The sequence below is a fragment of the Vicia villosa genome, unplaced genomic scaffold (genome assembly GCF_029867415.1).
Source record: "Vicia villosa cultivar HV-30 ecotype Madison, WI unplaced genomic scaffold, Vvil1.0 ctg.001274F_1_1, whole genome shotgun sequence".
Classification (NCBI taxonomy): Eukaryota; Viridiplantae; Streptophyta; class Magnoliopsida; order Fabales; family Fabaceae; genus Vicia; species Vicia villosa.
In genome coordinates, this window is record NW_026705555.1 from 233,976 (window position 1) to 306,064 (window position 72,089).

The window sequence follows — 72,089 nt, forward strand, 5'->3', positions numbered from 1 at the left end:
TTCTCGAAGGCTGAATAAGAAGACGCATTCTCGTTGTTATTGCTGTAACACCATTGGTAGAGTTCCATGATTTCCCCACCCTGTGTTATTCTGAACAGATTTTGGTAGAGGAACCCATCGCAATACCAAATCTGGACGCACCCAACACAAACACACACGAAACACATCTTTGAGAGATTTGATATCTGAAGCCTGCTGCGAAGATGCTAATTTATAGCCATTGGAGAATCATAGGAAGTAACGATAGTCTTTGGTCTTGTTCAATGGTCAAACTATTAATTAGGAAACAGTTCTAAAAGCAATTACTCTTTCCAAAGTAGTTTTTCCTTGTTTGACTCTGTAGAATCAATGTCTTTAACTATGTCATGACATCCTGTCAGACATTATCCCTCTTTCACCCCTCAAGCATGTAGCTTAAGATTCTTTAAGAGACTTTGACAAAGCATCCTATGAACCACGTAATAGACCTCCTACACCTTTACTGACTCACTAGTCATAGACTTCTGTTGTTCTGATCACCTTGAGACTGTATACTGCAACTGTGAAGAGCCTTCCAACACTTGTTGACATGCAGCCACTAGACGAGTTCAAGATTTGTGGATACCAGACGCACATGATTAGATTCAACCATTCCCAAAAAAGCTGACTGTAATGATACATCTTGTTAAATAAACCTTTTCATAAGAAACTTCCTCTAACTAAGTTGAAAAAGCTCCTGCTGACTTGGACCACCTTCATTATGATGATAGAGTATAACAGACCAAGATAGTTTTCTAGAATTATATCTTGAACTAAGAAGACACTCCCCCTATCTGAGATAATTTGTGCTTCATACAGGAAAACTTGTAATGATGAATGGAAAATATAAGACGCATCTTCATATCTTCAAGAGCGCACCCTCTGCCCAACTAACTAGCTGACACACTCCACTATTACAAAGTAACTCCTTTACAAAATATACTCACATAAGAATTTAGATGTTATAACATCTTGTATAACATTAAGATACAGTTGAACAGCTCAGTACATTCAACTAACTCCACTTCTCTTTCTTCAACAGATTCAAGTCTACCACCTTATCTCCACCTGAAATAATCAACAAATAACCTTTTGACACTTGATGCTTCCATAGAAATGTTGCCACAGACTCAACATAAAGAACTGCCACTTCTTCCACTTGTTGATCATAACCCTACCGAGTTGCACTCTGATCATGGTCTACCAAGATAATTTGAAATCCTCCTTGATATGATGTTTCTTATAATGATTAACATACTCTCCAATTAGAATTAGAAGAATCCTTTTTATCTACAGCTATGTTGATCATCTCACCAAACTTCTGTCTTCATAGTCATACTCACTACTGAAGTCTTCATCATGAAAGTAAACACGAATTGCCAGAACATGTTACCATCACCAAGATCAGAATCTGCTCATTCTAATCCACATTAAGTTAGAACTGTCACTTCAGACTTAATGTTGCTTCTTCATCCTTCTGTTTACGGTGATTTCCGGTAAACAACCGCTAGTCTTCCAAACTATAATAAATATGATTTGGTTACTTGCAGGATCGACTAGATTGATCCTAGGACACATAGTCAAGAAGATTGTTATCAATGTTCATTTGAATCATATTCGTAATTTGTCCTCTTCGATGAGTATTGTTCGATTCAAGAATCTTAGTAATTGCTTCGTTATATGTAATTATAACTTCAACAAGAAAGATAAATAACATAACATATGAAACTTAAAGATTGTTAAAACATAAAGAATCTTAAACCGCAGAAACGTTAAGGACTTTAAAAGTAAATGATCATGAAAGTAAATTCGAAAGTAAAATAAAGATACAGGAATGTAAATGACAAGAAATAAATGGAATGCAGTAACTCAGAAATGTATTCGAAAATGAAATACAATACACATGTATTAAAATGGTGGTGTCATACGTACATTTTCTCAGCGAACTCTTTCTCGTAACACTTGATACTTGAGTAAATATGTGAGTGATTTGTACAAAATGAACACACAGAATCCTAACATTAAGACTCCTATTTATACTAGTTTCGACCTTAACGGTCCTATACTAATATGCCGCCACGTTTCTCATCAGAACTTCCAGCGAAGCCATCTGTTATTGAACGATTACGAAACCGTCTTCGAATTTCAAATCTTCCCGCCTGAGTCCATCTTCGACGCGTGGCAGTGTAAAAACACTATGAAAACACGCTAAGTAGTAACACTTAAATATATACTTTATAAATTTTGTCTAAGTCCCGAAGACATACGCTTTCATTAGTCTTTCAGTGTTCACTATCTTCAACGAACTTAGAAGTCTGTATCTTCGAGGCATGACCATCAGTAGCCATTCTTTCATTTTTTAAGGGATGGCCATCAGTAACCATCTTTCCTTCGATTCTCAACTCCTTCGAAGGACAAACAATACGAAACGAAATCTTCAGCTAACAAATTGCCCCCAATAAATGCCTATTTCGAGAATCAACAAAAATAGGCGTTTCTTGTTATTATAAGATTTCGTTTTTATGATCTTTGAAAGTTCCAAGACTGCTGACTAACGTCATAATCACTGATAACACTGTTTCCGAAACGTCATGTCATTTTCAAAGATGTCTTCTCATGACTTACATTCCCACGTTTTAACCTTACTTACTGATCATTATTCCTATATACTAGGAGTAAGGCTAACTTATTCAACCGCCGTTGGATTAAATCACCAACCGCCATGTGTCTCTCGGGTTTTACCCAAAAGATTTAAAAGGGTTTCCGTTAAACCTTTAAATATTTGACCTTGTGCCTTTATACCGCCTTCCATTCATCTTCTACACCTAGAAAACTAAGAATATCTTCACTCTTTCTAAAATCTTGCTCTCTTTAGCAAAACTCTTCCATGGCTTCATCTTCAAATGTTCTTCAACCCGCTGTGAAGCTCCAATCAACAACACGTTCTGGGGAACGAGAGTTCGTTCCAAACCCTAATACTGAAGAAATACGCGCAATCTACGCTTCCCAGGTAATCATACCTTTTGATCTTTCTGGAAAAACTCTTGCCTTTATGGGTCCGTTACCGAGTGAAAACATCCAATCCGTGAATAAGTTTTTTCCTGCTTACTATAAAACTAAACCAATAGTTAGCAAATTTAGGATAGATGAAGACGGTCGTTCTCCTTTAGGCAAATCTGCTAATGTTGAGGAAACTTCAACTGCAACCCCTTTAGCTTTAACCAAAATTAGGTTAAACTATATGACCAATTCTTTAAAAGTTTTTAGGTCAATCCCTTTAGCCAAAGATCCTGACTTGTATTATGCTTGGCTAGAAAAGGTAGAGAAACAAAAAGGATCCTTTTGGAAATCGTTAGGGATATACGATTTGATCCAACTGTCAAAAACAGGTTTAGAATACAACCAACCCATGTTAGTAGCAGCGGTTCATTTCTGGGATGCTTCTCACAATACCTTCCATCTTCCCTGTGGAATGGTTACCCCCACGCTTTTTGATGTGGCTGCTATTACGGGACTTCGACCAACTGGCGAAACCTTTGATCCCAATGACATGGATAATGATACTATAGGTTTCAACGATTCGCAAGTTACTTACACGACATTCATCCAGAAACACCATATTACCACCGAAGCGACAGTATCTGACGAAGAGCATATTGCTTTTCTAGCATTATGGCTCTCACGGTGCGCCTTCTGCTCAAGATCTATCCAGGTTGCAAAGAGGTACCTTTGCATGGCTAATCAGTTGCACGCTGGTAGAAAACTCAACCTCAGCCAACTACTTCTAGGGTCTCTTTACGAAAACCTTAGTGAAGCTGCGAATCTTACCAAGAATTTCAAATCTGGCAGTTTACTTTATGCTGGTCCTTTTTGGTTATTGCAACTGTGGCTCAATGCCACATTCGAAACTTATCTTCCTTTTCGAGGAGATGTCAATGAGGAAGATAGCACAATCAAAAATCGAACTATAGAAGGGACCAGGTTAGCTTACCTAACTCCAAAAGAGGAAATGGGAAAAGTTCATGAACATTTCTTGGCGTATTCAATGATGTTTGCTCGGCGTGATCAGTTCGATCCTTCCATGGCCCCATTTGTACACAGAATAAAAGGTCCTGAATGGTTTACTCGAAAATTTCCACCAACATCTCAAGATCAGCAAACTGAATCCATGGAAATTTGGGAAGCCTTCCTGACTCCAAGGTTGCTTTCCCAACGTCTTCGACCGTCAAAAGGTCAATGTACCCTCATGTGCTACCAACCAAATTTGGTCTCGAGGCAGTTTGGGCTAACTCAAATAACACCCAAGTGCTTATATGAGAAAAGGAACCATATGTGTTTCCACACTTTGTATTTGACTGAAGAAGAATGTGAACGAAAAATCAACAAATATACTGGCGTCGCCAACCTTTCTCCTATTCCTTTCGAACCTTCTTTTTACTCTACACCAGATTTCCATCAATGGTGGACAGAGTATTATAGCTCTCAAATTTTTGATGCTGATAGCCTTGCTCAAGAACTAACCGCAGCTTTCACTGATGTGCAGGAGAACTTTAAAAAAGGTACTTCAACTCATATTAAAGAAATCCAAGCTTTTCAAAAATTCTTTGAAACTATCTATAGACCTGATGATCTTAGTCGGACCGTTCGTGAGGCTGCAGTCACTTTGCGCGAAAAGTTTTCCACCAAACTAAATAAATTGAAATTGCCCTCGTATGTTCGACCAGAACTACGTTATGAAGTGGCTTTCAAACTTCATCCTCCAAAATTCCCTCCACTACCAAGTGCTGATTTTGGTGTGGCTCTAAGTCCTCCTTTCCCAGACTGGTTTGTGTGTGGGAATGCTCTCAAAATTCTTCAAGAGAGTACTAAAAAACGTGCTGAACGAGTGGTCCCGACTAAGCATACCTTGGATACTTTCAAAGGACATCTTCATATAGATCTTAAACATGTCCGTGTCCTGACTCCAATACCTGAAGGTTTGAATTAAGATAATCTTTTTCGACTGACTTTTCTTTTCTTTTACTGATATACTGATTTCAGTCTCAACTACAGCTGTTGCACGAAGGAGGAAGATTAAGGAAGCTTCTGCCCCAAAAGAGTCTGAGACATCTAAAAGCGACAAACCAAACGAAAGTGATTCGATCGTCACGGATAAGAAGCCCACGGTAAATACTTATCTCATACTCTAAATCTTGTACAATTCTGTGATTGGTACTCATCTTTCTCATCTTTCACTTGCCAGAGCTCGAAACCCCCAACGGGTTCGAAGCGTAAAGCTTCTTCGACCAATGCCTCAGATGGTGAAGACAAATCTCCTCCTCAAACTAGACAAGGACAGAAAAAGAGACACAAAGCTGTTACCCCTTCAAGAAAAGGGAAAAAGGCAAGTCCTTCAAAAGCTGCTTCTCCTGGCAATAAGGCGTCTTCTGAAGAGTCTCCTTTGAAGACTGCCAGCAATGCTCTTGTTTTGGAAAGTCATAACTCAAGCCCAGACAATAATCCACCCAAGGTATCTTGCGTTTGTCTTACATATTATCTTGTAATTTTTACTAACTAATCGCACTGGCATTTTACCTTGTTATTGCAGGATGATGCTGGCACTGCTACTTCTGGTTTCAAGGACCCTGGCCTCACCATTGATGTTGATAAACTTTATGGTAATTGTTAAATTTCAACTTTCGTCAATTAAAACTTTCGAAGGCTTAACCTCACGATTGACTTGGCTTCGTTCGAAACAGATACTTCTCAAGCTAGAACCCATGTTCTCTCACCAGTCTTCGAAGACGTTAGGCCAATTGCCACTATATTGCCTAATGAGCCAATCGAAGAAAGCCAATCTACTGACGAATCCCCACCTACTCATCAAGGCAAAGATTTGGAAGAGGATCATCCATTCTCCGGCAGCGACAATGTGAACCAACAATCACATGGCAATGAAGATTCTGCATCGGAGAAAGATGCCATGGAGGAGATTTCTCAACCAGAAAAACCAATTTCTCAAGGAACTTCGACTCCCGATGTAAAAACTATTCCTGAGACAACTCCGACGCCTGCTCCTACGAAGCTTACTCCTTCGGAGCTTGAACAACTTAAACAAACTGATCCTCTTGGGTTCCTAAGGGCTATCATGAATGTGAATACTTCTTCACTTTCGGAGCCTGATGTCTCTCCAGCTGTAACTGCAGATTCTAGTGACAAGGATGATACTCCTAATCTTCTTCGACAGATAAAAGAGAGATTCTTTGGGGTCAATCTTGTAGATGTTCTCAACCGGGACCCTGTTAAAAGCTACAACTTAAATCAACTTTTAAAGAAAGTAGATTTGCTTCAAGTTTCCCCAGAAGTCTCAGAGATGATTGTTCTGCTAGGCTCTCTCCTTGAACAACTCCAAGCTGACATTCTTCAAAAGCAAAACGTCGAGAAAGCATTATCTGAGATGGTGGCCTCTCATGACTCGTCATGGAATTCTGCTGTGGAAGCCACAAAACAAGGTGAAGCCCTCAAGCTTAAACATTCGGCGAATCAAAAGGCCATTGATGAATATGAGAAGAAAATTAGCTCCTGGAAACAAGAAATAAAAATGCTCGAGGGCAAGATAAGGGAAGCTGAAAGTAGCCAAGCAGCCCTCCAAGAATCTAACCAACAAGATTTGCTCGAAGTGGTGCAGTCAGGAATCAAACATTTCGAGACTGCACAGAAGTTAGTGCCAGAGATCGAAAAGTTGAAGAAGCAAAGGGCACTAATTGAACTTCGAATGTCCTCATGGGAAACTCAATATCTGAAGATCAAAATGGATCTCCCTGAGGACTTTAGCTAGATGTCTTCAATCTTGTTTCATTTGTTGGATTTTTATTTTGTAATCGAGACATATAATATTTGTACGCCTGACTCCCATTTCTATCTATAATATTTGCTTGCATTAATTTTAACAAATCTTTCAATTTTCTGCCAAATATATCTTTAGATTTCCTACAGTGCTTTTATTAAATACAACATGTAGAACCTGAACATCCTTCGCAGCACTCTTGCCTCTAGACTTGACGTTTCCACTTCTTCTAGCCATAATCATTATTAAAAGTGACGTCACTTTCTCCAAAACGTCGGTTTTCAGACGTGCGTGCATCAGTTTTAATGATTACTTTTCAACTTCCAAGGGCGGGAAACGGCGGAGGCCATAACTTCTTACTTTGAAAAACGAACCGCAGTCTAATCACTCATTAAAAATGTAAAACCAACCTTCAGTATTCTCCTTCTATATAAAGGGTTCCATATCACTTTTATTTCTTCATTCAAGTATTTCTTCCCCAAACCAAAACACAGAAAAAAGAGAAAACACAACTCTTTCCTCTCAAACACCATTTTTCCCTGAAATGGCTGGAATTCTCTCCTTTAACGATCTCAAAGCTCTCATCAAGGGTGAGTTCAGACTTGATGAGGACGAACTCCTTCGTCATTTCATTAACATTGAAAATCTCTTTGCTAATCAGGAATTGAACTTCTACTTTGAGGAAGTCCTGGAGGGTGCCATCTACCCTAATACGGTAGCAGAGTTTTGGATGAATGCGTCTTTACGCATGGACCCTGAAGGTAGAGCCACCATTGATTCATCCGTTCGACATGCTCACCTTAGCATTACCCCCACCACTATTGCCAATCTCATAAGATGCAATAACACCGGAGCAACTTTTGATGATAATGTTCTCAGCATGACTACTCATATCATGTTGAGAACACTCATGGATAGTGATCGCTACAGCGCACAAACCATCAGGATTTGGCACCAAATGCTCGTAGGCAACTTTCAACCTCGGGTGATTGATGAGAATAACATCATGGTTGAAGATCTGGAGTTTATCCTCTGTGGTATTCGGGGAAGAAAGATTAACATACCTTTGATGATATTCAAAGGTCTTGTCAAAGCTGTTGCTATCGGCGTGGACCGTCGAGAAAGTGTAACTTGTCATCCATACGGGAGACTCCTTAGTTACATTTTTCTAAAGAAAGGCGTGGTGAGAAGAATGCGTGATTCTGGGGCTAGGGACATGTTCGAAGCTGAACCTGTTCCTGTGCTATCTCTGGACAGTCTAGACGCCAGAATTAACTAGCGAGTCTAGGTTTAATCTTTTTATATGTCTATGCCTTCCTCTCTTTTTGTAATCTCAGATCCTATTTCTGGATCTTTTTGTAATGAAATGCATTTCCATGCTTGCAATGAAAAGAATATTTTGGTGTTTTGATTTTTCTTTCCATAATTCTTTCTGATTCTAAAGCCATTTTGATCAATGTGAAGTATATTTTGACACATGCCTGACCATTTTGGCTTTTCGTAGTACTTTGAGTGTCTACGTCTTTGCAATCTTTACTTCATGCATGCTAGGTTTATATCTCTTCAAATATTTCCCGTTTACTCTTAAGATCCTGCGATCTTCTGCTAACTCTTCAATTTCGTAGGCATTGTTCGAGAATACTTTTAAGATTCGAAAGGGTCCTTCCCAATGTGGGGACCATTTACCAAGTGCCTGATTCTTTCGATCTATAGGTAGAATAACTTTCCAAACTAGATCATTATTAACAAAAGTTTTACCTTTCACCTTTTTGTTATATGCTCTGGACACTCTTTCCTTTTGCCTCTTTATCATTTCCAATGCTCGAAGCCTGTCTTCGTCCAAATCTACTAACTCGTTCATCATTAATTCCCAGTATACATTGGGAGGAATGTCTGCTTGCCTTTGTATTCTAACTGATTGCAAACATATCTCAATTGGAAGTACTGCGTCATGTCCAAACGTTAACTGAAAAGGAGTTGTATTTGTGGCTTCTTTTGGAGATGTTCGACAAGCCCAAATTGCCTGATCTAAAGTCTTATGCCAATTCTTGGGTTTCTTTCCTACATGTTTCTTAATAAGGCCGATTATTACTTTATTTGCTACTTCAACCTGGCCATTTGCTTGAGCATAATAAGGTGTAGAAGTAAATAACTTGAAACCTATTTCTCTGGCAAAGTCTTGCATTTTTCGTCCAGTAAAGACTGATCCCTGATCCGTTGTTATGCTTTCTGGGATTCCAAACCTATATATAATATGTTTTTGAATAAACTCAATCACAGCCTCTTGATCCACATTTGCCAGCGGTATTGCTTCGACCCATTTTGTGAAATAGTCTATTCCCACCAAAATGTATCTTTGACCTTTAGAGGACTTGGGGTGAATTTCCCCAATCAAATCTAGTGCCCATCCCCTAAAAGGCCATGGTTTTACTATCGTACTTAGTTCGTTTGCTGGGGCGTGTTGGATACCTGCGTGTTCTTGGCATTCTTGGCACCCTTTTGTAAATTCTATGCAATCTTTTAACATCGAAGGCCAATACATCCCATATCGAAACAAAAGCCATTTCATTTTGTGCCCTGCTTGATGTGCACCACATGCCCCACTATGTACGTTCGACAGAGCCAAGTATGCTTCTGCTTCTCCCAAGCATTTTAACAATACCCCTTCAGGAGTTTTCTTGAACAATTCATTTCCCATCAGATAATATGACAAGGCTCTATACTTGATTTTTCTGTCTGTATCCGTCGAAGGATTTTTCAGATAGTTAATAATTGGACTCCTCCAATCTGTGTCTGTTAATGAATCTATATTCAGTACCTCGAATTGTTCTTTGTTGGCATAACCCAATCGTGAATTCTCCAGATCACTTGGCGAAAGTTTAGTAAACATTGCTCTTCCTCTTACTTCAATCAATTCTTCCAACTTTTCTTTTGATACTTTATATCCTGAGGCTAATTGTGCCAAGTCGTTTGCTTCCTGGTTATTCACTCTTGATACGTGTTTTAATTCCACATATTCAAATTTCTTGAGTAGCCTATTTGCAATAACAAAATACATGATCAAATTTTCTTTGATACACTTGTACTCTTTTGTCAATTGCTTGATGACCAATTCGGAGTCTCCTTTAATTTCGACTCTGGTTGCCCCCAATTCTAACAAAGCCTCAAGTCCAGCAATCAATGCTTCATATTCAGCTTCATTATTGGAGCATAATGGACCCTCAATTTTATACTTGAGCTTTGTTGGAATTCCATCAGAAGAAATTATCAATATTCCAACACCAGTACCCTCTCTATGTGTTGAACCATCGAAATATAACTTCCAAGGTTTCAAATCCACATAATGCTGATGATTCTCAACCACCGCATGGTCAACAATGAAATCTGACACAATTTGACCTTTTATTGCCTTGAGAGGCTGAAATATTAATGAATATTCAGTAAGGGCTAAAGCCCACTTGCCAATTCGACTGTGTAGTATTGGCTTAGATAACATGTGTTTAATAACATCACAATGAGATGAAACGTAGACGTCAACTGGCTTTATATAATACTTAAGTTTGATACAAGAGAAATACAAACAAAGGCAGAGTTTTTCTATATCAGTATATCTAGTCTCTGCATCATTGAGTACTCTACTTAAGTAATAAATGGCTCTTTCGATGCCGTTTTCATCTTCTTGGGCTAACATGCTGCCTATTGTTTTATCTGATGCTGAGATATACAGGCGCATGTGCTTCTTCCCATTCGGGGGAATGAGAATTGGTGGACACGTCAAGTATTGCTTTATTTGATCGAAAGCTTCTTGATGTTCTGCACTCCATTCGAACTTCCCTTGCTTAAGCCGTAATAGGGGTGAGAAAGCTTGGGTGCGTCCATTTAAGTTAGAGATAAATCTTCTCAAGAAATTTATCTTACCCAATAAAGACTGCAATTCTTTCTTCGTGGATGGAGACTTGGTTTCCATAATGGCTTTTGTCTTGTTTTGGTTGATTTCTATCCCTTTTTTGTGGACTACGAAACCCAAGAAATCACCTGCCTGCACAAAGAAAGCACATTTAAGGGGATTCATCTTCAAGCCATATTTCCTCATTCTTTCGAATGATTGGCTTAGATGATCGAGATGACTCATACCCGAGGTAGATTTTACCACGATGTCATCTATATACACTTGCATGAATGTTTCTATAAAGTCATGAAATATAGAATTCATTGCTCTTTGATAAGTTGCCCCAGCGTTTTTCAAACCAAAAGGCATCACAATCCATTCGTAAGTGCCTATTGCTCCTGGGCAACGAAATGCTGTCTTGGATACATCATCTTCTGCTATAAAAATTTGATTGTATCCTGAATATCCATCTAACATGCTCAAATACTCAAAACCTGCGGCTGAGTCTACTAGCATTTCTGCTACAGGCATAGGATACTCATCTTTAGGAGTAGCTGCGTTAAGGTCACGAAAGTCTATGCATACTCTTAATGAGCCATTCTTTTTAATTACAGGTACTATATTAGCAATCCACTCGACATACCTTGTAGTTCGGATAAATTTGCAACGCAAGAGTCTTTCGACTTCTGTCTTAATCTTCGAGTGAATCTCTGGCGCGAATCTTCTGGGAGTTTGCTTTATTGGCTTCTTCCCTTCTTTTATTGGTAATTTCAATTCGAATAAGTCTCTTCCGAGACCAGGCATCTCATCATAATCCCAAGCAAAACAATCTCTGTTGTCTTTCAACATTTTGATGATCGTTGCTTTCAACTCAGGCTCTAGTTTCGCGCTGATGTATGTTATTCTCTTTTGATCATCGTCTCCAAGATTTACTTCTTCAAGAGGATCTTGGGCCAACATCTTTATGTTAGACGCCATTGGGTCTTTCTCGAATCCCAAAGGTTCTTCGTCGTATATTACATCTAACCTCTGACTTGGCTCTTCTCTTATGATCTCTTCAACTGGAACCGTGTCTTCAGGGAATTCGAAACTCGTACGTATCTCCAATTTTGTTGTTCCTTCCTTGACTGGAACTGTATCTATCTTTGTACTCGATAGTTCGGCTTCGAGAGCCGCCTTTCTTTTGTTCTCGGCCACATAGGCCGAAATCTTTTCGAAGAACACAGACTCAGACATTATTACCGTCATCATCCCAGCCTGTTGGCCGTACTGTCTGATGATTCTCCAATGTTGCTGGATCTGGTGGACCATCCATGATCTCTCTATCCCATTGGAATCCATTTGGATGCAAAGTCAAATAGTACAATGCATTTCTATTTGGAGCATACATCTCTTCAGCAGTATGACAAGGACCTATGTTTGCCAGGTTCCTATCGAAGTTGGTTCTATTTACCTGGTTGACTTCAGCCATGTAGTAACTCTGATCACCTTCGATATTCTCCACTATACCATCTTCTCTCCAAATTGTCACCCTCTGATGCATTGTTGAGGGTACAGCTGCTACACCATGAATCCATTCTCTACCAAGCAAAAGGTTGTAGTTTGCTTTTGCTGGTATAACCATAAACATGGTTGGCCTCGTAACTGAGCCTACTGTCAAATTGGCTTGAACAACTCCCAGTGTTTGTCCTATTTTGCCTTCATAATTAGATAAGACCATGTTATGTGGCCTTATATCTGTATCGAACATACCAATTCTTTTCAGCATATATTGAGGCATTAGATTCACTGCTGCTCCTCCATCAACTAAGACTTTATTAATACCAACATTCTCAATCTTCGCCCTGATGTAAAGTGGCTTCAAGTGGTTTCGCATACCCTCATCTGGTCTTTCGAAGAAAGCATTCTGTTCTTCTACTGCACCATTATTCAGCACATAGTAACACACAGGTCTGTGTTTTGTCATTTCTTCGATATCAGCCTCTTCGCAGTCTTCTATTTCAACTTCCTGGTTAAACTCGTGAGGGAGTACAGATACTACATTACAATTAAGATTTATGGATGACACTCCATCGGAATCAAAATCATTTGTCATTCTATCCTCTTCTTTCCAGGAATTTGAACGCATCTTCTCTTCTTCATCTAAGAGTTTCTCAGCTTCGAACAACCTGCGTTCCACCGGAGGTTTGTTTAACTTTGCCCCCTGATATGAGACTTGGTTGCTACTAGATTCTCCAACTTCTCTTGGCCTGTATTCCTTCTGAGACTTTTTCATCCTCTGATGCCTTCTCCACTGGGATCGAGACATAGGATTTTTTCCCTTATAATTCTCCAATCGATTCGCCTCTCGATTTGGTCTTTGAAATTGTTTCCTATATGCCATTGCAGTTCTTCCTCCTTGGTCCCAGCTTCACCATTTGTTGGTTCTTGCATCAGCTTGTATCCACCTATCCCTGGGTGCATTCGCAGGGACTTTGAAAGTCACTCTTCGAGCTCTAGGGTGTGGACTATCAGGCCTCTTTGTCGGAGTCCATATGTCGAAACCATAGAGGTTAGGACGCAACCCCTGAGTTTCCCTACTCATATGGCAGTATATGCGTTCGAATGATCGTGCGAGTCTTTCATCATAGACTGCCCCACATCTGGGACACAGAGCAACTTCAGTGTTTCCTTTGTGGCATCTGACCAAAAATCCTACCAAGCTCTCATCCATCTTTGGATATAGTTGTAGCAGGGGATTTGGCTCTCTTCCTGGATGTTCCCATCTTTCGCGCCGAGCCCTCTCGAAGTTGGCTTCGACTCTTCGATTCAGCATGATCGAGCACCTTGGACACATCCATTGCTTACCACCGCTTCTCTCGTGACATTTCCAAAGATATTCTTTGAGGCTTTCAGTTTTTTGTGGAGCTTCGATGCCCCCATTTTGCCTTGTTAACCAAGTTTCTAATTCGCCAAACTCAGACACTGGGCGTCTGGCACTGACCATGTTAACTGCTACTGGAGGAACTTCAGAGATTTGTATTTTCTGGAGTTTCATCCTGAGGTCTTCAGTGGCCTCGCTGCTTTCTTCCTTTGAGGCTTCAGTTATCTCTGCCTTGGAAGATTCTTCAACATCAGTATTGAAGATTATGTCACCATTTAGGCTTTCAGTAGCCTGCTTTCCATTGAACTTTGATTTAGTTTCTACAACTTCGACTTCAGACGCCTCCACCATGTTGATATCTTCTACCTCACAGAGGCTAGCGTCAGCAATGTTCAAAGGATTTGAATCTACCCTCATTTGATTCTTGGTTTTGTCAGCAAACTTCAACCTTCCATCATTGAGAGCATTTTGAATTAGATCCCTGAAAAGAAAACATTGAGAAGTTTTATGGCCTAAAAAACCATGATATTTACAGAAACCTCTTTTCTTCCGTTGTTCCAACGGAGGAATTTTGGAATTTGGGGGTAGTATCATTTGGCCATCTTTTACCAGTAAATCAAATATTTCATCACATTTGGTAATGTCAAATGTATAAGTTTTCTTAGGGAACCTATCATTCTTATCATTTTCTACTGGGTTTTTTCCATTTGCTGGATTTAACAATTTGCAAGCATAAGGTGGCGCTTCTTTTAATTCAGCCAAGTCTATTTCGACTTCTTCAGGGCTATATGAGTCATTGAAAGACTCCTCATCAACATTCTCGGCTTCGACATACGCCACTCTTTCTTTCTTATAGCTTTTATTTGCCCTAGCCTTTTCTGCCTTCAGGCGTTCGACCTGTCGAACCCTATCTGCTAATTGGGCCATGTCCCTGAGGTATAGGGTATCTAGTTTCTTTCTTATTGAATAATCCAAACCACCCGCAGCCATTTCGACGAGTTCATGTTCCGGAACCGTTGTAAAACATCTTGATTTCAACAGGCGGAACCTATTTAAGTAGTCATCAATTGTCTCTGCGAATTTTCTTTTAACACTGGCCAATTCTTTCAGACTTATCTTAGTTTGACCCATGTAGAATTGCTCGTGGAACAACCTCTCTAAGTATGCCCATGCGTCTATCGAATTTGGTGGCAAAGTAGTGAACCAAATAAACGCATTTTTTGTCAGCGAACTAGGGAAATATTTAATCCTTAGATCTTCGTTTCCCGCTAAGTCTCCTGCTTCTGTTAAATATCTAGCAATATGTTCCACAGTTGACTCATTAGTTTCGCCAGAAAATTTTGTGAATTTAGGAACCTTAGTTCCCCTAGGCAATTCTGTTTGCATGATATAATCTGATATAGGGGATGTATAATTTGGACGTCTGAGTCCAGTACTAAGGCCATTATTGGCCATAACCCTTTCTATCATGGCAGTTAAATTATTTTCTGTGGCCAGATTTTCTCTTCTAACTCTTTGGACAATCTCATCTGGATGATCGTCCCTACCCAAAATCCTCAATCTGGGTCGTTCTTCCTCCATTTCTTGTCGAAAGGGGACGGTCCTTTGACTTGAATCCTCCAAGTTAATTACCGGAGTCTTTTCGAACGACTCCGTCCTTCGTGAGGGGCCTATATCCATAGGAACCGTCCTAGGTGGGGGAACCATATCCTGCACACGTTCCAAAATAGGCCTCTCTTCTTGATTCACAGGCTGTTTGTCTTTCCTTTTAGGTGGTGGTACTCCCATGAATTCTGCCATTCGATTCATTTGCGATGATATCTTTTGGAAAATTTCTACGTTTTCTCTATTTGTAGTAGTAACATTTGCCATTAGTGGGTTCAAGACTGAAGTTAGTTCTCTGGCCAAAACCCCTACCATATCATGGTTGCTTGCATCCATTTCTTGTCGAAATGCTGCTTGGTTATTTGTGGTGAAATTGGGTATTTGGGTAGAAAAATTAGTGTTGCGTCCACTTCGACCCACTGAACTAATATTTGGTGAAAATGTCGTATTATTAGTTGAGGTGTTTATAGGTCTTGCCCCTCGGACGTCTGTTCCAAATGGGAATTGGTATGGCATTCCATATGGACTATTTGGTCTCCATTCGAAACCAGAACTTGTGCCTTGAACCATTGAATTGTTTGCAGCGTTTGTCCAGGGATACAGTACATCATCTGCACTTGTAGATGAGGGTGCGGTTGTCGATGCCGAAACTGGAACAGTTCCTGAATGTCCTGTAGTATTTTCAGGCGCAGTCTGGGAATTGTCTGCAGGTCTCGATCCATTTGGACCCGTTGCATCTCGTGCTTCTTGAGTAGAAGTCAAATTTGCCGCTCCTGATCCTGAACCTTGTGGGGGATCTTGATTACCCCCTGCACTGGCCGTAACGACCATTTTCCTGTTGTACCTTCGTTTGGGAATCGGTTGTGCACTGTCTTTTAATTTACCGTTCCTAAGGTTCATACAAGGTCTTGATATTGTCTAGACAAAACAAAACAATTGATTAAAACAATCCGCGTGACACTGTCCCACCGGGTGTGCCAATTTGTTTACGGTGATTTCCGGTAAACAACCGCTAGTCTTCCAAACTATAATAAATATGATTTGGTTACTTGCAGGATCGACTAGATTGATCCTAGGACACATAGTCAAGAAGATTGTTATCAATGTTCATTTGAATCATATTCGTAATTTGTCCTCTTCGATGAGTATTGTTCGATTCAAGAATCTTAGTAATTGCTTCGTTATATGTAATTATAACTTCAACAAGAAAGATAAATAACATAACATATGAAACTTAAAGATTGTTAAAACATAAAGAATCTTAAACCGCAGAAACGTTAAGGACTTTAAAAGTAAATGATCATGAAAGTAAATTCGAAAGTAAAATAAAGATACAGGAATGTAAATGACAAGAAATAAATGGAATGCAGTAACTCAGAAATGTATTCGAAAATGAAATACAATACACATGTATTAAAATGGTGGTGTCATACGTACATTTTCTCAGCGAACTCTTTCTCGTAACACTTGATACTTGAGTAAATATGTGAGTGATTTGTACAAAATGAACACACAGAATCCTAACATTAAGACTCCTATTTATACTAGTTTCGACCTTAACGGTCCTATACTAATCTGCCGCCACGTTTCTCATCAGAACTTCCAGCGAAGCCATCTGTTATTGAAAGGTTACGAAACCGTCTTCGAATTTCAAATCTTCCCGCCTGAGTCCATCTTCGACGCGTGGCAGTGTAAAAACACTATGAAAACACGCTAAGTAGTAACACTTAAATATATACTTTATAAATTTTGTCTAAGTCCCGAAGACATACGCTTTCATTAGTCTTTCAGTGTTCACTATCTTCAACGAACTTAGAAGTCTGTATCTTCGAGGCATGACCATCAGTAGCCATTCTTTCATTTTTTAAGGGATGGCCATCAGTAACCATCTTTCCTTCGATTCTCAACTCCTTCGAAGGACAAACAATACGAAACGAAATCTTCAGCTAACACCTTCACATGCTAGATTCTAGATTATTTTCCAAACCAACAAGATATAGTGATGTTGTGACATCACGCAAGACATTAGTTTATCAGACTTGAAATCTCATCAATATCTCTGAGTGTTCCACCACCTACACTGATTGATGTCTTGTCATACTTCATACTCCCCCTGAGAATTACAACATAAGGATGTTTTGAATAATTGTCCTTAACCTGAAGCATTCTTCATTTGGAACTGCCACACTTTCCAAATTTGGAATCCTTAGTTTGCTTGCTACACAAGATCCAGACTGCCACTTCATGTACCTTGAAGTAGATGAAACTTCTAAATAGCTCTTGAACATGTCTTCAACAGATAGGTCTGAACCTAATCTTTACTGGTGTCTTCAAGTGTTGTGATGTAACATACAAAACAAAGCATCACATACATCTTCTTCTTCTTCCACATAGTTGATGTAAATATCCAGCTCCCATCAAGATACTCACCATCTCCTATATGTTTCTTCTTCTTGAATCAACTCACCAGCCAACCATTGCCTTTCTTAATGCTTAATTGAAGATAACACAGAACTATAATTGATGCATAGTTCAAATCAGACCATGGACACTTCATACACATACTTAGCTCCCGATAGAGTATATGAAACTGTATTCAGGTTGTACATCCAATAAGTACTAAGTCTCCCGTCAAAGCACCTATTAGTCACTCAGATAGAATTTGCTGCTCACACCAGGTCCTTCTAAATGATCTCTTCTTCATACATGAAAGCATTGACAATGATGTTACAACATCTGTTATGATATCATTCATTTAGACTCTTTGGATTTCTCATTCAACATCTCCTGTATGACACTTGGGGAAAGACAAATAAAGCACGACCAACACCATCAGCTCAGCTACACATCAGTCATGATTAAGGGATAATATATGCCATATCTCAATAAGCTTTTCTTCAGACTTCTCTTCTGACTTTGAGATAATGGATGCCACAATCTGTACCCCATGAGGAGATTCCCTCAACAAGGTTTCTGGAACAGATTCACTTATGACATAACTCCTGAAAAAACCTCAGATTCCACACAGTAATCTGACTCCCTTCAATCATCACACAATATTCAAAACCATATTTCACTATGCACGATACACAGTATTCAGTTTTCACCACTAACTGTTCTATGGTTAAGAAAACAATTCACACATCTGGTTCCTTTGATCAAAAGAACATACCAGATATAAGCTCATCTTGAATTTTCATAGAGGTCTTGAAAAGAAAACCTGAATGAATCCTTTCACTTGCACTGAGCTCTACTTCCAACTCCCATAAGCTTATGCCTGAAATAAACTGACATTTGGGATGGAAGGTTCAGTTGATTGTATTCTGACCAATCAACACAAAAAGCAGATGTCTCCTCTTCCAGATCAGGAGTAGGTTCCAAACAAATGTACTCACACTACATAAGTTTAGCACCAGAACATCTGTTCTTCAACTGGTAGCTGCATACCAGTATGCCATCAGTTCCTTCTTCTTGGAACACACAATTCTTGACAATCTTGAAGATCATCAAACAACTTTGCAGATGAATATGAGGAACACTGATCATTTGAACCTCTTCAACCTCAATAACCATGCCTTTATGAGTGGACTTGAGAAAAGATCTCAAGTATCTTTGACACTTGTACTAAAGTTGGAAACAATCTGCTACAAATTATGTTGAAAACCATATAACCCTAAAGATCTTCTTTCAAAGATAGGATTATGCATCAGATGCTATGCAGCAGAAAATAGCCATATATCAACAGAGATTACACAATGCTTACTCCCAGAACCAGTTGTAAGCATGACATCCAAGAATTGCAGCTGAACAATCCAACAATATGCTTGCTTCTTCTTCAAGTAACACAACAAGACCTAACCAATATTCTGACCAGAAAGAAATAGATAAGCACAAAGAATACCTTATCATTAACTTCACTCCTGCATGAAGGTTTTGATAATCTTCTTCTCTGTACCTTGCTATATGCTGAATAAAACACCCCTAATTCTTCACTCCCGCATGAATCATTTGGATATCCTGGAAACCAGTAACACCATCTTCCCTTGCCAAGAGAATACACATGTTTTGGTCAGTTTGGTCCAGTCTTCCACACATAGGTCCATCCTCCACTTCTAGGGACCATACAATATGAACGTGAATGTTCAAAAAATCATCTACCTCCAACAACCAGAAAGTATCTCCCATGGATCTCATCCAGAAATAGACAGGAAGCCTGCTCTGATACCAATTGAAATTCTGGTAAGACAGACTCAGAATGTCATACACAATGTCACGACATCTTTTCTGTCATCAGCTTAGCTGAGGCAGTACCTACAGATCCCCCAATTTTTTATTACTTCTAACATCCAGAAGTCTGGAAGTGTTGGGATCACATATCAGTTCAGTTAACATAAACAAATCTGCTTTGCAGAGATTCTATGTTAGCACAGTCATTAAATCACACACTGATGTCATGCACGATGTTATGACATCCAAACTGAACTTACAAATAAACAATGCAGAAACATAAATAACACAGAGAATTGTTTACCCAGTTCGGTTCTAACTAACCTACTCTGGGGGCTACCAAGCCAGGAATGAAGTTCACTATCAGTAGTATCAATTCAGAGTTAAACTCGCCGTTTATCCCTCCTCACTTAATCACTACCCAATGACCCCTCTACCTAGGTCCTCCCTAGATATGGAATATCCCCATTCCACTCCCAATCACCGCAGTGATGTCCAAGCACTCCAGCCCCTAGCCTATGCTTGACAGCTTCTCACCAACAATCACCTCATGTGATAACACACTGACAATAGTCAAAGTAGAAGATCCACTTCCAATACACACTTTGATCTTGCTTCACAGCTTCGATCAAACGACACATCTACACTCATTGCTTCACAGCTTCTGAGTGAGTACACATACCTCTTGCCTACAGGCTTCGAGGAACAAATCGGTGACCATCCCACAATCCAGGTGGTTCACCTACACAACAAACCCTAATGACTACATTATGATCGTTAGTTTTTCAAGGCTACAAAGATTCCTATTTATAACCTGATCCTAGTTGGACTTGGGCTTAAAATCGCAGCACTCCTTGCTGTTACTAATCAGCAGATTTCTTCTGCTACAAACAAGGCCTTTTAATCATAAGTTACCTAATTTATCTCCTAAATTAGTAACTGCTGAATCTTCAATCTTCAGATTTGATTCTTTGAACTTTAAATCTGCGCCACATAGGATTACAAAATATCCACATAGAATATTCTGTATCTTTTAAAACCAAACTGAATCTTCCTTCCTCAGTTCTGCAGGCGCGATGTCATGGTTGAAGTCATGACATTCCTTGTAACATCTTGCTTCAGTACCTGTTTTGTTCTTTTAATATTTGCAAGAGTACATTACATTACATTCAGCTGCTATTATGTTTTAGCCAAGCATGGGTGCCAATAAGACAATAATACAGAGCAGAGCACTAACAGGTTGATCATAATTCATCAAGAAAAGATCAAAAATCAACAAAACCCTAAGTTTCAAAATTAGGGTTTTCTCCTAAAAAGTCAACTGAACTTTGACCGGCCATAACTGTCTCCTCGTTCATTCAAAAAATTCCAACCAAAGCTTGTTTTGAAGGAAATTCAATTATCTTTCAAATGCAATTGATCCCATGGTCATTGGATTCACCATTTGAAAAATATGAGCTTAGACATTACAGGTCATTTTCAAAGTCAACAAAAAGTGGTTTTTTTGTCTAAGGCCTTAACATCAAGATAACTTCTCCAAATGAAAAAAAGTTTTCAAAGTGGCTTGTAGAGGACATCTTGAAGTTTCTAAAAAGTACAAGAACTCCTTCATATGATCAAAATTGAGGGATTTATGCCTTGTTGAAGTTGGCTAATTTTTGGGAAAATGCATGAAACCAACATTGATCAAAAATGTTTTTTTTCAAAAGGGGCCAAGTTTCCATGATTCAAACATGATTATAATAATGCTAAGGGCCTCCCACGACCAACCTAAGGCCCATAACATTTTTATTTCTTTTTTGGTTTAATTTTATTACATTTAAAGTTAAATTAAAAAATAAATGGTGAAGGATAATGGTACATTGCTTTGATCTTAAGCTAAAGCCATCAAGAATGATTCAACTCTGCAGCAAGAGAAGTACATAGCAGGCCTAGAGTAAGAGGATGAAGAAAATTCAAAGCCATGGCCAAAGAATTCAAACTTTTTAATATTAAAGAATTCAAAGATTTAAAGATCATCAATGCTTCTTAGCTTAAGTTTGAAGCTCATTTATTGCTTATAAATGAAGTAGCATGCTTCAGCAACAAAAAAGACACGAATTGATAGCCATTCCTATGCTTGTATCATACTTGTAGCAACTTGAAAATTTCAAAGAAATTCAAATTTCGAATATTGAGTTCAAGCTAGTTTTAATCCAAACTAAGTATTCAAACATCATCTCTGAACTTCATTGAACCTATTCAAATAAATTTTAAGCATCAAAGCCTCACAAATCGAGCCACACAAGCCACGGTTTGTTCAAACATAAATCACCTCGTATCTGATCATTCATGCATATTCAATAAGATGTAATCTCATATTTATGTTTGGTTTGAAGCTCTGGTCGTTTCTGGAGCTTTAATTGAGTTTTAATGGACGTTTGAAGCGTATGCCATTTTAGGGTTTCATGAGCTTGAAATGGGATTTTTCGCTAGAGGCAAAATTAGACAAAACTAATGGCATATTTGAATTCAGTGGATTAAGGCTAGTTGATTTCATAGGTCGCGAATTTTTTTTGCATGAGTTTACCCCTATTCGCTATTTTGCAGGTTTGAGACTCACTTATTACAGCGTTGTTTTTACAAAAGCGCTGTTAAAAGTGGTGGAGAGAGGTTGAAGATGATGAGGTGTCCTCACCTAAGTAGCCAGGGCGCGCGCGCGTTTTAATTTAAATTTTCTCTGATTCAGTGCTTTGCAGGTGATACACGTGCCATGTTCCTTCGCTTCAGTGGCCATCAGATCATGCCAGTCCCTCCATCCAACGCATACGCTTCGCCAGTCCATACCATGGACTCTCTCATCCACCACACATGATCACATTATTATTATTTTTTTTATTTAGTTTTATTCAAAATTAATTTAAAATAGTTTTAAAAACCAAAAAATATAATAAAAATATTTTTAGGTTAATAAAATAATCTACTATTTTTTGACACAAAAATATTTTATTTTTCTTAATAATTAAAATATTTTGTTTAATTAATTAGTATATATTTATATATTTGCTTTTTAATTATTTCAACCTATCAAAAAAATCAGAAAAAATATGTTCTTTTTATTAAATTAGGTTTACATATTATAGACTAATTTTGTACATATTTAGAATATTTTTCTCTTTAAGTTTAAATTATTTGTATAATTGTTTATATAATTATATGTTAATTGGCTTAATAAATTTCCAAAACAACTTCAAAAAATCCAAAAAAATTAGTTTTTGTTTTAAAATTAATTAATAAGAAATATGAACATATTTTAGACTTAATTTTAGGTTTAAATTTTATTTCTACCTTCTTTCTCATTTTAATTAAATTAATTATGCATTAAATCTAATTAAAATCAACCATCTAAAAAATCCAAAAATACTTCCCTTTATCTTATTGCAATTTAAATTCCTAGATAAAGTGTATAGGTTGTCAAAATCATGTAAATAGCGTAGTTTACATTTCCCGCACAATCGATGTAATAGCGTAGATTTACTTTCCGCATTTTAAATTCTGTACATATAAAACTGCGTGTATGTCAAAGATAAAAACTAAAGCGTTAGATCACTAACTTCAAAGACAAAAATATCTGAATCAAAACACAATCACACTTGCACCTCTTAGGGTAATCCCTCTGTTACTCTTTTCAAAATCAATTCTACTGTTTCAAATGCAAATCCAAACTTTTGTTTACATCCGGTCAAAGGAGAATTTTCTAAAAGAAATAGGAAAGGACCTTATAAACTTAGGGTAGATCTCCTAATTGCTTGCTCAAATCAAATCAAAACAACAAATGTCTCATATATCATTGTTTTTTCAAAACAAAACTTTCAAAAAAAAAAGACAACATTTTGTATATATCCAAACAAGGATCATTACGAAATTAAAGATCTTTATTTCAAAACATCTTTTCGAAAGATAAAACACTTTGTATACATCCGCACAAGGATCATTACAAAGTTAATTTACAAAGGTATTTTAAAACCACATACAAGCATTTCAAGGCAAGACAAATGATTCAAACAAGTGAGCTAAGCAATTAAGAGCCCATGGATAACCATGGATACAAAGGGGTGCTAATACCTTCCCTGTGTATAACCAACCCCCGAACCCAAAATCCTCAAAGGTCTTTTTCTGTTTCTTTTATAAACCTTTCCTTAATTGGATAAAATAAAAGTCGGTGGCGACTCTCTGAATTTCAAAACTCAAAAACAAAAGAAGAGTCAGTTCGTATCTCTCACGAGATATAAAAAACCGAGGGCGACAGAACTGGCGACTCTGCTGAGACTTCAAAAAAACAAAATGTTTTCAAAAGGGGTTACCTTAGAGTGTAGATCACTTCGATGTTTTCAATTGCTTGTCTTGATTGTTCTATTTTTCAAAGGTTTGTTTGGGTATTTGCTTGTGTGAAAGATTCTAACCCGAATCTCGAGATACCTTAAGTATGTGACAATAGACCAAGGAAACTGTACGGCATGTACCGATACGGTTGATCTGGTAGTCACCGTTAGTGCGACACTTTGGTCTGTACTAATATCCCTTGAAAATGATCAAGGAGTATGTTAGGCTTCCGAAATGTCATTAAACACTAATTTGTCTTAGAACCTTTAGTTGAACTTGACTTGTGGCCTATTAAGTGACTAGCTTTGAAATTGATCGAAGTTAGTTATCCTCGAGGAATATTTTGATCGGCCGTCCGAGCGCCGTATTGAGATGTTGTCTCCAAGGATCATAGAACCCGAATACTATTTTAAGACAGGTTTTAACCAACTCAACTTCAGTGGGGAGGGTATCACCTATCAACCTCATGCAATCCTTTAAACCTAAGGCTATTGTTTGATTTGTTTGTGTGTGCCACATGTTTGACATCATGACATCATAAACATCATAAACATATCATTTTCTCACTAATCATTTCAAGGATCGAAGAGTTTACCTTTGTTCTGTTGTTGCAGGTAATGGCTCCCGCTACCAGAGATTATGTCCGGATCAACATTTCAACAGTACCATCTGAACTTAAGGACTTAATATCAGAATTTCCCAGAAATTCTCAATTCACTGAAAAGCACGGTCACCTACTCCATTTGGTTACCTCAAAATTTGAAGAAGACATGATACGGGTCCTATTCCAGTTCTTTGACCCCGAACATCATTGTTTTACATTCCCTGATTACCAGTTAGTACCCACTTTGGAAGAGTTCTCTGAACTGATTGGGTTACCTGTTCGAGATCAATTACCTTTCACTGGTTTAGAAAAGATTCCAAAACCTGAAATCATTGCTGCTGCCTTACATTTGCGAAAGTCAGAAATTGAGTCCAATTGGGAAACAAAGAGTGGAGTCAAGGGTTTGCTTGCTAAGTTCTTAATGGAAAAGGCTTGATTACTACTAAAAAATAGAAGTTACCTAGCTTTTGAAGAAGTTGTGGCTCTTTTGATTTATGGGTTGGTTTTATTCCCTAATCCCTACCAATTCATAAGTGTACACATTATCAACATTTTCTTAACCCGCAACCCGGTGCCTGCCTTGTTGGGAGACATTCTACATTCTCTACACACTCGTTCCATGAAGAAACGAGGAACTCTTATGTGCTGTGTACCACTACTGGCTAGATGGTTTACATTACACCTTCCCCGATCAGTGTTGAGAAACGAACAAAGGATGCAATGGTCTCGCAGGATTATGTCTTTGTCTCATTCAGATATCCGGTGGAACAATTTCTTTCAAAGAGACATTACTATCATTGACCATTGTGGAGAGTACCCTAATGTGCCACTCCTTGGCATCAGGGGAGGCATCACTTACAACCCCTCTTTAGCTTTGCGCCAATTTGGATATGCACAAAGAAACGATCCTCATGACATGATTATCCGTGGCATTGTGTTCGACTATGAAGATGATTCCCAAAGATATCGACGAAGGTTTATACATGCGTGGGGCAGTGTCTACGAAATAGAAAGCAAGACTTTAGGACAATGGAACTCTATTCCCATGGAGCCTTACCTCAAATGGGTGCGGGCTCGTGCTCAGAAGCTCATCATGCCATATCCCGCTATTCTACCTGTGACTATTGAGCCTGAAATCGAAGGGGACGAGCCTCGAGTTATTCTACATCCGGACATGCCGACTGACCTGGAAGAGCTGCAGAAATCTTGGGTTCAACTAAGAGAAGAAAGAGACACCTTCAAAGCACACTGTCAAGATTATGAGAGGAAAGTGTTGGAGCTCACCAGACAACTCCAGGAAGAACAACAGATCAACACATTCCTGGGTGCAAAGAGAAAGCGTCCATGGGAGGCTTGAGGAATCCTTTATTTTCTTTATTTTGTAAGCCCGAAAGAGGCAAAGAAAAAGAAAAAAAAAGGAAAAAAAAGAAATAAATTGTTTGACTAATAAATGTTTGTTTCTCTTTTAAAACAAATCTAAATTCTAAGATCCTTGAAAACATTGCATATACATTTCATTCATAAACATTGCATAATAGGTTCACATAACAGGTGTCTCATCTCCTCGCTGTTTATTTTAGTTAGAAGGGATGGATTCCGAAACAAGCATTAAGAATCTAGAAGCACAGAACGCCCAAGTTCAGATAGCAATTATGGAGCTAGCAAAGGGACAACAAGAACTGAAAGCCCTGATAATCAAGAAGAAAAAGAAGCCCAAAGGATCTGTAGGCTTAAGTCACCTTGCAAGGAAGGTCAAAATCCCAGTCAAGAGGTCCAAAAAGGCACCGATCCCTGAAATAGTCGGTGAAGGTGATCGAGAAGACAACCACAGCAACCAGGGTTCTGCCAAACCCTCCCTCTCTTCTAACGAAGAAGATTATCATTCCGAAGACGAACAGGGTGATGACAAATACCAGCAGTTGGAAGAACGCATGAAAGCTATGGAGATACAAAAAATACCTGGTTTAGACTTCAATGATCTTGGGCTAGTCTCAGATATTGTTATCCCTCCAAAGTTCAAAGTTCCTGTCTTTGCAAAGTATGATGGAGTCTCTTGCCCAAAACTACATCTGAGGTCCTATGTGAGGAAGATACTACCTCATACAGCAGATAACAAATTATGGATTCATTTCTTCCAGGAAAGTCTGTCGGGTACACAACTCGAGTGGTACTACCAACTGGAAAGTGCAAAAGTTCACACCTGGGAAGATTTGGCTGCTGCTTTCTACAAACAGTATCAATACAACGCTGACCTTGCACCAACCCGTACTCAACTACGGGGCATGACTATGGCACCAAAAGAAAGTTTCAAAGGGTATGCACAAAAGTGGAGAGATCTAGCTGGAAGGGTTCAACCACCCTTATCTGATCGCGAGCTGGTCGACATGTTCATGGGCACTTTAACTGGCCCTTTCTACAGTCATTTGCTGGGGAGCTCATCATCAGGTTTCACTGACCTGATATTAACTGGAGAGCATGTCGAAAGCGGTATTCAAAGTGGAAAAATTCAAATAGGCTTCTCCTCTGGTACTACAAAGAGGCCCATCAGTGGGAGAAATGAAGTCAATACAATGCACAGTCAGAAAAGTCGCAAAAGTGAGCATGACCAATCTGTAGGGGCTGTTCTGATCTCTGCATCTGCACCTCAAAAAGATCAGCCGCCGAAGTATACGCGTTAACTAAATGCACCAAGAAGAAACTTCACCAGAATCAATATGCCAATCTCTCAAGCATTGCAGCACTTGTTAAAAGCAAATCTGATCACATTGAAAGACCCTCCAAAGAATGTCAACACTTCCTCTCCGAGTTATCGCCCCGATGCCACATGTGCATACCATTCCAACTGTCCAGGACATGATGAGATCACTGTTTGGCCTTGAAAAATAAAATACAAGACATGATAGATGCTGGGGAAATTGAATTCGATCCTCCAGAGACTCCAAATGTCATCACTGCACCTATGCCAAAGCACGACAAGACCGTTAATGCTATCCTAGACACTGTTTATATCTATGATGTGAGAGAATTGTCAACTCCTCTCCTTGAAGTCAAAAGGAAGCTAATACGAGCTGGTTTCTTTCCAGGTTGTGACCCTGATTGCTTTTATTGTGCACACCTACCCAATGGTTGTGAGAATCTGAAAATAGGAATTCAAAAGTGGATGGATCGCTGTATCATTATGTTTGAAAGGCTCCCTTCTATGGATGATTTATGCGAAGTTTTTTCAAATGGGATGAGAATAGAGGACGTCTCAGTGGTTTCTAACATACCATTGAAAATCCCTACCAAAACTCCTTTCAAAATTTCTGCTGCACCCAAAGTGGCATCTGTAATCATCACCAGTCCGGCTCCATTTCCATACTCCTCAGACAAAGCTGTCCCGTGGAGTTATGACACTAATGTCTATGTCCATGGAGTTAAGCAAGACACCTCGACTGAAGAGACCGTGAATTTTACTACTCCAACTGTTGATAATATTGTGGGTACTAGTAAGATTACGAGAAGTGGAAGGATCTTTTCACCAGAAATTTCTCCAAATGTTGCTACTAATCCAGTCCAAGTACCAGTTCATAATCAAGATATCAATGCTCGAGGCAAGGAGCCACTAGTTGAACCAGTTCACGTACCGGTGGAAGTCACTGCTGAAGATCCGTCGAGGCAAGAAATGGAGGAAATATTGAAAATCATCTACAAAAGTGATTACAATATTGTCGAACAATTGGGGCACACTACTTCAAAAATCTCAATGCTGTCTCTGCTAAAGTATTCAGAGGCTCATGCCATGGCCCTGATGAAGTTCCTGAAAGCTGCACATGTACCACAGGAGATTTCAGTCGATCAATTCGAAAATTGTGTTGCCAGTCTAACAGTGAATAACGGTCTCGGTTTCTCTGATGCTGATTTAACCCCTGCTGGGAAAAATCACAATAAAACCCTGCCAATCTCTATTGAATGTAACGGCACTACTCTGTCTCATGTATTGGTAGATAACGGTTCCTCTTTGAACGTGTTACCAAAAGCAGTACTGGAAAAACTTGACTTCGAAGGAGTTGTGTTACAACCAAGCGATGTTGTGGTAAGAGCCTTCGACGGGTCAACAAGAACAGTGTACGGAAAAGTGAAGCTCCCAATCAGAGTGGGCTCTCAGATCTTTGATTCTACCTTTTATGTAATGGAAATTCACCCAGCATATTCCTGTTTACTAGGACGCCCTTGGATACATGGGGCAAATGCTGTAACTTCTACCCTGCATCAGAAGTTAAAGTATCCGGTAAAAGGTAAGGTCGTCACAGTTTATGGCGAAGAAGAGTATGTGGTTAGCCACCTGAGCAACTCCAAGTATGTTGAGATGGATGGAGAATTCATCGAAACTCCCTACCAATCTTTTGAGGTGGTCCCTCCAGATGTCTCTACTGCCAAACATATTTCTGCTACTCGTGCTACAAAAGTAACTCCAACCATGGCTTCTCTCAAAGATGCCAAAGCTGTGATCGAAGAAGGTGGTTGCACAGTGTGGAGGCAACTCCTCGATGTACCTTACAAGTTCGATAAGCTAGGTCTAGGCTATGCTAATGGAACTCAAAAGAACGATCAAAGTCCTCGTTCTGGAGGATTAATGTCACATTTCATCAGCCAAGGAGTGAATGCTATTGAAGACGATGGAGTGATCTTGAACCATATTATTCAGCAATATCCAAATGAAGTTCCACCTGTTTCCAAAGAAGTCTGGGATACACTAGGAGAACCAAGTGGTAAGTATGACTTTATGGTGAAGTATTCCGCTCCCCTGAGCTCGCAGATCGCTATTGAAGACATCACCCCAACTGGATGGGACAACCATTTCGAAGACAATATGACATTCACAAGCCCTGTCGCTCCTGAAGAAGTCTGGGAAACACCAAATAATGAGAATGATTTCCTGATGCAGTACGCTGCTCCCCAGAATGCACAAGTCTCCCTCAAAGACATCATTCCAACTAGATGGGACGATCTTATCAGGTATCTCGCTCAGCCAACAGAGGTATCTCAGCCTGGGCTCTCATATCTAGCAGAGTATCTTGCTCATCCTGAAGGATCAACAACTCATTTCCCCACCAAAGAAGTCAATGCTGTGGAAGACGAAGAAGACATCTGCAACTGGAGCAGCTGGGTATTCCCTACTCACAACAATGGATTGAACAACTGGGAAGCTGAGGATGTGATCTCCTTTGATCAGGAGTAAATGCAATTTCCTGTTTTCATTGTTTATATGTTCAAAGATAAAAATGGTTCCTGTACTATCGAACCATGAACTTAAAAGCCAGGTGCCTTGCCCGAAGCACACTGGTCCTTTTTATAAGGGTTTGTCATATCATGATCATGTTCATTCAATAAAATCATGGGACGTTTGCATATTCAAAATTTTGTGATCCTTTTTCTTTCTTTACTTTATTCATTTTCAAATAGCTATGTGTTCTTACACACACCCACATAATAAATGCAGATTCACATTCACTCTGGATCCTGTTGATAACGATTCTGCTATTGCCAGTCGTGACTTTGAAAATCCGATTTACCAAACTGAGGACGAAAGCGAGGAAGATTGTGAAGTACCAAGGGAACTTGCAAGACTATTAGAACAAGAAGAAAAGACTATACAGCCGCATGAAGAACCAATTGAGGTTATCAACTTGGGCAGTGACGAAGAAAAGAAAGAAGTCAAGATAGGGGCTGATCTAGAAGACAGTGTCAAGCAAAGATTGATTCAAATGTTACAAGACTACATTGAGATATTCGCCTGGTCCTATGAAGATATGCCTGGCCTTGACACGGATATTGTGGTTCATCGCCTGCCAATCAAAGAAGGTAGCACTCCAGTTAAGTAGAAGCTGCGAAGAAGTAGGCCCGATATGTCCAAAAAGATCAAAGACGAGGTTGAAAAGCAATTCAATGCTGGCTTTCTAAAAGTTGTGAGTTATCCTCCATGGATAGCTAACATCGTGCCTGTGCCTAAAAAAGACGGGAAAGTCAGAATGTGTGTAGACTACAGAGATCTGAATCGGGCAAGCCCCAAAGATGATTTCCCTTTACCTCACATCGATGTACTGGTTGACAATACTGCCCAATGCAAGGTATTTTCCTTTATGGATGGATTCTCAGGGTACAATCAAATCAAGATGGCACCCGAAGACATGGAAAAAACAACCTTCACAACACCCTGGGGAACCTTTTGTTACAAAGTAATGCCCTTTGGTTTAAAGAACGCAGGAGCAACATATCAGCGCGCAATGGTAGCTCTGTTCCATGATATGATTCATCAGGAAATAGAGGTTTATGTCGATGATATGATTGCAAAGTCCAACACCGAAGAAGAACATCTGGGTCATCTGCACAAGCTGTTTGACAGACTCAAGAAGTACAGATTGCGACTGAATCCGAACAAATGTACCTTTGGAGTAAGATCCGGTAAACTTTTAGGTTTCATTGTCAGCAGCAAAGGTATTGAAGTTGATCCTGCCAAGGTCAAAGCCATTCAAGAAATGCCCATACCCCGTACCGAGAAACAAGTCAGAGGATTCCTGGGACGTCTGAACTACATAGCCAGATTTATTGCTCATATGACTACTACTTGTGTGCCGATCTTCAAACTGTTGATGAAAGATCAAGTGGAAAGATGGAGTGACAAATGCCAATTAGCTTTTGATAAGATCAAAGAATATCTCCAAAAACCGCCAATCTTGTTACCACTAGTGGAAGGGAGACCTCTGATAATGTACCTAACAGTGTTAGAAGATTCAATGGGGTGTGTACTGGGGCAACATGACGAGTCTGGCCGAAAAGAGCATGCAATCTACTATCTTAGTAAAAAGTTTACCGATTGTGAAACAAGATACTCACTGCTCGAGAAAACTTGTTGTGCCTTAGCATGGGCGGCTCGCCGACTAAGGCAGTATATGCTAAACCATACCACTTTCCTGATCTCCAAAATGGATCCTATCAAATATGTGTTCGAAAAACCTGCTCTCTCTGGAAGAATAGCAAGATGGCAAATGATCTTAACAGAGTATGACATCCAGTACACTTCACAAAAAGCGATCAAAGGAAGTGTGGTAGCTGATCATCTGGCTCATCAAGCAGTGAATGATTATCAAGCGTTGAACTTTGACTTCCCAGATGAAGACATTATGCTAGTTACTGACTACAAACAACCGGGACCAGAGGAAGGACCCGAGCCAGGATCCCGATGGACTATGGTTTTTGATGGAGCTTCTAAGGCACTTGGCAATGGCATCGGAGCTGTGATCATTTCTCCTGCAGGAAGACATACACCATTCACTGCCAGATTATGCTTCAACTACACTAACAATATAGCCGAGTATTGTAACACCCTGGATTTCCGCTTACCCCGCAGGGCTTCCGGCCTACCAAGCATTTCACCAGCTTAATCAATAATCCCCCATAGGTCCGCTTATCGGCTGCCCAGGAAATATTGTTTTTGCCTCCCGCAGGAATCGAACCATGTACCTAGGGGTTAAATACATATTCATAGCAATTCCTGCTACCACTTGAGCTAGTAGCTCAATTGGTAGCAGGAATTGCTATGAATATGTATTTAACCCCTAGGTACATGGTTCGATTCCTGCGGGAGGCAAAAACAATATTTCCTGGGCAGCCGATAAGCGGACCTAGGGGGGATTATTGATTAAGCCGGGTAACATGCTCGGTTGGCCGACACGGTTGATGCGTGCAGCGGATATCGGGGTGTTACAAGTATGAAGCATGTATTCTGGGTCTCAAAGCTGCAATTGATCTAAGAATCAAGTTCCTGGAGGTCTACGGAGACTCGGCGCTTGTAATTTATCAAGTCAAAGAGGAATGGGACACGAAGCACCCGAATCTAATTCCATACAAAGAATATGTACTGAGTTTGATTCCTTATTTTGAAGAAATCACTTTTGAACATATCCCGCGCGAAGAAAATCAATTGGCTGATGCCTTAGCTACCATGTCATCCATGTTCAAAGTCAGGTGGGACAATGAGGCTCCAATGATCACCATTTACAGACAGGATGAACCAGCCTATCCAATGAGATTGATACCGAAGGAATGGATGAAAAACCATGGTTCCATGAAGTAAAAAGATATCTCGAAGTCCAAGAATACCCTGAAGGGGCATCCATTAACGATAGAAAGTTTCTAAGAAGATTTGCTGTCAAATTCTTTCTAAGTAATGGAATCCTGTACAAACGCAACCATGACTCGACTTTACTTCGTTGTGTAAACAAGAAGGAAGCAGAACAGATTATGGAAGACATACACGATGGTGCCTTTGGTACTCATTCAAGTGGACATACAATGGCTAAAAAGATTCTGAGAGCAGGTTATTACTGGTCTACCATGGAGACAGACTGCCATCATCACTCCAGAACTTGTCACAAAAGCCAGATATATACCGACAAAGTACATGTACCTCCAGTCCCATTAAACGTCCTGACGGCTCCTTGGCCTTTTGCAATGCGGGGTATTGATATGATTGGAGAAATCAAGCCTACTGCCTCCAACGGACATCGTTTTATCCTGGTCGCTATTGACTACTTCACAAAGTAGATAGAAGCAGCCTCGTTTGCTCATGTCACCAAGAATGTGGTGGCCCGATTTATCAAGCACAATCTCATTTGTCGGTATGGCATCCCTGAAAGGATCATCACAGACAATGGCACAAATTTAAACAACAGAATGATTACTGAACTCTGCACACAATTCCAGATCAAACATCATAATTCATCCCCATATCGACCAAAGATGAATGGCGCCGTGGAAGCTGCCAACAAGAACATTAAGAAGATCATCCAGAAAATGACAGTAACCTACAAAGACTGGCATGAGATGTTACCTTTTGCTCTTCATAGTTATCGCACATCAGCGCGTACTTCAATAGGGGCAACTCCATTTTCCTTAATCTATGGTATTGAGGCAGTTCTTCCAATTGAAATTCAGATTCCTTCCCTAAGGATTATGAAAGAAGCTGATCTAGATGAAGACGATTGGATTCAGACTCGGTTGGACCAGATAAACTTGATTGATGAGAAGAGGCTTGCTGCTATTTGTCATGGTCAGTTGTACCAGAAACGTATGATCAAAGCCTTCAACAAGAAAGTCAAAAGTCAGGCATATCAAACCGGTGATTTGGTTGTAAAACGCATCATCTTACCACAAGGTGACCCCAGGGGCAAGTGGACTCCCACTTATGAGGGACCATTTTTAATCAAGAAAGTATTCTCTGGCGGAGCCATGTTGCTTACCACTATGGATGGCGAGGATTTCCCACACTCTGTAAATGCGGACATAGTCAAAAGTACTTCGCTTAAAGAAAAGCTCGCTAAGTTGAAAACCTGAAAGGGCGACTTAGGCAAAAATGAGTGTCTCGGTGGATTGAAAACCTGAAAGGGCGATCCAGGCAAAAGTTAGAGATTAAAAAATAAATATTATCCCGGTAGGCTGAAAACCTGAAAAGGCAGCCTAGGCAAAAGTTAGGGAATAAAGCGTACGACTATGTCCCGTTTGGCTACCTACTCACCTTCAAGGTTCAACACATCAAAGGCACCAATCAGTTCAATCACTTTCTTCCAACAAGGGATGAGATACTCAAAGACAGATTGGCAATAGCAGAGTTGAAACTTGACTGGATTGTTATCACATAGCTATTTCTCTTTATAAGTACTTTTCAAAGTTTTATGACAATTTCCTACTACTAGGATTTTGTCTCCTTGTACTAATCCGCCTATTATGGCTCTCTTTCAAAATCAATACAGCTCATGCTCAAAATCAATGTTTTCATTTTTTCTATTTTGAACGCGTAAACGTCCCAATGATAATTTTGAATGAACATATGCATTTGAATATGATTGATGTTTATAAGAAAAACAGGAATAGCATTCAGATAATGTCCCAGTCATCTGGACATCATCCAGAAACCAGCATAAGAAGAAAAGTTCCCCAACAAAGATACGTTTCTCAAGCAGATTTTTTCTCTCCAACAAAGTGATTCAAGAAACTTTATTTCCCAGCAGGGCTGTTCAAGATCACTATCCCCAGACGGTGTGGTCCCCACATCGAGGCTTGGTCAAATAGTGCATTGGAGGATTACATATCTTTTTATTTAAGGTGCATCAAAATCAGAATGTTCAAACTACCCTTCATCCCCAAGCAGTAGTCAAAGATCCCTTAACAGAGTACTCTGGTCCGTGAGGAATTTCCCCAGCTGAGTATACTCGAACAAGATAGCAAATATCATCAACAATCATCAATGCCTTCGTTTCTAAAATAGCAAGCAGGGATTTATTTTCCCAACCAGAAGTTTGATACGCTCTAAATTGCATAAGTCATACATCATACGCATATTCATACATAGCATATAATGTTTCATGACAAACGCATACATAACATGCACGATTCTCATTTAGATTGAGAATCTCAACATATACATTACATGCATCATCACATTGCATGTCACTAACTTGATTTTTTCAGATGGACGAATATCCTCAGAAAAGTTGTTCTCAATCACATGCAGTGTTCCCCTGAATTCTATTCAGACGAACATTCCTCTCAGATATAATCAAGCCAAAGATTCATTCTGAAGAGATCTCTCTTTCCAAATCACCTATCAACTCAAAACAAGCAACACAGATCTAAGTCGATACCTCAGACGGTTCCTTAACGATCAACCTTCAAAGATCTAAAGCGGATACCTCAGACGGTTCCACAACGATCAATCTTCAAGATCCAAAGCGGATACCTCAGACGGTTCCACAACAATCAATCTTCAAGATCCAAAGCGGATACCTCAGACGGTTCCACAACGATCAATCTTCAAGATCCAAAGCGGATACCTCAGACGGTTCCACAACGATCAACCTTCAAAGATCTAAATCTGATACCTCAGACGGTTCCTCATAGATCAACTTTCAAAATCTAAAACGGAAAAACATTGGACAGTTCCGTAACGATCAGCCTCCAAGACTTAAAGCGGTAACCTTGGACGATTCCGAAACGGTCAACGCAGAGGTTTTCAAATCCTTCATCAAGATATAATCAATGGATTCATTCTGATGAACAAACCATCAACACATTTGCCAGATGGCATCTGAAAGCCCATCTCAGGTAATGTTTCGATTTGCCAACAACATTTCTCAGACAACATTCAAATGCAATTTCTAACATCACTTCCGGTGGAGGTAAGTGCAAATTTTCAGGGCATCAAAATATTCAATCATCTTCTACCTTCAGATTCTAATCAGTCTCTTCAGGTTTAAGAAGATTGAATAGGGGCAACTGTTATACCCCAAAATTTGCCCGCATCTTTTTCAAGAAGAAGACAACAGACTTCTGTCTAAAAATTGGGAGTTTCATATAATCTTGGATTTTATTTCACAAATATCCTGATTTTTATGAATACTCGGATTTTAGAATTTTTCTTATACGGTATTTTTGTTCGCTGTTGAATTTATTCTTACCCAAACGCCAGTTATTGTTTATCACTTCAAACACACTGTTTATTTGAGATTTATTTGCAGATAAATAGTACTGACGCAATTGGTACAAAATTAAATTTTTTGCAGGCGCAGAGTCCGGGGATTCAGACTGTACTGGTAACGAGTAAATAATTATTAGTTTTTGTTTCCCACTAATTTTTGTACTATATTCTATTATTTTCAAAATCTTTTCCTTTCTTTTTAAATCTCTTTCTTTCAAAATCAAATCCTAACTTTATTCTATACATCTCTCTTTCAAATCCTACTACCACTCAAATTTTCCTTTTTTGTACGGAATCACTTCACTCCCCAACGTCTCTATCCTTCTTTTCACTCTATAAATACCTGTCATACCCCAATTTTTGACCTAAGATACCACCTCATATCATTGCATATGCATCATTTGCATCTCTAACAAATTGCATAGCTTGTGTTTGTTACTTGTGCTCAGCAGGGTTTAATCAAGAGATCACTCATTAGTACAAGTAACAATCAATTAGGGTTTTGTTCTCCCTTCATCTCAAGTGAATCACCTTCGTCAATAATCAACATTTGGTCCTCAGAGATTCATTTCTACAATCTCAAAGACTTTGAACCAACCAAATTAGGGTTTTGACTGAAGATAGCATACTCCTGACTTTTGCTCAAGACTTAGGACATGACCTCAAGACCCCAAGTGCATCATTTTGACCTAATCCATTGGCTCAAGACATCTCCTACACAAGGATTGATCAACATAGAAATTTCAAATCATCAGATTAGGGTTTTAAACTATCAGGGACCAAAATCAGGGATCACATTTGGGAAACCCTAAAAATCCCCAGGAAGTCAATCAAAGGTTTCAATCATCCTCAAATAATCCCTATGACAATATACAATGGAAATTGCATCTCAATTCAAGATCCACAGTCATCAATTTCATCAGGTCGACAATTAGGGTTTTTGACCTAATTCACTGAACAACTGACTTTTTAATCAAGACATGGTGCCACAACTCAAACCATGGCTCAATATCCTCTAATGCTTCAATGTGATCCATTCATACCATTCATTTGATGAGGGTAGCCTGTTTCATTTGAAATCTCCAGAAACGCGATTCGTCTGAAAAAGTCAACTGTACAAGATCACCATTGACTTTTGGGGAATTTTGGTCAACCATGACTTTTGAAGTTTTAAATCATCAATATATGATATGAGAAGTCATTTGATCAAGAAAAATCAAGAAAATCAATCAAGAATCAAAAAGTCAAAAGTTTGACTTTTCATACTTAGAAAAATTTCTGAGTGTTTTTCATGGTTTTTTCCAAACTTTGGAAGGGAATTTCTCCAAATTTCACCTACAAACTGAAAAAAACTTCCAACATGAAAGTTGTAGATTTTGATCCAATAAACAACTTTGACACATATAATTTTTTTCCATAAGATCAACCATTTAAGAGATATGGAGCTTCAAAGTTGGTACTTTTTGAAAGTTTCACTTAAAGCTTCATTTTCTTCAAAGTTCATGGATCTTTTTCACCCATTTCCTTAAAGGTCTTGAAGAAACTTTCAACTAGGGTTTTGAAGTATGTAACATGAGCTTTCCAAAATGTCCAAGAGCATGAAAAAATATGGAGTGTAGCTATGGCTTTGAATTTTGCCATTAGTGACCATTTCACTTGAAATTTCAAGTCATTTTGCCAAAGTTATGAACTATCTTACCAAATAATGCAAGTGATGACACACCAATGCAATAATTAGAAGATATTTTCTGGTTTGGGATCAGATAGGAAAGAGATAAGAAGCTTAGAGAAATAACCATGGTTAAGTCACTTTTAACCATATGCATTTAATGGCAAGATTCCTTTCTATCTCCAAATGCCAAATCACCATTCTTTGGGCAACTTGCAAAGTTCTGAGTTCAGAACTCTTAGCCTATAAATAGAGGTCCTTACCTCATTCAAAATGACACCAAAACCTCACAAAAGATAGGTTTTCTCTTTCTTTCTTGAATTGCAAGTTTTAAGTTTTAATGTGAGGAAGAAATCACAACCTCCAAACCCTTGAAGTTCTGGCCAAAGTAATGATTCTAACATCTCATAAACATCATATATGATGTGTTTGAACCATTCACACACCTCAAATCATCCCAAAACTCAGAATCATCATCTCACCTCCAAATATGCATAACAATAGCCTTATCATGCCAAAATCCATACCAAGCAAATTCTGTCCAAACTAACCTTCTAAACATCATCCATATACTTCATATGAACTGTTCCAACCATCATCCATGACCTGTAACTCCAAAATCACATAGCATGATTCTCACTTGAGCCATACTACAGATCGGGTTCCATAGCTTTGCACAGATGAATCCAAACAGTTCCAAGCATTCAAACATGTTCCATAAGGTCCACTGAAGGTGTTCAGATCAAGAGACAACATCTGGGAGCCCTCATTTGCAGAATTCGATTTCCAGTTTGGCCGTTTTTGAAGGTAAGTCTCATGAACTTCAAACTCTATCATGCATGCATCATAAATGAAAAACTGAGTTACCATCTTGTTTCTGCACCATCACTGAATAATAACCCTCAATCAATTGCATCATATCATGATCATACACGATTTCACAAAGATTTGTCATATTAGGGTTCTTCGTGTTCATCAGAGAATTAATCATCTTAGAGCAAAAATAAATGAAATTAAAGGTCATCATCATGTTCCTCGTCCAAAACCGAGTGAGATAGACCCTTTGATCGATCAAAACAACACAGATTTGAAGAAATTCAAAAATCAGTTAGGGTTGTGTTCTTGGCGCCAGATTTGGTTTGGGAAATTCAAAGTCTTGATTTAAAATATATTTTACTAAACGCGTATGTTTAACAAGCCACAAGCGTGGCTCAGTTGGTCCATGTTTTGGTCAGCAAGCGTGGGTGCGTGGGTTCAAACCCTGGTAGGACCAAAACCAATTTTTTGACACTATTTTTCTTTCATTTTTTAACAAACTTCATCAATTAATTTAACCAATCAAATCAATTCATTTTTCATTCATTTTTTACACACCTCTTATTTAATATACATATTTTGACAATATCAAAAAAAATCACAAAAAAAGATTTATTTAATATGTTTTTAATTAGGTTTAAAATGATACATTTTTAAGTATTTTAAAATACTTTAAATTTTGTTTTTCATCTAATTTTCAAACCTAATCACTTGTAAATATTTTTGTGATCAAACCCTAATCACTTAGGTCTTAATTAAGCATTAAAATTTGATTTTAACTTAATTAAGTTGACTCTTGTCAAATTCAAATCATTTTAAAACAAGCGATCGCGATTCTTCTCAAAAACGATAAACCATTTCTTTTTGATTTTCAAAGAAAACTATTGATTAAATCTTTTTAATTGATCAATTAATTTTCAAAGCGATGTGGGGCCTCTCGAATATTAGAGAGTATAAGACCCACTCCTTTTTCCTTTGTACAGTTTTTCTTTAAACAGAAAACTTCTTTCAAAACAAAAACTTTCAAACTGTTTTCAAAACCTCGCGTTCTTTAACAAAACAATCAACCATGTTTTATAAAATAAAACGGGGGCCTCCACATAGGTATAAGTCCCATTCCTGTACATGAAATTAGGTATTTCATTGTACACACACACTTTTGTACATATCTCGATCAATTAAAACTCCAAAAATACAAAAAAAACAAAAATGAAGGTTTCTTTAAATCTTCCCAAAAATACCATGGGCCTCCATGTAGGTATAAGTCCCAAGCCCTTTGTAAATACCTGTTTATATAGCTTTGAATAAATTCAAGTGGACCTCTCCTCGAGTATAAGTCCCGAGCCCCCGTGTATACAAATGGATCATGCTTACAGGTATATTTCCTTCATAAACTCCATTATATAGACACACTTTGTCATATATATAATTGTTCATACCTGTTCATGTTTGTTCATACTTGTTCATGTTTGTTCATATGTGTGATATGTATGCTTGTTCAACTTAGTATAACACTAGGTTCCCCATAGCCTCCTATTGGGCTTCGTGCAAAGAATCTCCCTAGTTTAGGTTAGGACATAGAGTATGGTTTCCCGGTGAAATCGCTCTAAGAGCTCAAACCAACTATACCATGCCTCCCCTTGGGCTTTGTACAAACGAGTGACCCTCCCATAGCCTCCTCTTGGGCTTACAAAGCAAGGACCCTGGATTGTCCCTCCCATAGCCTCCTCTTGGGCTTACAATGCAAGGACCCTCGGATAGCCTCCTCTTGGGCTTCGTACAAGGACCCACGGGCTTCTTATAAGCATCCCCAATATCCAAATCAAATACCCTAGGAGATTAGACATTTATCATCTCTATGATAGGAGTATCTCTTCTATATCATCACAAACAATCAATCAATCAATCAATTTATCAAACTTTTTTTTGCCACAAGGCTGGCTAATCAATCAAACTTCTTTTTGCCACAAGGCTGGCTAATCAATCAAACCGTTTTGCCACCATACTGGCTGATTAATCAATGTTTTTGTCACAAGGCTGACTTCATTGAAACTTTTGCCACGAGGCTGGCTGATTAATCAAAACTTTTTGTCACAAGGCTGACTTCATTGAAAGTTTTTGCCACAAGGCTGGTTAAACAAACAAAAACATCTTTATCATTCTAAGCGCCATAAGTGGCATGGCCCAGGGCTTATAATGAAAAGATTTTCAAACAAAAACAAACAGATGTATGTGATGATATAGATTAGATACATCGAACATTTAGATGACATTTGTCTCTTTTCCTTTGCTTCCACTAGCATAAGTGGGAACTACGATTGCTCTGACTTTCTCAACATCCCTTTGAGAATACGTAGGCACAAGGTCGATCCTTGGCGAGCAAAACAAAACAAAACAAAAAAACCATTCAAACCTTAGCACCCGTAGACCTCGAGCTACAGATGCTCTGATTCCCTCTAAGGGATATGTATGCAGAGGATCGCGATGATCTTTGCGAGCATAATCAAACAAACACCTTAGGTCCCACCTATTTCACAAGAACCTCTCAATAACATGGAATGAAAAACAAAGCAAAGAAACCTATAGAGTACTATAGATACGTTGGGTGCTAATACCTTCCCTTCGTATAACCAACCCTCTTACCCAAGATCTCTCCCCCCACTTTTAGGTTATTGCAGCTTTTTTCCTTTTCCTCCTTTGGAAATAATAAAAAGTTTGGTCGGTACAAAAGAAAAATCATTTTTTGAGCACTCGAGCCCAAAGAAGGCATCAGGTGTCTCATCCCGAAAAAAAGACAAACGATTTTTCGCCCGCGACAGAAAAATGGCGACTTCACCGGGGACGATCTTTTTATTGTTTCCAAAGGAAGGGTTAATTCTATTTGCTTTATTTTTCATTTTTTGTTATATGTGTGGTTCTGGTTCTATTACATGTGTGGTTCTGTTACAAGTGATACATTATGGACAAATCCTAACCCGGATTAAGTACACATAAGAAATTAGGTGGAGGGTATAGTCATGTGCAGGCGCACGTGAGAATCCTTCCGCTCAGTGGAGGTTCCTTGTTGGTAATATATGTTTAGCATGTTTCGTAGCGAAGACATTATTACTTTCATTGAACTGTAGAAGCTGAGTTGGCCGTAGAACCCCAACCCATCCTGGCCTTATTAGGTTGTGGTGCAGAAACTATTCAGGTGAAGACTTGGATTAGTTGTCATGCGGAGAACCACACTTAGACGAGTTTTTCTTGAGAATATTACTGGCTCATGAGTTTAATTGTGGAAAGCCGGTAATATCCGAAAGAAAAATGTAGACTCTGACGTATCAGTAGAACATGTTGTGCAGGTGATTAACTAGAACTATCCCATTTTTGGTTCTCTGACCTCATGCTCGTGACTTTGGACCTTTGAACTTATGCGTTACCATGTTTGCGTTACCATGTTTGCGTTACCATGTTTGTATACCATGTTTGTAGTACCATGTTACCATGTTTGAACTACCATGTTTGCTTTACCATGTTTGAATATGTGGCATCCATGCATCCATGCATTCATACATTCATTAAAAAACCCATCTTCTTCCATAAAAAAAACATGATTTTTCCAAAAAATTTAGAGAATTTTCTTTGCAAACATTATAGGATTAAGTTATGGAAAAAAGGTATACCAAAAAGTACGGTTTCAAAGCGCCTGATGTAGAAAGACTGATAGAGTTAGCATCTTCTGTACCAGATCCTTCTAATATTAGGAAAAGCCATGGAAAGCTTTTGCCTATTTTGAACACTCATGTTGATGAAGGACTTCTCAAAACTCTGGTTCAGTTTTATGATCCCGTCTACCGATGTTTCACCTTTCCAGACTACCAGTTGGTACCGACCTTGGAAGAATATGCCAATCTTTTAGGTATTCCTGTGTCTGACAAAATACCCATCAATGGTTTGGAAGCCATTCCTAAGTCACACGTCATTGCGGCAAGTATCCACATGAAAAAGTCTGAAGTAGAGAGTAATTGGACTACCAAAGGAAACCTCTCGGGTTTAACTTCACACTTCCTAGTAAAGAAAGCCTTTGATTTCATCGAAACTGGTAGCATGATAGCTTTTGAAGCTATACTAGCCTTGCTCATCTATGGGTTGGTTCTGTTTCCCAATGTCGACAACTTTGTTGATATCAATGCCATAAAGATCTTTCTGATTGGAAATCCGGTTCCGACTTTGCTTGGTGACATGTATTTCTCTGTTCATCATAGGAATCGCCAAGGCGGTGGAATCATTGTATGTTGTGCACCTTTGTTGTTCAAATGGATTGTTTCACACTTACCTGAGTCTCCTATTTTCACAAAAAACCGAGAAGGCTTGCGTTGGCCTCGAAGACTTATGTCTCTTACTAATAATGATATTCATTGGTATACCTTGGCTCGCTGTGGTACAGAAACCATTGATAGTTGTGGAGAGTTCGCCAACGTACCCCTCATTGGTACACAAGGAGGAATTAACTATAATCCGATCCTAGCCCGACGACAACTCGGGTATGCAAATTCAGTTAAACCTGTTGGTCCCTCAGTGGAAGGTTACTTCTATCGAGAAGGGGATAATCCTAAAAGGTTGAAAGCAAGAATGGTGAGAGCTTGGTACGACGTCCGATGGAAAGAAAAAGGGGAGGAAAGAAATTGCATTGCCATGGACGCCTACACCTGCTGGGTAAAGAAAAGAGCAAAAGAGTTCCAAATGCCTTATGCTTATGAAAAACCCATGTTTCCTGCAGTGTCTCAACGACCCAACATTCCCACTATGGAGGAATACCAAGACACTTTGGCTAAGATGAGGATAGAAAAAGACGCTTGGGAAGAAAAGTTTCGTAGAACTGATGTGGAAAATAGAAAGTTGAAGAAAAGAGTGAAAGATCACGAAGAAACTCTCTATTACCAAGATGGATGGCTCATGAGCAAAGATGAGAAGATTCGCCAGAAAGACGCTGCAATCAAGAGGTACATCAAAGAAAGCAAGAAAAATCTTGAAGGATCAACAAGCAACGCTCCGACTCCTGACGACTGGAAGAATGTGATTGACAAGCTGAGGACCGAAAAGGCCAAGTTGAAAGCTTATTATGGGAAAGAAATCATGAAGCTCAAGCTGCACAATGCATTTGGTTCTTCGTCTGATGAAGATGCTTAGGATTTGTTTAGCTTTTTATTTATCATTTGCTTTTGTAAGGAGCTACGCTCCAATGTTGTAACATTTCCCATTATTGCAAAAAAAAAAAAATGAATAAAAGATTTGTTTGTGTTCAAATGTTTGCAAGGAAATAATCTTTAAAATATTTGGAAAAATCATAAATTTCTTTTTGCATACATCATTCTGCATATCGAGTCTGTTGTATAGAGTCTCATCTTTTAGATCTTTCTCCAATAGATCGTCAAGCTGTCGCGTCTCAAAGTTTCTCGACCGCGCTCGCAATCAGATCACAGATACAATACTCGTTTGAATAGAAGAAGAGTAATGGAACACTCTGAACAAGAGAATATTGAGCTTCGTGGTACAGTGACCACCCTTCAGGAAAAGTTGGAAAGTCTCACTACTCTGGTTGACTCCCTAATGGCCGCAAAGAATCAGCCGCCGCCACCAAACAGTCAAGCAACAGTAACATCTGAAGTCACTACTCCAGTTTCTACAGTTGCATTCGGTATTCCGTCTTTCTCCATGCCAGAAGGTTGGGGCACGCCTTTTAGCTTTGGTACAGGATTCCGCCATAATTTCTCTGGGGTTCAAACAGATACAACTGAAGCGCCTGCTGCACAGGGTTCGGAGTTTATTCCACATTCAGGGGTAACTTTTTCCCAAATCACTATGGCACTTTCTCAACCCACTATGACAGTTCCGACCCCTACGGTTCACACTGTTCCTTATGATGGCAATAAGACTTATCATGATCAAGGTGATAGCATAAATCAGTGTAACCTTGTGGAAGATCTCCAAGAGCAGTTTAACAAGATGCAGTTGGAAGTTAAGGCTATCCGTGGGAAAGATTTGTTTGGAAAGAATGCCCAGGAGCTATGTTTGGTTCCCAGTGTACAAATACCTGCTAAATTTAAGGTCCCTGACTTTGAGAAGTACAAAGGTAGTTCTTGTCCACAAAGCCATCTTGTGATGTATGCCAGAAAGATGTCTACTTATGCAGATAATCATCAGTTGCTTATCCATTACTTTCAAGACAGTTTAACTGGTGCCGCACTGAAGTGGTACACAGGCTTGGATAGCACTAATATTCGAACATTCAATGACCTAGGTGAGGCCTTTGTCCGACAATACAAGTATAACTCGGATATGGCTCCAGACAGAGATCAGCTTCGATCCATGGCTCAGAAAGACCATGAAGCTTTCAAAGAGTATGCCCAACGATGGAGAGAAACTGCTGCCCAGATTAATCCACCGTTAAAAGAGAAAGAGATGACAAAGATCTTCTTGAATACTCTCAGCCCGTTTTATTATGAACGCATGATTGCTAGTGCTCCAAGTGATTTCACCGAAATGGTAAACATGGGTATGCGTTTAGAAGAAGGAGTCCGAACCGGACGTCTAACTAAAGAAGGTGGATCTTCAAGCGGAACCAAAAAGTTCGGAAGTGGTTTCCAAAAGAAGAAAGAACAAAGTGTTGACATGGTATCCCAAGGGAGGCCAAGAGGAAATGTCAATCGTCAACGACAGATTGCTGCTATTGCGCCAGTCGTTAATACAACACCGAATCCGGGATTTACCCCGCAGTTTCAGCAACAACAGCCTCGACCACAGGTTCAGCAGTTTAACAATAATCAGAATCGTGTACAAAGAGCTCCACAGTTTGATCCAATTCCGATGACCTACACAGAATTGTACCCTGCTTTGATTGAAAGAGGTCTTGTTCAAACTAAAGCACCACCACCAGTACCTGAAAAACTACCATGGTGGTACAAAGCTGAGGTCTCATGCCCTTATCATCAAGGAGCACCTGGCCATGATCTTGAGCATTGCATAGCTTTGAAATATGAAGTTCAGAGGTTGGTTAGATCTAATCTCCTCTCTTTCAGAAATTTGAATCCTAATGTGCAAGCAAATCCACTGCCCAATCATGGAGGGCATGTTGTGAACATGGTGTATGGATGTCCTGGTCCGTACCGAGTCTATAATATCAATTTCTCAAGAGCCGATTTGGTACAAATGCACGCCACTCTCTGTCGAGGGCCGAATTTTCGCCAGCATCACTATGGTTCCTGTAGCATATGTTGTGTAAATCCTCATGGATGTTCGATTGTGAGAAGAGATCTCCAAGTGCTGTTGGATAATGGTACTATTCAGATCTACAGAAATAGGGATGAAAATGAAGTTAACATGATAGGATGTTATCCGCATGAGCTTTTAGTCTCAGATATCAACTCGGAAATGCCTACAGTTAACGTCATCGTTCCTCATTTCAACATGCCTGAGCGCATGGAAGTTACTTACAACAAGTCGAAGGTTCCTATTGCTCCTTTAATCATTTGTCTACCTGGACCTGTTCCTTATGACTCTGACAAGGCAGTTCCATACAACTACAATGCTACAATGATAAAGAATGGACAAGAAGTTCCTTTACCTACTCTTTCATCCGTTGTAAACATCGCTGATGTGAGTCGCGTAACAAGAAGTGGACGTGTGTATACTCCACTACCTCCAAAGCAGCCTGTTGCTCCTGCAGCCGGACAAAATCCTGTTGTTACACCAGTAGGGAATCCTGAGGAAACTCCTGTTAGTAATACAAACACTGATGTTGGTCAATCCAGTGGAACCAATGTGAATCCTGACTTTGATGAAATTTTGAAGCTTATCAAAAGAAGTGAATACAAGATTGTGGATCAGCTTATGCAGACTCCTTCGAAGATCTCGATACTTTCATTGCTTTTAAACTCAGAAGCCCACAGGGAAGCCCTGATGAGAGTTTTGGATCAGGCTTTTGTAGATCATGATGTGACTGTTGATCATTTTGATGGGATAATAGCCAACATAACAGCTTGCAACAATTTAAGCTTCTGTGATGAAGAACTCCCCGAGGAGGGTAAAAATCACAATCTTGCTTTACACATTTCTATGAACTATCAGTCAGACTCTTTGTCCAATGTGTTGGTAGACACCGGATCTTCCTTGAATGTGATGCCAAAGACGACTCTTGCTCGCTTGTCCTACCAAGGAATGCCTATGAAATTCAGTGGTGTAGTAGTCAAAGCATTTGATGGATCGCGAAAATCTGTTATCGGCGAAGTCAACCTTCCCATGACAATTGGCCCACATACATTCCAAATCACCTTCCAAGTCATGGACATTCAAGCTGCTTATAGTTGTCTGTTAGGACGACCATGGATCCATGAAGCAGGGGCAGTAACTTCTACGCTTCATCAAAAGTTAAAATTTGTAACAAATGGAAAATTGGTAACAATAAGTGGAGAACAAGCCTTGATGGTGAGCCATTTATCCAATTTCTCTTTCATAAGTGCTGATGATGTGGAAGGAACGCAGTTCCAAGGTCTCTCTTTAGAAGACGAATCTTCCAAGAAGAAAGCATCGATCTCTTCTTACAAAGAGGCGGTAAAAGTAGTGAAAGATGGAACTACCACTGGCTGGGGGAAAGTTGTGATCCCGACTAAGAATGAAACTAGAGCAGGTCTCGGATGTTCACCAACATTCTCAAACTGCACCAAGAAGGATGAAACCCTTCGTCCGATCAAGGAAACATTCATTAGTGGAGGGTTCCTTTACCAATTCCTCAAGAGGTTAATGTCCTTATCGAAGAATGCATCGAAGAAGGTCTCTCCGATGATGAAGAAGAATGGAAATGTTATCTCAATGACTCAGGATACATATCTCAGAAAGAACCATATCCTCCTTCAGAGAAATCCAAAGGCAAAGAAACTGAGCCTATTCCTGCAGAAATCTGGGATACCTTGGGACAACCAAGTGGAAAATTTGATTATATGGTGAAATATACTGCGCCTGAAAGTTCAAAGATTGCGATTGAAGATATCCAACCAACTGGATGGGGAGATTCCATTGAATATGATAGTCAACCAGAAGAGACTTATCAGCCCTGTCAATTTTCTCAGCAGCCTGAAATTACTGGAGATTTCAGCTTCAATGCATCTGCCAAGATTAACAATCCTGAAGATGGTTATTATCACATAAATGCCATTTTTGAAGATGAAGGGGAAGATGGTCCCGCAGTTGACTCAGAAAGTGTCGCTGACAATGAGTCTCTTCATCCTGAAGACTGGGAAGAACATCCTGAAAATTCTGAAGATTGTGACTCGTCTTATGCTCTTCAAGAAGTAGAAGAAGACCGTTTTAACTCTACAAAGAACAAGGGTGACAAACCAGGACCTTCAAATCCTGCTTGACCAGCGGTCAATGTCAATACTGAAGATAATTCCGAGGAGAATTTTCCTGAATACATAATACACAGAGGAGTTCGTTGCTACTGGAAAGCTGTCGACGTTCCGAATGTTGTTCGCCGCTCAAAGTAATCACCTCGCTGTTATTTTGACCTCCTGCCTTGCCCAAAGCAGAGAGATGTTTTATAGGGCTTTGCTTTTAAATGTTCCGCCCAAATAACTTTGTGTATAGGGCTTTGTTTTTAAAAGTTTCCCTCTTTGTCCTGCCCAAGGCAAATGAGTTTGTGTTTAGGGCTTTGTTTCAAAAATGAATCATAAATAAAGTGTCATTTTGAATTCCCTACATTATATGTTTTATTTTTGCTTTTTTCTGGAAATGGTAATCCTAAAAAACCAAAATAATAAAAAAAACTTTTCAAAAAAATCTACATACACTCTTGCATTCATAAATTTTCTGAAATAGATATAAATCACATGTGCAGATTTACTATTGATAAACCCATTGAATGCAATAACCCTATGCCCTCTCCCAACTTTGAGTTTCCTGTGTTCGAAGCCGAAGAAGAGGAAGAAGAAGAGATTCCGGACGAGATCTCTCGATTACTTAAGCACGAGGAAAGAGCCATTCTGCCTCACAAAGAGCCTTTAGAAAAGATCAACTTGGGTTCTGAAGAAGACAAAAAAGAAGTGACCATTGGATCGCTGCTTGATACTGATATCAAGAGTAAGTTGACAGACCTTCTCAAAGAATATGTTGACGTGTTTGCCTGGTCCTACCAAGACATGCCTGGGTTGGATACCAATATTGTTCAGCATTATTTGCCATTGAAGCCAGAATGTCCGCCAGTTAAGCCGAAATTGCGAAGGACTCACCCTGATATGGCTAACAAGATCAAAGTGGAAGTTCAAAAGCAACTCGACGCAGGTTTTCTAGTCACCTCTGAGTATCCTCAATGGTTGGCCAACATAGTGTCAGTTCCGAAGAAAGATGGCAAAGTTAGAATGTGTGTTGACTACCGTGACTTAAACAAGGCCAGTCCAAAAGATGACTTTCCATTACCACATATCGACATGCTGGTTGATAACACCGCTAAGTTCAACGTCTTTTCCTTCATGGACGGGTTCTCCGGTTATAATCAGATTAAGATGGCTCCTGAAGACATGGAGAAGACATCTTTCATCACCCCATGGGGTACCTTTTGCTACAAAGTAATGCCGTTTGGACTGAAGAATGCAGGCGCAACTTACCAAAGGGCAATGACTACTCTCTTCCATGACATGATGCATAAAGAAATTGAAGTTTATGTGGACGACATGATAGCCAAGTCCAGCACAGAAGAAGAACATATTGAATACCTTTTGAAGTTGTTTCAACGACTAAGGAAATATCAGCTTCGCTTGAATCCTAACAAATGTACTTTTGGGGTTAGATCTGGAAAACTCTTGGGTTTCATTGTCAGCCAAAGAGGTATTGAAGTAGATCCCGACAAAGTCAGAGCTATTCAAGAGATGCCTGCACCAAAGACTGAAAAGCAAGTAAGAGGATTTCTCGGACGATTGAACTATATCTCCAGATTTATCTCTCAAATGACTGCTACTTGTGGGCCGATCTTCAAGCTTCTCCGCAAAGACCAAGGGGTTGTATGGACTGAAGATTGCCAGAAAGCGTTCGATAGTATCAAAGAGTACCTGTTAGAACCACCAATATTGATTCCTCCAGTTGAAGGGAGACCACTAATCGTGTACCTTACCGTGTTGGAAGAATCCATGGGCTGTATGCTTGGACAGCAAGATGAAACCGGTAAGAAGGAGCATGCCATCTATTACCTGAGTAAGAAATTCACAGATTGTGAGTCTCGTTACTCCATGCTCGAAAAAACATGTTGCGCTTTGGCTTGGGCTTCAAAACGTCTCCGCCAATACATGATCAACAATACTACTTGGTTAATCTCCAAAATGGATCCGATCAAGTATGTCTTTGAAAAGCCTGCCTTAACAGGAAGGATTGCCCGGTGGCAAATGCTGTTATCCGAATATGACATTGAATACCATGCTCAAAAAGCGGTCAAAGGAAGCATTCTCGCCGATCATTTGGCACATCAACCAATTAATGAATATCAATCTCTCAAGTTTGATTTTCCTGACGAAGATGTCTTGTACTTGAAAATGAAAGATTGTGACGAACCATTACCTGAAGAAGGTCCTGAGCCTGGATCAAGATGGGGCCTAATTTTTGATGGAGCAGTAAACGCTTTTGGCAATGGAATTGGGGCAATCATCATCACTCCCAAGGGTACTCATATCCCGTTCTCTGCCAGATTGCTATTTGATTGCACCAACAACATCGCAGAATATGAAGCTTGTATCATGGGTCTCGAAGAAGCCATTGACTTAAGGATCAAGATCCTAGACATATATGGAGATTCCGCTCTCGTGATCAACCAAATCAAAGACAAGTGGGAAACTTACCACCCTGGTTTGATTCCTTACAGAGATTATGCAAGACGTCTGTTGACTTTCTTCAACAAGGTTGAATTGCATCATATACCTCGAGATCAGAATCGAATGGCAGACGCCTTGGCTACTCTATCTTCCATGTTCAAAGTCAATCATTGGAATGATATGCCTAAAGTCAGAATTACACGCCTTGAAAGGCCTGCCTATGTGTTTGCAACTGAAGCAGTCATCGATGATAAACCGTGGTTCCACGACATCAAACGCTTCCTTCAAACTCAAGAGTACCCACTTGGGGCATCAAACAAAGATAAGAAAACTCTAAGGAGACTTTCTGGCAGTTTCTTCCTGAACGGAGATGTGCTATACAAAAGAAACTTCGACATGGTTTTGCTCAGATGCGTGGATAGACACGAAGCAGACATGTTAATGCATGAAGTGCATGAAGGGTCCTTTGGAACTCATTCAAATGGGCATGCAATGTCCAAAAAGATCTTAAGAGCAGGATAATATTGGTTGACAATGGAATCTGATTGTTATAAACACGTGAAGAGATGTCACAAGTGCCAGATCTACGCAGATAAGATCCATGTGCCACCGACTCTACTCAATGTTCTCTCATCTCCATGGCCTTTCTCCATGTGGGGTATCGACATGATTGGAATGATCGAACCGAAAGCTTCAAACGGTCATCGTTTCATCTTGGTAGCCATTGATTACTTCACCAAATGGGTCGAAGCAGCATCTTACGCCAATGTTACAAGACAAGTGGTTGTGAGGTTTATCAAGAATAGCATCATTTGCCGATATGGTGTTCCCAGCAAGATCATTACTGACAATGGTTCAAACTTGAACAACAAAATGATGAAAGAATTATGTGAGGAATTCAAGATTGAGCATCATAACTCTTCTCCTTACAGACCAAAAATGAACGGCGCCGTTGAAGCTGCCAACAAGAACATTAAGAAGATCGTCCAGAAAATGGTCGTCACTTACAAAGACTGGCACGAAATGCTGCCATTTGCCTTACATGGGTACCGTACTTCAGTGCGTACTTCAACAGGGGCAACTCCCTTTTCTCTAGTATACGGCATGGAAGCTGTGCTCCCCGTAGAAGTTGAAATCCCATCAATGAGAGTCCTCATGGAGACTAAGTTATCAGAGGCTGAATGGTGTCAAAACAGATACAATCAGTTGAACTTAATCGAAGAAAAACGTATGACTGCTCTATGCCATGGACAGTTATACCAAGCAAGGATGAAACAAGCCTTCAACAAAAAGGTTCGACCTCGTGAATTTCAAGAAGGCGACCTCGTGCTTAAAAAGATCTTGTCTTTTCAACCAGATTCTAGGGGCAAATGGTCTCCCAATTACGAAGGCCCGTATGTTGTCAAAAGAAAATTTTCTGGCGGCGCCATGATCCTTACAACCATGGATGGTGATGAACTCCCACATCCTGTGAATGCTGATGCAGTCAAGAAATACTTTGTCTAAAAAAGAACAAAAGAACAGCTCGGTAAGTCGAAAACCCGCAAAGGGCGACTTAGGCAAAAATGAGCGTCTCGGTGGACTAAAAACCTGAAAGGGCGGTCCAGGCAAAAATTAGAGACAATAAACAGAAAAATTTATCCTGGTAGATTGAAAACCTGAAAGGGCAATCTAGGCAAAAATTAGGGATTTATGACAAAGTAACTGCATTAGTCCATACTTCGTCACTTGAAGAGTCTGTACTTCATCAAAAGATCTTCAAACAAATCATCACCAATCTGAAGCGACAAACACAGTTGGAACTCAAAGTTGTTAAGGGAATAGTGGTTATTGCTTTCAATGTAGCCTTTTCCGCATAATTGCCATTTCCAACTTTTGTAAATACTCCATGGAATCACGCCTTTAGCTGATTTCCATCCTATTAAATAAATTTGAGCCTTGTGCCCATTTGTTTGCAATCTTTAATTTCTTTCAGCTTTCAAAATGACGCTTTAATTGTGTTATTCACTTTTGAAACAAAAAAGAAAAAAATAAGTTTTAAATGAATTTACTTCACTTTTCTTTTTCAAAATAAAAGCGAAATTTTCCTTTGAGTTGTGAACAACGGAAGGAACATCAGCAGTCGTCTCCATAGGATGAACAAAAGGATTCTCCCTGAAAAATTGTTGAGACAACGGTATTCTTGTCCCAGCAAAGAATTCTTGAAGAAATTATCCCTCGAGGTAAAGAAGCTCTTCTATCCCCAGTGAAGAAGCTCTTCTATCCCCAGTGAAGAGGATCTGTTATTCCCGGTGACGAAGATTTTCCATCTCCAGTGAAAAAGTTCTTCCATCTCAATAAGAAAAGATGCTCATCTTCCCCAGAGAAGTTTAAAGCACGCAACACCATTCATCACCTGTGTTATCTACACCGTATTGAAGAATATTTGCCAAGTATCTGGTTGTATTGCGACGTCGGTCCTTCTCCAGTATATACTCCTCTGTCTGCCAGTATTGTCAGTATGCATGCTACATTCATGACATTCATCATTCATACATATTTGCATCATTTATGCATTCTTGCATTTTTCAATACTTATTTGTTTAGGATATATCTATCCCAAAAAAAGAAAAAGGAAGAGAAAGAAAAAAGAAGATAGAAAAGAGAAAAAAGAAACAAGTATGGGCGTGTCATCTCTCCAGTAGGTTGTCACCCATAAGAAGAAATAACATCCTTTCTTTCTCCAGTTCCCCACTGAGATCATTCCTCGTGGAAGAAGGTTGCTTTAGTTTCTCCTCTCAAAACAAAGGAGAAAACCCCCAGTTGAGTTCATTCCTCATGGGTACAAAGTCTTGTTTGACTGTTTCTTTCCAATTCATTCATGGATAGAACCCTGTCTTTACCAAAGATTCAAGTTCCGATTCCTCAAATAGAATCGTGAAAAAACAGACAATAAGCAATAGCCTCATCATCTGAGCAGCTTATTTCTCTTTCAAAAGATTTTTCCTCTCCAGGAAATCAATCATGAAGACCATTTGACAAATCAGGGCCTTATTACTGTTCACAAGGCTGAATAACCAGTAATTCCCCTAGCAAAGTCTCCAGGATCATTTTATCACTCGGCTGATAATTGATCATGTCTTCAGAACCACTATCACGAGGCTGGTAGTCGGTAACCTTTTGTTATGGTTATATTATTTAACATGTCTATCACAAGGCTGATAGTCGGTAATATTAACCAAACCTTTGAAACTCTTTTTACCATGTCAAGTCTATCACAATGCTGGTAGTCGGTAATACAGTTTCACACCTTTCACCTTCGCATTATTAACAAGTCTATCCCCAAGCTGATAGTCGATAATGCCGATAGGTAAGCTTTTCTTACAAAGCTATCATTCCCCGGTAAAGCATACACTTGCTTTCCCGAAAAAGAGAAAAACGGATTCTCTTCCTAAAAACGGATTGAGAAATCCTTCCCTATCTCTTGTCCCCAGTGGAGTCAGTTCTTGATATTCCCTCGGTAAAGATATCCTTGCATCATTCGCAATTTTGGTATCTTAGGTCCAAAATTCGCGTCTTCTGATATTTAAGTCTCTTCCACCCTATCAAAACGAAGATTTTCAATCTTCATGTCTCAGGTTGAAGAAACTTAAATAGGGGCATCTGTCATACCCCAATTTTTGACCTAAGATACCACCTCATATCATTGCATATGCATCATTTGCATCTCTAACAAATTGCATAGCTTGTGTTTGTTACTTGTGCTCAGCAGGGTTTAATCAAGAGATCACTCATCAGTACAAGTAACAATCAATTAGGGTTTTGTTCTCCCTTCATCTCAAGTGAATCACCTTCATCAATAATCAACATTTGGTCCTCAGAGATTCATTTCAACAATCTCAAAGACTTTGAACCAACCAAATTAGGGTTTTGACTGAAGATAGCATACTCCTGACTTTTGCTCAAGACTTAGGACATGACCTCAAGACCCCAAGTGCATCATTTTGACCTAATCCATTGGCTCAAGACATCTCCTACACAAGGATTAATCAACAGAGAAATTTCAAATCATCAGATTAGGGTTTTGAACTATCAGGGACCAAAATCAGGGATCACATTTGGGAAACCCTAAAAATCCCCAGGAAGTCAATCAAAGGTTTCAATCATCCTCAAATAATCCCTATGACAATATACAATGGAAATTTCATCTCAATTCAAGATCCACAGTCATCAATTTCATCAGGTCGACAATTAGGGTTTTTGACCTAATTCACTGAACAACTGACTTTTTAATCAAGACATGGTGCCACAACTCAAACCATGGCTCAATATCCTCTAATGCTTCAATGTGATCCATTCATACCATTCATTTGATGAGGGTGGCCTGTTTCATTTGAAATCTCCAGAAACGCGATTCGTTTGAAAAAGTCAACTGTACAAGATCACCATTGACTTTTGGGGAATTTTGGTCAACCATGACTTTTGAAGTTTTAAATCATCAATATATGATATGAGAAGTCATTTGATCAAGAAAAATCAAGAAAATCAATCAAGAATCAAAAAGTCAAAAGTTTGACTTTTCATACTTAGAAAAATTTCTAAGTGTTTTTCATGGTTTTTTCCAAACTTTGGAAGGGAATTTCTCCAAATTTCACCTACAAACTGAAAAAAACTTCCAACATGAAAGTTGTAGATTTTGATCCAATAAACAACTTTGACACATATAATTTTTTTCCATAAGATCAACCATTTAAGAGATATGGAGCTTCAAAGTTGGTACTTTTTGAAAATTTCACTTAAAGCTTCATTTTCTTCAAAGTTCATGGATCTTTTTCACCCATTTCCTTAAAGGTCTTGAAGAAACTTTCAACTAGGGTTTTGAAGTATGTAACATGAGCTTTCCAAAATGTCCAAGAGCATGAAAAAATATGGAGTGTAGCTATGGCTTTGAATTTTGCCATTAGTGACCATTTCACTTGAAATTTCAAGTCATTTTGCCAAAGTTATGAACTATCTTACCAAATAATGCAAGTGATGACACACCAATGCAATAATTAGAATATATTTTCTGGTTTGGGATCAGATAGGAAAGAGATAAGAAGCTTAGAGAAATAACCATGGTTAAGTCACTTTTAACCATATGCATTTAATGGCAAGATTCCTTTCTATCTCCAAATGCCAAATCACCATTCTTTGGGCAACTTGCAAAGTTCTGAGTTCAGAACTCTTAGCCTATAAATAGAGGTCCTTACCTCATTCAAAATGACACCAAAACCTCACAAAAGATAGGTTTTCTCTTTCTTTCTTGAATTGCAAGTTTTAAGTTTCAAAGTGAGGAAGAAATCCCAACCTCCAAACCCTTGAAGTTCTGGCCAAAGTAATGATTCTAACATCTCATAAACATCATATATGATGTGTTTGAACCATTCACACACCTCAAATCATCCCAAAACTCAGAATCATCATCTCACCTCCAAATATGCATAACAATAGCCTTATCATGCCAAAATCCATACCAAGCAAATTCTGTCCAAACTAACCTTCTAAACATCATCCATATACTTCATATGAACTGTTCCAACCATCATCCATGACCTGTAACTCCAAAATCACATAGCATGATTCTCACTTGAGCCATACTGCAGATCGGGTTCCATAGCTTTGCACAGATGAATCCAAACAGTTCCAAGCATTCAAACATGTTCCATAAGGTCCACTGAAGGTGTTCAGATCAAGAGACAACATCTGGGAGCCCTCATTTGCAGAATTCGATTTCCAGTTTGGCCGTTTTTGAAGGTAAGTCTCATGAACTTCAAACTCTATCATGCATGCATCATAAATGAAAAACTGAGTTACCATCTTGTTTCTGCACCATCACTGAATAATAACCCTCAATCAATTGCATCATATCATGATCATACACGATTTCACAAAGATTTGTCATATTAGGGTTCTTCGTGTTCATCAGAGAATTAATCATCTTAGAGCAAAAATAAATGAAATTAAAGGTCATCATCATGTTCCTCGTCCAAAACCGAGTGAGATAGACCCTTTGATCGATCAAAACAACACAGATTTGAAGAAATTCAAAAATCAGTTAGGGTTGTGTTCTTGGCGCCAGATTTGGTTTGGGAAATTCAAAGTCTTGATTTAAAATATATTTTACAAAACGCGTATGTTTAACAAGCCACAAGCGTGGCTCAGTTGGTCCATGTTTTGGTCAGCAAGCGTGGGTGCGTGGGTTCAAACCCTGGTAGGACCAAAACCAATTTTTTGACACTATTTTTCTTTCATTTTTTAACAAACTTCATCAATTAATTTAACCAATCAAATCAATTCATTTTTCATTCATTTTTTACACACCTCTTATTTAATATACATATTTTGACAATATCAAAAAAAATCACAAAAAAAGATTTATTTAATATGTTTTTAATTAGGTTTAAAATGATACATTTTTAAGTATTTTTAAATACTTTAAATTTTGTTTTTCATCTAATTTTCAAACCTAATCACTTGTAAATATTTTTGTGATCAAACCCTAATCACTTAGGTCTTAATTAAGCATTAAAATTTGATTTTAACTTAATTAAGTTGACTCTTGTCAAATTCAAATCATTTTAAAACAAGCGATCGCGATTCTTCTCAAAAACGATAAACCATTTCTTTTTGATTTTCAAAGAAAACTATTGATTAAATCTTTTTAATTGATCAATTGATTTTCAAAGCGATGTGGGGCCTCTCGAATATTAGAGAGTATAAGACCCACTCCTTTTTCCTTTGTACAGTTTTTCTTTAAACAGAAAACTTCTTTCAAAACAAAAACTTTCAAACTGTTTTCAAAACCTCGCGTTCTTTAACAAAACAATCAACCATGTTTTATAAAATAAAACGGGGGCCTCCACATAGGTATAAGTCCCATTCCTGTACATGAAATTAGGTATTTCATTGTACACACACACTTTTGTACATATCTCGATCAATTAAAACTCCAAAAATACAAAAAAAAAAAAAAATGAAGGTTTCTTTAAATCTTCCCAAAAATACCATGGGCCTCCATGTAGGTATAAGTCCCAAGCCCTTTGTAAATACCTGTTTATATAGCTTTGAATAAATTCAAGTGGACCTCTCCTCGAGTATAAGTCCCGAGCCCCCGTGTATACAAATGGATCATGCTTACAGGTATATTTCCTTCATAAACTCCATTATATACACACACTTTGTCATATATATAATTGTTCATACCTGTTCATGTTTGTTCATACTTGTTCATGTTTGTTCATATGTGTGATATGTATGCTTGTTCAACTTAGTATAACACTAGGTTCCCCATAGCCTCCTATTGGGCTTCGTGCAAAGAATCTTCCTAGTTTAGGTTAGGACATAGAGTATGGTTTCCCGGTGAAATCGCTCTAAGAGCTCAAACCAACTATACCATGCCTCCCCTTGGGCTTTGTACAAACGAGTGACCCTCCCATAGCCTCCTCTTGGGCTTACAATGCAAGGACCCTGGATTGTCCCTCCCATAGCCTCCTCTTGGGCTTACAATGCAAGGACCCTCGGATAGCCTCCTCTTGGGCTTCGTACAAGGACCCACGGGCTTCTTATAAGCATCCCCAATATCCAAATCAAATACCCTAGGAGATTAGACATTTATCATCTCTATGATAGGAGTATCTCTTCTATATCATCACAAACAATCAATCAAGCAATCAATTTATCAAACTTTTTTTTGCCACAAGGCTGGCTAATCAATCAAACTTCTTTTTGCCACAAGGCTGGCTAATCAATCAAACCGTTTTGCCACCATACTGGCTGATTAATCAAAGTTTTTGCCACAAGGCTGACTTCATTGAAACTTTTGCCACGAGGCTGGCTGATTAATCAAAACTTTTTGTCACAAGGCTGACTTCATTGAAAGTTTTTGCCACAAGGCTGGTTAAACAAACAAAAACATCTTTATCATTCTAAGCGCCATAAGTGGCATGGCCCAGGGCTTATAATGAAAAGATTTTCAAACAAAAACAAACAGATGTATGTGATGATATAGATTAGATACATCGAACATTTAGATGACATTTGTCTCTTTTCCTTTGCTTCCACTAGCATAAGTGGGAACTACGATTGCTCTGACTTTCTCAACATCCCTTTGAGAATACGTAGGCACAAGGTCGATCCTTGGCGAGCAAAACAAAACAAAACAAAAAAACCATTCAAACCTTAGCACCCGTAGACCTCGAGCTACAGATGCTCTGATTCCCTCTAAGGGATATGTATGCAGAGGATCGCGATGATCTTTGCGAGCATAATCAAACAAACACCTTAGGTCCCACCTATTTCACAAGAACCTCTCAATAACATGGAATGAAAAACAAAGCAAAGAAACCTATAGAGTACTATAGATACGTTGGGTGCTAATACCTTCCCTTCGTATAACCAACCCTCTTACCCAAGATCTCTCCCCCCACTTTTAGGTTATTGCAGCTTTTTTCCTTTTCCTCCTTTGGAAATAATAAAAAGTTTGGTCGGTACAAAAGAAAAATCATTTTTTGAGCACTCGAGCCCAAAGAAGGCATCAGGTGTCTCATCCCGAAAAAAAGACAAACGATTTTTCGCCCGCGACAATACCTCTCATTTTTTCCATAAATTCTCACATCAAATTTCAACTCATCTCTCAAATTTCTACCTCATATTTATTTTCTCTTCTTCCCCGGCAAAAATGGCGAAGTGGATGGATACGTGTTTTCTTATGGTCATCACTGTCTTGGTGGTGATCATGTCTTTTTTCTGTCTGCATAGCCTTGAAAAATGCGGACCTGGGTTGTTTACACTCCCGATCATCTATATGTTGTTATTTATAGCATGGGTTTTTAATCGTCATTTTTAAAGTTTGTCGTATCTTTTGCTTTCAAATAATGTACCGTTTATTTGTCGTACTGTTCATTATATTATGTAATATTTGTATTGTCAGTATTAAATGTCGTACTATCTGTCGTACTATAGTTTAATTATCCAGATAATATTATGTGTGTTTTCTGCCAGTTAAATATTTATTCTTCTGCGCATGAAATATTTTTCAAGGTTATTATCGCTAATTTAGTTCGCGTACAGTGTATTTTATTTATTTATTTATTTATTATGTTTGTGTTTTTCTAACAACTCATGTAAATAAATTTTCACCATTAACATAACAAAAAAAAAGAAAAAAATTAACTTTAACTGTTGAATTTTCACTTTAACTATTACGTTAATGCCCAGACAGCCAGTTGACAGTCAAACTCGCTGACAGCGCGATTCTCCGTGTTTTGCACCATCAATCAAATCAATCCTTTGCATTTCAAAATTCCAAGATTTTTGGTCTAGAAGTCTTCTGATAATCACATGATCAGCAGAGACTCAGCACTGCACAAAAATCAGGTACGCTTAACTGTCTCCTACACAAACAGTCCCTAACTAGGGTTTTTTTTGTTTTTTTTCAGGAGAACAAGGTTTTTGAGACCTCAAATGGATTTCATGGACCTCCATATATCTCAAAGTACCACCATACAAATTTTCAAACTTCAATTCGCTCAGACGCACAGTCAGCAACTTAAACAGTCAACTGACGACCAGTTTGACCGAAAAGTCAACAGACAGTCAAAAATGAAATTTTTTGTCAACATCCATATTTTGTCAAAAGATTCATAATTTGATCATTGGTTGATCATAATTCATCAAGAAAAGATCAAAAATCAACAAAACCCTAAGTTTCAAAATTAGGGTTTTCTCCTAAAAAGTCAACTGAACTTTGACCGGCCATAACTCTCTCCTCGTTCATTCAAAAAATTCCAACCAAAGCTTGTTTTGAAGGAAATTCAATTATCTTTCAAATGCAATTGATCCCATGGTCATTGGATTCACCATTTGAAAAATAGAGCTTAGACATTACAGGTCATTTTCAAAGTCAACAAAAAGTGGTTATTTGTCAAAGGCCTTAACATCAAGATAACTTCTCCAAATGAAAAAAAGTTTTCAAAGTAGCTTGTAGAGGACATCTTGAGGTTTCTAAAAAGTACAAGAACTCCTTCATATGATCAAAATTGAGGGATTTATGCCTTGTTGAAGTTGGCTAATTTTTGGGAAAATGCATGAAACCAACATTGATCAAAAATGTTTTTTTTCAAAAGGGGCCAAGTTTCCATGATTCAAACATGATTCTAATAATGATAAGGGCCCCCCCACGACCAACCTAAGGCCCATAACATTTTTATTTCTTTTTTGGTTTAATTTTATTACATTTAAAGTTAAATTAAAAAAGAAATGGTGAAGGATAATGGTACATTGCTTTGATCTTAAGCTGAAGCCATCAAGAATGATTCAACTCTGTAGCAAGAGAAGTACATAGCAGGCCTAGAGCAAGAGGGTGAAGAAAATTCAAAGCCATGGCCAAAGAATTCAAACTTTTTAATATTAAAGAATTCAAAGATTCAAAGATCATCAATGCTTCTTAGCTTAAGTTTGAAGCTCATTCATTGCTTATAAATGAAGTAGCATGCTTCAGCAACAAAAAAGACACGAATTGATAGCCATTCCTATGCTTGTATCATACTTGTAGCAACTTGAAAATTTCAAAGAAATTCAAATTTCGAATTTTGAGTTCAAGCTAGTTTTAATCCAAACTAAGTATTCAAACATCATCTCTGAACTTCATTGAACCTATTCAAATAAATTTTAAGCATCAAAGCCTCACAAATCGAGCCACACAAGCCACGGTTTGTTCAAACATAAATCACCTCGTATCTAATCATTCATGCATATTCAATAAGATGTAATCTCATATTTATGTTTGGTTTGAAGCTCTGGTCGTTTCTGGAGCTTTAATTGAGTTTTAATGGACGTTTGAAGCGTATTCCATTTTAGGGTTTCATGAGCTTGAAATGGGATTTTTTGCTAGAGGCAAAATTAGACAAAACTAATGGCATATTTGAACTCAGTGGATCAAGGCTAGTTGATTTCATAGGTCGCGAATTTTTTTTGCATGAGTTTACCCTTATTCGCTATTTTGCAGGTTTGAGACTCACTTATTACAGCATTGTTTTTACAAAAGCGCTGTTAAAAGTGGTGGCGAGAGGTTGAAGATGATGAGGTGTCCTCACCTGAGTGGCCAGGGCGCGCGCGCGTTTTAATTTAAATTTTCTCTGATTCAGTGCTTTGCAGGTGATACACGTGCCATGTTCCTTCGCTTCAGTGGCCATCAGATCATGCCAGTCCCTCAATCCAACGCATACGCTTCGCCAGTCCATACCATGGACTCTTTCATCCACCACACATGATCACATTATTATTTTTTTTTTAATTTTATTTAGTTTTCTTTGCAAAATTAATTTAAAATAGTTTTAAAAACCAAAAAATATAATAAAAATATTTTTAGGTTTATAAAATAATCTACTATTTTTTGACCCAAAAATATTTTATTTTTCTTAATAATTAAAATATTTTGTTTAATTAATTAGTATATATTTATATATTTGCTTTTTAATTATTTCAACCTATCAAAAAAATCAGAAAAAATATGTTCTTTTTATTAAATTAGGTTTATATATTATAGACTAATTTTGTACATATTTAGAATATTTTTCTCTTTAAGTTTAAATTATTTGTATAATTGTTTATATAATTATATGTTAATTGGCTTAATAAATTTCCAAAACAACTTCAAAAAATCCAAAAAAATTAGTTTTTGTTTTAAAATTAATTAATAAGAAATATGAACATATTTTAGACTTAATTTTAGGTTTAAATTTTATTTCTACCTTCTTTCTCATTTTAATTAAATTAATTATGCATTAATTCTAATTAAAATCAACCATCTAAAAAAATCCAAAAATACTCCCCTTTATCTTATTGCAATTTAAATTCCTAGATAAAGTGTATAGGTTGTCAAAATCATGTAAATAGCGTAGTTTACATTTCCCGCATAATCGATGTAATAGCGTAGATTTACTTTCCGCATTTTACATTCCCGCATTTTAAATTCTGTACATATAAAACTGTGTGTATGTCAAAGATAAAAACTGAAGCGTTAGATCACTAACTTCAAAGATAAAAATATCTGAATCAAAACACAATCACACTTGCACCTCTTAGGGTAATCCCTCTGTTACTCTTTTCAAAATCAATTCTACTGTTTCAAATGCAAATCCAAACTTTTGTTTACATCCGGTCAAAGGAGAATTTTCTAAAAGAAATAGGAAAGGACCTTATAAACTTAGGGTAGATCTCCTAATTGCTTGCTCAAATTAAATCAAAACAACAAATGTCTCATATATCATTGTTTTTTCAAAACAAAACTTTCAAAAAAAAGACAACATTTTGTATATATCCAAACAAGGATCATTACGAAATTAAAGATCTTTTTTTCAAAACATCTTTTCGAAAGATAAAACACTTTGTATACATCCGCACAAGGATCATTACAAAGTTAATTTACAAAGGTATTTTAAAACCACATACAAGCATTTCAAGGCAAGACAAATGATTCAAACAAGTGAGCTAAGCAATTAAGAGCCCATGGATAACCATGGATACAAAGGGGTGCTAATACCTTCCCTTTGTATAACCAACCCCCGAACCCAAAATCTCTTAAAGGTCTTTTTCTGTTTCTTTTATAAACCTTTCCTTAATTGGATAAAATAAAAGTCGGTGGCGACTCTCTGATTTTCAAAACTAAAAAACAAAAGAAGAGTCAGTTCGTATCTCTCATGAGATATAAAAAACCGAGGGCGACAACAAGCTTTTCACACTCTCACAAAATCTCTCCGGGTTAAAGTGTCTACACTCACAGTACCAAGGCATGCATATTACTTTTAACTTTGAATATATTCTCGAATCACTACACACACAGATTACACACACTTCATGAGGTCTTCGGGTTGTACGTGGCTTGGGTTTGGTGGGGTAAACAAGGAATGGGATAACAAATGGTTTTGGTGCTCGGCATTTATGTTGTGTTCAAATTTCTACTCTTAGTGGTTTGAATCGAAAGAATAGGGTTAAGACCTTCGACATCTTGTTTTTAGCTTTTTAGAGTCATTCACAAGGTCTTTCACATAAGTGGGCAAGGGTTAAGAATTTTTCTTTGTTTTGTTTTCAAACTTTCTCTTTGGATTTTCACAAGTTCAACATTTTTATCTTTTTTTTTTCTTTTCTTTCTATTTTTTCCTTGCCCTTTTCTCACTGGTTTACAACCCCACACTTAGATTCTTTCGTGTCTTTCAAGAGACTAACATTAATGCCGAGCGATAACATGAACAGTGAATATGCGGGGGGTAACGAGAATAACAACAATGAACAAAACAAACATTACGGCTCAAAGGGGGTTGACGATGGATATCATGCATACAGGATGGCTAGAAAGGCTCGGGGTTACTAAAAAAACTTGCCTCAGTGTGCGCTTTCGTAGTGTGCTTGTGTTATGAGAACATACGCAAAATCAAAGTGAATAGTGCCATACCTGACTGGTCTCTCATGTGGAGTTATGAATTTGGCTCTGAAATCTCACTGGGTCGCTTAAGCTTACATGCTTCGAGGTGCTCTTGGTGTCATTAGGTTTCCTTTTATCTGAAGTATACCATACTGCTTTCTTGGTTCAGTGTTGACGTTTTGCGTCCTTCCTTCTCCTCTTTGATTGTGTCAACTTCCGTGGTGCCTGCGGAGATCAAGTGTGGGATGTGTTATTCAACCACTAGCTATTAGTTTGCTCCCCTCCGACTTGTATCAATCACCTGGTAACACCATGACAGCACTGCACCATACAAACTTGAAAGAAACACACTTTAAAATAAAAGTAAGACAAACAAACATAATCAAATCAAACAAACTAAACTATGAATTAAAAAACGGAAAGAAAAGCAATAAAATAAAATAGAACCTCCCCCATACCTGAACGAAACATTGTCCTCAATGTTTTAATTCAAGTGTGACGGAGATTACCTGGTTTACTGAAACGGCGGTGGAGGAGGGGGGGTCCTGTGGAAAGTGCAACATAAGACGTCGCATCATATCTTGGACATCATCCACCACAGTTCCTTGTCGAAACAATTCAACACCTTGTCTTGTTTGCTCGGTACGGAGAGCGCCAATCTCTGTTTGTACCCACTCCCATTGATCTGGAGTCATGGAGGACGACCCAGCCGTTTGTTGGTAGAACTGCTAAGGAGGCGGGACAGGGTGATCCTGAGTTGGATTGTCATCCTCCATTTCATCACCTGAAAAATTATGATCATGTGGAGGGCTTTCGCCTAGATATGGACCTGTAGCTACATACAACCAGTTAGCACGATTTGCAATTGAGATACTATTGGGTGCAGGTAGTGCCATAATATGTTGCCCATGAACAGTTAGGGAGAAGTACCCTGGCTTTACCACAATCATCCTTTGATTGACAAGAGTTTGAAAGTCAATCTTCTTACCAGGTATCGAGGGTTCCTCTATCAAGAGCTGACTATAGTTCAAGTGATCAGCCAGTTGAGACCTACTGAGATCTCCCCAGTAGAAGCATACCCAACTTGTTTCAGGTGGTTAGCAGCAAAAGCCGCTATATTCACTCGTCCCACATCAAGCATATTATGTAACAGAAACAGCTCTCTCTTCGCACATACCCCCGTACTATCTCCCCTCCCAAATAAAGTAAAGGCCAAACCTTTCTGAGCATATCTGAAACAAGGGTTATGAATCCCCGAGGCCTTGGCCTTACTAGGATTGTACCCAGCTGAACCTGTGATGGCTTCCCAAAATTCACAAGCAGGAAATGTCTCGGGTGGGGCTCCCGGTCCAGCGGAAGGTAGTTTAAGGGCCGCCCCAACCTCTTCCACAGACAAAGTATGCTTATTGCCAGACATAAAAAAATTCCAGATCACCTAAATACTCCAATTCGGAGCCATTCCATTTGTGTCTCAGTTTAAATTCAACCGTGCTCAGAAATTCAAGAGTTAGGCCCTCATAAGTGGGTGCCTCAAATAACATAAAGGGCAACATCCTGATGTTGTGAAACATACGGTATACTTCATCTTTTAGGCCTAACTTGACAAGTGTGTCATCACAGATATAGCGGGTCGGGAGTAATTTACGCTGAACTAAAACATCACACCTTGCTTTGTGCTCAGGTTTAGCAAATATAATGCCATGGGCATTCTCCTCTTGATTCCTACTGCGACCGGTTGCGCGAATAGGGGCGCGACGGACTCTCTGCCTCGGTTGGGAGGATTCCGCGAAATCATCCCTTACGTTTGGGCGCTGGGTTGTTTTTCGGGGAGGCATGATAAGCTTTCTGCAAAAAAATTGAAAACAAGAGACAAACACCACACAAAGAAAAATTCAAAAATTAAAATTGCACAAAATTAAAATCTAAACCGATCAAAGTGTAGAGGATGGAGAGTAGAGCAACTTTAATGAAAGCACAATAGTGTTTAAGTGAGTGGTTGATGGTGGAAGAGTGGGTTTTTGAAGGTGGAGGCTAGGTTTTCATGGAGGAAGAGAGTGAGAAGTGGGAGAGTGAGTGGAATGAAGGAGAAGATGTGTTATAATGCAGATGGGGCCCACATAAGTAGCCCTAAAAAAAATTCAAAATTCTGCCCGCACTAGGAACACGGTCCGTGTGACCACACATGGTCACCCGTGTTGAGGTTCTGTGTGTTTTAAAAAGAAGAATGCTGAAGGCAACACGGGCCGTGTTGCTACACACGGGCGCCCGTGTTGATGGTGCTGTAGCTTCAAATGCAAATTTTTTTTCTACGCTCTCACACAACACAGGCCGTGTTTCTGCACACGGGCACCCGTGTTGATGTTCTTCTATGCACCAAAAGCGAATAATCTTCGTGCTTTTTGACTCGAGTCGCACCTACCGATCCAAACTCTGACCACCTAAAATGAAATAAAACAGAACAACATAAAAGAAAACGCGTTAGAAAAAAAAACGAGCGTGGGTTGCCTCCTACGAAGCGCTTTGTTTAACGTCGCATGGCTTGACGGTCTACACCTCATCCGGTGAGACGCAAATGATCGATCACTCCTGCTCCTACTCCAGTATAATAGGGCTTCAACCTTTGTCCATTGACCTTGAATACATCTCCATTGTTTGGATTTTTAATTTCCACCGCTCCATGGGGAAATACTGTTTGTACCACAAACGGACCAGACCACCGGGATTTCAATTTCCCAGGAAAAAGTTTAAGCCTGGAGTTGAATAGAAGCACTAGCTGGCCTTCCCAGAATACTTTCTGTTTTATTCTCTGATCATGCCATCTTCAGGTCTGCTCTTTATAGACTTTAGCATTCTCATAGGCTTGATCACGGAATTCTTCTAGCTCATGGAGTTGAAGAATCCGTAACTCACCTGCTTTTGCTAGATCATAGTTCAAGTATTTGGTAGCCTAAAATGCTTTGTGCTCAAGCTCAAGAGGGAGATGGCACGCCTTACCATAAACCAGTTGATACGGGGACATACCAATGGGGGTTTTGAATGTTGTTCTGTATGCCCATAGTGCATCTTCAAGTCTCAGAGACCAATCCTTTCTCGAAGCACTAATAGTCTTTTCGAGAATCTGCTTGATTTTCCTGTTCGAAACCTCCACCTAACCATTGGTCTGAGGATGGTATGCAGTTGCAATCTTGTGCTTCACATTGTACTTTTTCAACAGATTCTCCATCAACCTATTTAAGAAATGGGTGCCTTCATCGCTTATGAGTGTTCTGGGAACCCCAAATCTTGAGAAAATATTGGTTTTGAGGAAGTTTACTACCACCCTCGCATCATTTGTGGGTAGAGCGACTGCTTCAACCCACTTAGAGACGTAGTCAACAGCTACAAGGATGTAGTTCTTTCCAAAAGATGGTGGAAAAGGTCCCATGAAATCGATACCCCACACATCGAACAATTCCACTTCAAGTATACCCTTCTGCGGCATCTGGTTTCTTTTTGAGATATTCCCTGTTCTTTGACACCTGTCACATTCTTTCACAATGCCTTGAGCGTCTTTGAATAGTGTGGGCCAATACAAACCAGATTGTAGGACCTTTGCAGCCGTTCTATCACCACTGAAATGTCCTCCATATTCGGAGTCATGGCATGCTTTTAGCACATCCCTTTGTTCCTCCTCGGGTACACATCATTTGATCAAGCCATCGAGTCCCTTCTTGTATAGGAATGGATCATCCCACAAGTAGAACGTGCAATCATGTAAAAACTTTTTCTTTCGGTTATAGTCAAAATCATCAGGTATAATACCACCTACCAAATAGTTCGCATAGTCGGAGAACCAAGGCACACCAATAACAGCGAGGATATGTTCATCAGCGAACTCATCCTTTATTGTGCGCGTATCTTCTGTTTCTTCAATAGGTGACATTCGAGACAAGTGGTCGGCCACAGTGTTTTCAGACCCTTTCTTGTCACGAATCTCCACATCAAACTCCTGAAGGAGCAAGATCCATCTTAGCAATCTTGGTTTAGAGTCTTGTTTAGCAAAAAGATACTTCAAGGCAGCATGGTCAGTATAAACAATGACTCTAGAACCCAACAGATATTGCCTGAACTTATCAAAGGCATAAACAACCGCTAGCAACTCCTTCTCAATAGTTGCATAGTTCATCTGTGCAGGGTTCAGCACATGACTTGCGTAGTAAATAACATGTAATAACTTTTCTCTACGCTGTCCTAGAACCGCCCCTACTGCAATGTCAATGGCATCACACATGATCTCAAAAGGTAGAGACCAATCCGGGGCTACAACAATTGGTGTCGCACTAATTTTTGCTTTATAGTATCAAATGCTATGGCACATTCTTTATCGAAAACAAAGGCTTTGTCCTTAACCAACAGTGTAGTTAACGGTTTTGCAATTTTAGAGAAGTCTCTTATGAATCTACGGTAAAAACCCGCATGCCCTAAGAAACTTCGAATACCTTTTTCATTCATGGGAGGAGGCAATTTTGCTATGACTTCTATTTTCGCTTGGTCAACTTCTATTCCTTTATGAGAAATTTTGTGACCCAAAACTATACCTTCACGTACCATTAAATGGCACTTCTCCCAGTTGAGGATTAAGTTGGTCTGTTGGCATCTTTCTAAAACAAGAGCAAGGTTAGTTAAACAATTATCAAAAGACTTACCAAAAACCGAGAAATCATCCATGAATACTTCCATATGTTTCTCAAGCATATCTGCAAAAATAGATTGCATGCATCTCTGAAATGTGGCTGGGGCATTACATAACCCGAATGGCATTCTTCTGTAGGCAAAAATACCAAAAGGGCATGTAAATGCGGTCTTCTCTTGGTCTTCTGGTGCAACAGCTATCTGATTATACCCCGAGTATCCATCGAGGAAACAATAATAGTCATGACCCGCTAACCATTCTAATATCTGGTCGATGAAAGGCAACGAGAAGTGATCTTTTCTGGTTGCCAGATTTAATCTTCGGTAATCTATACAGACTCTCCACCCTGTAACTGTTCTTGTGGGAATCAACTCATTCTTTTCATTCTTAGTTACCGTAGTCCCACCTTTCTTAGGCACTACATGAACTGGAATCACCCATGAACTGTCAGATATTGGATAGATCATCCCTGCATCCAAAAGTTTTACCACCTCCTTTCTAACCACCTCATTCATTGCTAGATTTAGTCGTCGTTGAGGTTGGACAACCGGTTTGTGATCATCTTCCATTAAGATTTTGTGCATGCAAAGTGTTGGACTTATTCCTTTCAAGTCTTCAATTGACCATCCAATAGCACTTTTATGCTTTTAAAGAACTTTGACAAGCTTATCTTCTTGAAGGAATTCAAGGTGAGAACTTATGATAGCCGGGCACTTACTTTCAGTGTCTAAAAATACGTATTTGAGGTTCTTCGGTAATTGCTTTAGTTCACCGCCCTTCTTTGGTTCATCTTTACTTCCCTCCACTAACGGTTGCCTTAGATCCTCCCATCGGTTGTGGCGAGAATTTTTGACAAATGATGTTTCCATCATGGCTAAAACTTCACTGTCTTTTTCATCAATTACCTCCTCCTCTTCGAAGATTGATAGACTCAAAACTCTCTCCAAGGGTAACTTCTGTGTTGTCAAAGAGTTTTCTTCATCACAAATTTGTTCAATTACCTCAATGTGTTGACTCGTGGCAACATCATCCTTGTACTTCATAGTGTTTCGCACATCAATCTTCAATTCTTCATCATAAACTTTCAAAGTCATTGTACCGTCTTCTATGTCGATCAAGCATCTCCCAGTCTCTAGAAATGGTCTCCCCAAAATGATTGGTATCTCCTCATCTTCGGGCATCTCTAGAATAACAAAATCTATCGGAAATACGAACTTGTCGATTTTCACCAACACGTCTTCTACCACTCCGTAGGGTCTTTTAACTGATTGGTCAGCAAACTGAAGTGTCCTTCGTGTATCCTGTACTTTACCTATTCCCAATCTTTTGTAAATGGATAATGGCATAAGACTCACACTTGCTCCCAAATCGATCAGAGCTTTCTTGAAAGACCTATCACCAATTGTGCATGGAATCGTTACCGAACCTCGATCTCTCTTTTTAACCGGAATCTTCATTCCCTGCAAGATAGCACTACAAGTTTCAGTTAGAATAATCGGGTCACTGTCGATTGTTCGCTTCTTTGAGATGATATCTTTCATGAACTTCGCATAGGTAGGCATTTGCTCCAGTGCCTCTAAGAATGGAATATTTAGCTCGAGTTTCTTGAACATTTCTAAGAACTTCTCGAAGTTTTTCTCATGTTGTTCTTTCTTCTTATTCCTTGTAGGGAAAAGAAGTTTAACCGCTGGTTTAGGTGTAGCAACTTTTCCTTTGACTACACCTTCTTCACCTGTGACCTCTTTCCTTACTACCTCATTTTCTTTAATCTCCACATCCACTTCAATCAACATATCCTCTTCATCAGAGTTCTTCTCATGCATTTCTTTTGATTTATTGCTCCTTGTTGTCACAGCATTCACATGATTATTGTCTCTGGGATTAGTAACCGTAGCACTTGGTAGAGCACCTTGTGGTTAAGTGTTGGTCATTTGTTGTGCAATCTGACTCATTTGAATTTCCAGATTTTTGATTGAAGCTCCTGTGTTCCTCAGATTGCTCCTTGTTTCATCTTGGAATTGAGAATTTTGAGCTGCCATCTATTCAATAGCGATTTCCCAATTTGCTTTCTTCGGTACCTGTTGTTGACCTTGAGTTTGGAACTGTTGTGGATGGTGCTGGAATTGTTGTTGATATGGAGGTTGTTGTTGTGGAGGTATGTATTGTTGTGTCTGCGCTGGAACTTGAAATTGGGTTGATCCTTGCTTTTGAAAGTTTCCTTGTTGATCCTTCCATGCAAAGTTAGCATGATTTTTCCATCCTGGATTATATGTATTGGCATATGGATTGTTTTGCCTTAACATATGAATCTGTTCCACCTGTTCTTGCGTTGCCAAACAATGCATAGCAAAATGTGGTCCACTACATATTTCACAAACAACTGAGGCGACTGGCTCAACTTGAGCTACTTTCTGTTCACCAATATTCATCTTCTTCAATCTTCTTTCTACTTCAGCCGTGACTTGTTCTTCCATTTTAACTACCTGATCAGCAAGCTTCAAATCAATTTTACCTTCCGGTTGGCTCATTGCACGGTCATATAACTCAATGTGCTCATTAGCGGCAATAGCTTCTATGATTCTCTTGATACCAGTGGCTGTTGAAAAATTTGTTGAGCCACCGGCAGCAGTATCAATAAGCTGTTTTGTCTTAAGTCGGAGACCATTAACAAAAGTCTGCATTTGCTCGGTTGGGTCCATGTTATGAGTAGGACAAGCAACCAAACACCTCTTGAACCTTTTGTATGCATCTCCCAGCGATTCCCCTTCTTTCTGCTTGAAATTTACAATATCATATCTTTTTCGAATGAAGACTGAAGCAGGGAAATACTCATTCAAGAAGGCGGTTTCCATCTGTTGCCATGTTGTGATGCTTCCAGCTGGAAGTGAGTAAAACCACTCTTCCGCGTCTTCGGATAAAGTGAATGGGAACATCACGAGTCTCTTGGCTTCTTCAGAATGGCCTTCGATATTTAATGATGTTGTTGTGGTGAGGAATCTCTGTAGATGCTTATTCGCATCTTCATTGATTCTTCCCACAAACGGCTTGCTCTCTAACTGTCGGATAGTTGAAGGATGTAGTTGGAAGTGTGCCACGTTGACCGGTTGATTTACGATGGTCATTCTTCCAAGCGGTGCATTAGCTCTTCCATAATCTCCTAAAAGCCTCTCTGGAGGAGGTGGGTCAGCTGCCATAGTTTCAGGCTCAGATTCTGACTGTTCGGATGAAATAGATATTCTTTCTTCGTCTTCCGATTCTGAAACTATAGGTGATTCTCCTTTTGAAGCCAGTCTTTTCCGTTTAACTTCTCGAAGTCGTGCTCGCAATAATCTTTCTGGTTCTGCGTCAAAAAGAATTTCATCTGAGGCCTTACCTCGCATACAAGATTAGAAGTCGATTAGTTTGAAGTAATTAAAAAAAATAAAACTAAACAAATATAAATTCAAAAAAAAATAAAATTTTAATTGCAGAGCAATAAAATTTTAATTGACTAGTTAACGACTTATATTTTGGCAATCCCCGACAATGGCGCCAAAAACTTGATCGGAAAAATAGCAAGTGTACTATTTTCACCGATGTAGTAATAATGGGTTTTACCCCAAGTATCGATCACGAGGATTGCGTAGGAAATACAAGGGATTGTACTAAGTCAATTAAACAAAAGATCATAAGGGTGTTGTTTCAAATGATTAACGAAAGAGATTAAAATTCTAAGAAATAAGGGAAATTAAAACTGAGCTTTTGACAA